The 69,463-nt window shown below is 47.4% G+C and overlaps 6 protein-coding genes across 6 annotated transcripts in view; 2 read left to right on the forward strand and 4 right to left on the reverse strand.

Annotated features, from left to right (window-relative positions):
* Window positions 1-5,367, forward strand: part of LOC135893821 (T-box transcription factor T-A-like) — a 7,627-nt gene extending 2,260 nt beyond the window's left edge. Inside the window, exons 3-8 of the mRNA XM_065421767.1 lie at window positions 150-284; window positions 1,718-1,779; window positions 2,172-2,233; window positions 2,983-3,162; window positions 3,964-4,078; window positions 5,121-5,367. Of these exons, the coding sequence (XP_065277839.1) occupies window positions 150-284; window positions 1,718-1,779; window positions 2,172-2,233; window positions 2,983-3,162; window positions 3,964-4,078; window positions 5,121-5,367 (801 nt within the window). The remainder of the gene's footprint in view (window positions 1-149; window positions 285-1,717; window positions 1,780-2,171; window positions 2,234-2,982; window positions 3,163-3,963; window positions 4,079-5,120) is intronic.
* Window positions 5,368-10,016: 4,649 nt separating this feature from the next.
* GPN2 (GPN-loop GTPase 2) lies at window positions 10,017-19,000 on the reverse strand. The gene is made up of 6 exons (XM_065421726.1): window positions 18,962-19,000; window positions 17,022-17,457; window positions 15,129-15,285; window positions 13,842-14,002; window positions 11,403-11,533; window positions 10,017-10,857 (listed from the first exon to the last, which is right to left on the reverse strand). The coding sequence occupies exons 2-6, from the start codon at window positions 17,433-17,435 to the stop codon at window positions 10,785-10,787; spliced, it is 936 nt and encodes a 311-aa protein (XP_065277798.1). The 5' UTR covers window positions 17,436-17,457; window positions 18,962-19,000; the 3' UTR covers window positions 10,017-10,784.
* Window positions 19,001-21,236: 2,236 nt separating this feature from the next.
* On the reverse strand, window positions 21,237-29,160 carry GPATCH3 (G-patch domain containing 3). The gene is made up of 7 exons (XM_065421742.1): window positions 28,818-29,160; window positions 27,396-27,826; window positions 26,483-26,657; window positions 24,808-24,867; window positions 23,064-23,185; window positions 22,529-22,656; window positions 21,237-21,605 (listed from the first exon to the last, which is right to left on the reverse strand). The coding sequence occupies exons 1-7, from the start codon at window positions 29,158-29,160 to the stop codon at window positions 21,392-21,394; spliced, it is 1,473 nt and encodes a 490-aa protein (XP_065277814.1). The 3' UTR covers window positions 21,237-21,391.
* A 3,714-nt stretch (window positions 29,161-32,874) lies between these two features.
* NR0B2 (nuclear receptor subfamily 0 group B member 2) lies at window positions 32,875-35,046 on the reverse strand. Its single transcript, XM_065421855.1, has 2 exons — window positions 34,503-35,046; window positions 32,875-33,155 (listed from the first exon to the last, which is right to left on the reverse strand). Exons 1-2 carry the CDS (start codon window positions 35,044-35,046, stop codon window positions 32,875-32,877), a joined length of 825 nt encoding a protein of 274 aa, XP_065277927.1.
* A 5,219-nt stretch (window positions 35,047-40,265) lies between these two features.
* NUDC (nuclear distribution C, dynein complex regulator) lies at window positions 40,266-57,638 on the forward strand. Its single transcript, XM_065421678.1, has 9 exons — window positions 40,266-40,418; window positions 44,271-44,348; window positions 50,238-50,441; window positions 51,027-51,113; window positions 51,522-51,635; window positions 52,132-52,326; window positions 53,372-53,455; window positions 54,327-54,445; window positions 56,079-57,638. Exons 1-9 carry the CDS (start codon window positions 40,320-40,322, stop codon window positions 56,128-56,130), a joined length of 1,032 nt encoding a protein of 343 aa, XP_065277750.1. The 5' UTR covers window positions 40,266-40,319; the 3' UTR covers window positions 56,131-57,638.
* Window positions 57,639-69,308: 11,670 nt separating this feature from the next.
* Window positions 69,309-69,463, reverse strand: part of KDF1 (keratinocyte differentiation factor 1) — a 3,517-nt gene continuing 3,362 nt past the window's right edge. Inside the window, exon 3 of the mRNA XM_065421867.1 lies at window positions 69,309-69,391. Coding sequence (XP_065277939.1) covers window positions 69,309-69,391 — 83 coding nt within the window. The remainder of the gene's footprint in view (window positions 69,392-69,463) is intronic.

Here is a 69,463-nt window from a genome sequence, read left to right on the forward strand (position 1 = left end):
AGGACAGAGTGGAGGAGATACTGCAGGCACGGGGTGCATGGCTCCGGCCTGCATACTGACTGCTTTTCTGGCACCCTGAAAGATCAGGTCCTCCGCTGATGAAGCTGAGCCTGAAGGCCACTGTTTAGCGTGTTTGTTCTGTCCCTCAGATCATGCTGAACTCCCTCCACAAGTACGAGCCCCGGGTCCACATCGTGAAGGTCGGGGGGCCTCAGAAAGCGATCAGCAGCTTTGCTTTCCCGGAGACCCAGTTTATTGCCGTCACTGCCTATCAGAACGAGGAGGTAAGTCGGATAACTATGTCCTGCAGATAAGAGTGCGCTTGGGGTTTTTATCATGAAAGGCACAGCCCTATAGATCAGAGGCACGTGGACCACTTCCCCTGCAACCGTGCTGTGGTCACCTCTGAGATGGAACCAGGCAGCTGTTTAACAGCACAACATTTCAAGACAAAGTGAAGAACGTATCCAACTGGAACCCTTCCAATACTTTCCAGCACAATACACTGTTTCCTTTCAGTGTCCACGTTCTGTTCCCACCATCACCTGTCTCCAAGGGCATGCCCTCCTCCCTTGGGCAGATCCAATACACTGCACGTCACTTGGAATCCACTTTCCTTTATGGTGTGTAGATCATAAAGCGACTCCCCCAGCCCTTCATTCCTCTCCCCCAACCACAGAGACCTGGTTCACAGGGCAGGGCCTGGGAGAAATCAAACATCTGTTTGTCTCTTACGCTCACGCGCTGCTCCCCAAGCCAATGGGAGCAGTCTCACTGACGTCCATGGCAACAGGGACAAGCACGTGACACAGAGAACAATCCCTTAGACCTGGGAGCTCGGGGGAAGTGAAATGCTAAACCTAGGCCTGGACGCTGCTGGAAACGAAGGCATTTTAGGTCTCTGCTACTGAAAACCAGCTCTGCACCTCGGGAAAGGTGTGGAAAGTTCACACCTTGTGCAGTCACAGCTGAAGTCCACATAAGAATTAGAGCCAAATCCAGCCCTGATTTACAACCCCATTATTTCAGTAGTATTCCCTGGGATGTAAGGCTGGGTGGAATTTGGTTCTTAATGTGATGCCCTGCTCTGCCTTCCCTGGGGAAAAAAATGCTGCTTCTCTTCTGTTTTTAGTGTAAAATGGCCAGTGAGGCCGTGTTGTCTAATGGATAGAGCATGTGGCAACAAATCTGAGCATTCTAATCCTGGCTCTGACACTGGTTCACTTGGCAAGTTGACTCCTCTGTGTGTTTCAGCATCCCCACTTGTAAAACCAGGACAGCTCTGAATCTCCGGGGGGGGGGGGGGGGGGGGAGAGTATTTTGTTAGCAGCTTCAATATGAAAAGCCGTTAGACAAGTGCTTATTAAAAAATAAAAACCACTAGCAGGCATGCACCATTCATGAGCAACCCTATAAACGAACATGTAAATAAGAGGGAGGAAAGTTAGAAAGATTCCCATTTCATGCTTCCAAGGAGCGAAGGGAAGTGGATTTTAGGCATTCATGAGAAGCACCTTGAAACAACAGCAAAAGGGTCAAATTCTACTCTGTTACACAAATGTAGAGCCATTGTAATTTGCTTAACGTCAGTGGAGTTAATTGCAATTTGATACCAGTGTAGGATTTGGAGGGGTGTTGGAGATATGAAGAAGGGTCAGGAGTGGCTGAAGGTTTCTATTTAAGAAAGCCGAACTGCAGCCGTCTTCTGTCATTTCAGATCACTGCCTTGAAAATTAAACACAATCCCTTTGCAAAAGCCTTCCTGGATGCCAAGGAGAGGTGAGTGCTGGCTGAGGGAGACCGAGGCCAGCTTGCCTGAATCATTAGCAGTGCTTTGCCCCTCTTGGGCTCCTTTCATAAATGGGAATGACTTAAGCTTCACGATGCCCTTGTGAGCAACTGTCCCCATTGTACAGATGGGAAAACTGAAGCACAGGAAAAAAACTCACTCAAGACCACACCAGTACCTCAGTGGCAGAGCCCAGAGGTCCCACCTCACTTCCCCGCTCTAACCACCCAGCCCCCTCCCCCTAAAGCAGCTGAGAGTCAGGATGGCACCTGGGTGTTGTGGCACTACTGTAAAGGGACCCTGTAAATGAACTGTATTTAATGAATGCCGGACGTTGGTTATTAACTGGAGACTTTATTCCCTCTCTGTATTCTCCATGTAGGTGCGAGTCCAAAGACATTCTCAACCCCAGCAATGAAGCTCATCAGGCTGGCTATTCACAGCGTGAGACTTCCTCTTTTCTGACTGATCTCTGGGATACTAGGACATGAACACACGAAAGGCCCAATCCTGAAGAGCACTGAGGCCTAGATCCCCCCCCCCCAGTATTTAGATTCCTAACTCGTTTCAATAGATGTTAGGAGTCTAAAAACCTTTGAGGAGCCGGGCCTGAGTGCCCCAACTCTCCCTGGAGTCAGTGGGTGCTCAGGACACTCACAGGACCAGACCCTACCAGCGTTTACAACACTTTCTCGGGTTCCTTAGCCCCTCACTGCTGTACTGGAAACAGGTTCAGGCCGGGATGCAGAGTCCATGGTTTGTATGATCTGCAAATGAAGCCAATAGGACCTCGCTTTGTTGAGATGTGAAATTCTCTCAGGCTCAGCTACCCAATGCTGGCCTATAACAGGTATCTGATTTGGGGTCTGTCTCTCGCAACAAGCCCAAAAGTTAGAGACCTACCATTTAAAATAATGCCAGCGTTGTTCCTTTCCCGGACATTTTGGAGACTCTGGGTAGCATTTTCAAAAGCAGCGAAGTGACCTTGGCTCCCAAGTCCAATTGAAAACCAATTAGACGCAGGCTACTACATGACTTAGGAACTTCTGAAAATGCTCCCCTTGGTTCCATGGTTTTGTATTTCTGACATTGCTTGTTTCCAGTCCAGCTCTGTGCCATGCCATTGGACAGATCTCTGACAGGGTAGCTGCCTAAGGAGCCCTGAGTTACCTTTAACTATTTTTCTTTTGCAGTTGGGGGTTGGTTTCTGCCAGGCACCAGCTCTTTCTGTTCCTCTCCTGCCCAGTCTTCGTTCTCAGGCAGTCCTGGCCTCTCATCTGGCCACAGCTCATACTGCGAGACACACTCTGGCCTGCGGAACCAAAGGGCCTCACCTTATCCGAGCCCATACAGCCAGATCAACGCCTCACCAAGTAAGGACACTCCAGCCACATTCATCTTCCCGACTCTGGACTGGCCCAGGACTTGGGCTGCCTGTAAAGTTCGCTGCAGCGACTCAATGCAGAGAGCGGGGCAGGGGGAGGGAGAAGTGTCCTCTAAACAGATGGAGCATATTATTAAATGGTTCCCTTAGGGTCGGCTTTTCAGAGGTGCGGAGCCCCAACAGCTCTGACTGACTTCAGCTGGAGTTGTGGGTGCTGAGCACCCGCTGGAAATCAGACCCTCATTGCCCAGCAGAGGCATCACCACCACTGCCTTCGCTCTTGGATACCCTCAGGGGAGAAAGGCCCATCGCCACTGGTGAGAGTGAGCACCCAGGCCTGCTCCATGGAGTCCTGTCCAGTGCAGGCACACAACTATGCCAAACAGAATCACCCAGGCTGGAGTTCAGTACTGGGGGGAGTCTTTCTATATAGAATTTGTAAAGGGCTTAGACAAAACTCTCTCTTTTAATCTCTGTCTATGGTACTTATCTAGCGTCTATTACTGTAGCAGATGAGCACCCCACAATATTTAGTGTATTTATCCTCCCAACTCGGGAAGTGCAATTAGCCCCAGTTCACAGATGGGGAACTGAGGTACACAGAGGCTAAGTGACTTGCCAAAGGTCACACGGGAAGTCTGTGGCAGAGCAAGGAATTTAACCCAGGTCTTCTGAGTCCCAGGCTAGTGCTCTAGCCACTAGGCTATCCTTCCTCTTTATAAATGTAAGTTGCGACTATTATTGTGTCTCACCGTTTGCTCTACATCCAAATAATCTATTTTTGCTTTAGCTAATTATGTAGATAACTCCACTGGCCTCTCCCTGGTGCCTGCCCCTGACAGCTGGCCTGGCCTGAGTCTCTCCAGCTCTATGGGGGTTCTACCCAGCACTGCCTCCCCCTCAAGGTACGGCACAGACGCGGATACTTTCTTCAATGAGAGAGAGCGCTTTTATCCCTAGACTAAAGAATGAAGGGAGCTAAGTGGGGTTAATATCCAGTGGTAGCTGGTCTAGGAGCTGGTTTCGCAGCCCGATTTTAACCACATGGGGTCTTAGTTTAGTCCTTAGCTGAGCGTTACATGTATCAGGACACTCAGCAGATTGTCCTCTCTATACGTTTAGGGTTAGAATGAGCCTGACAGCTCAGAGCCGAGGAGCTTGGGCAGTGCCTGGGGGACGGCAGTGACCGAGGGAGGCGGGTACTCAGGAGAGATCGGACGAGGTTTACTTATAGGTGGAAGAGGGCTCACGGCTTGAGTAGCATGGAGTGGTGCAGGTAGAGGGGGTAGCAATGCAGAAATTGGGGGTGCTGAATCAAGCAGGGCTGTGTCTGCAGGGGTAGGTTTGCGCAGCATTTAGGGGAGTGAGCACCAGGTGAACGGAGAATCAAGAAAGCAGGTAAGTTGCAAGCTAAGCTCTCAGCCTGTTCCTAGGGAGGTACAATTTTTTTCTCCCCACCTAGAATTTGCCTTGTAGGGAAGGACAAAGGCAGGAGATGAGCTCCCTGCTCTCCACTGCCAAAGATGTGAGGAGGGAGTTTTGCAGGAGGGGCACCCCCCACCCTGAAGGGGCTTGTCTCCTCTACAAGAACTATCTCATCAAGGGCCTAGTTAAAATGTGTAGTGTGGATGGACCCTACCCATGTTATATCTGTGCCATCAGCCTTAGGCATGTCTCCAGAGGGGTTACATGACCTAGTGACAACACAGCTATGTTCTGCCCATGTTGCAAATTTTAACCAGTCTCCTGACAAGACTGTGATGCAATTACAGATGGGCTGTAAGTGCACTCACAAGCCTTCTAGTCCCATCCCATTTCCTCAAAGCTGAGTGACTTTGAGCACGGAGAAGTGTATCAGAATAAGGCCGCCAAGGAGAGGAAAGACCAGCTGCACTCCTGGGAGTGAGAGAGATAAGCCATGATGGTAACTCTCTTTTCACTTTACAGTCAATATTCCAGCCTGTGGTCCCTCACCAGCAACTCTATCAGTCCTGCTACTCAGTCCAGCTCCAACCCCCAGTTCCCGAGAGGCTCTTCGGTCTCTTACAGCAGCTTGGCCTCTGCTATCCCAGCCCCCTCCACATCCCCAGTCTATGACAATGCCCTGGCAGAGGTGCCCTCAAGTGATGGTCAGTATGACTCTGCTATTCCCCGTCTGGCATCCACTTGGGCAACAGTCACTCAGACTTACTGATGCTGAGAAGCTGCCCTCGTTCATCTTCAAAGATAACTGGAAAGACGCCGGCAGAGGGCAAGCAAAGGGGCACTGAACAATGGTGCGAACCTCTCTGCTCTCACAGCACGTAGCTGATTGCATAGTCCTACAAGCTGAGAACACGTCTCAGAACCTCCATCATTGTTTAAAGGCTGTGGGATAATATGGAAGACGGACTCTTATAGAGCAAGCAGAGGATGATACGGGTGGTAATCTGTGCTCCACAGCACCAGGGCATATCCCCAAGGAGAGAATTAGCTTTACCCCCATAGTTTGGAAAGCGAAGAAGAAAGATGCAACCTGTCTGCCTCTCAGGATGGTGGAGCAAATGAGGGCTGTCTTGTAGAGCGCATGTCCCAGCATAGCATGCTGGCTGGCTGGATCTTATCACTTGCACACAGGAGACCCAAACAAGGGCAATAAGATCTGCAAACACGTGTGGGCCAGGATCTTGAAAAGCTGTGTATTATTTATAGAGCTTCATTGTAAATAAACCTTTTTGACAACTAAGTGTTGTTTGCCTTTTGCTGAAGACTGAAACCCTCCGAGTTCTTACCGATGTAAGTGCTGATAAGGGGGTTTGGAGCAGGTATAAGAAATTTTGGAATAGGGCATCCTGGCTGTAAATGACCCTCTCAACTTACCGCCTTCTTGCTCCTCCCTTAGGGAAGTTGATCTCGGATACCAAGACTATGCTTCCTCCAAATCAAGCAGCCGACCGATTGCTGTTCCCCAGAAGTTGGGCAAACCCTCTACTAAGACTAATTATAGGGCAAACCTCAAACTTGAACAGAGACCCTCATCCACACCATAAGCAGCCATGGGCGTATTGTGACTGATCATTACAGCCCCTCCTTCTACAGATTCCCCTACCTCTGCTCTCAGAGCTCTTCAAAATATGCGTATGAGCCTGTGATTCAAATCCTTCCCAGATCCTACTGGAAAACCAAGTGGGAGAGAGGGAGGGGCCCACAACCAAACACCCAACAAAACAATATAGTGCCATAAAATGCAGTGCTTAGAATGCTTAAGAGTCCCATCCAGGGAACTAGATCCTGTCCTTACCTGGGCTCATGAGCTCCACGAATCAACAGGGCTTTGCCCCCTCTAGTCAGTGTGATCCTGTGCCGCTGTACTCACTTCACCCTCCACTCCCTGCCTCTTCCCCTACGGTCACAGACCCAGAGCTACAGGTAATAAAGTGACTGGAATAAAAAGATATCTTCATGAATAGTAAGAAATACTAGTCACCATTTCAGGGTGGGTCAAACTTTACTATGCCCCTTAGGAAAGGGGGAGAGAGAGAACACACACTGTGCCTCAGTGAGATGTCATCCAACAAATATAATTAAAAAAAAAAGAAAACCCCTCACTATATTTAATCACTTCCTGGAGAATGGATTAAAAATCCCAGCTGGATTCCAGGCTCTCACTTCAGGTCAATGGAGCATTTCAAGGCTGAAAGCTCTCTACAATAGTTAACTGCTAAACATACCCAGACCAGCTCTGCTTTGGAGATCCCTCCTAAATGAAAATGAATCAGGGAAGCGGGAATGAGGCTTTGGCTCCTGGGTGTTCCAGGAGTGCGGCTATTTCACACATTGGTGTCAGCAGAAGGTTAGCCTGAGTCATTTGTCGACAAATATCTAACTTGGAGGTATGTGGCAAAGCGAGGTTGTGGGAAAGAGGTGGAGGAACAGAAGGAATTTGCTGCTTCTGATTCAAGCAGTGACTTACAATTGGGAGTTGGGGAGTCCTGCAGACAGATCAGCTCTGCTCCATGAGACTTTCAGAGCCACATAAGCTTGCCATGCATTTAACTCACATTTCAGAAATAACTACTGTCCTTTACCCCCACATGATGTCTTTGTTAACTAGAGGCATGCTCCAAAACATAACCCTTCCCTGCTTCTGGGAACTCCCAGATACACAGCCATGCAGGATGTATAAATACAGTGGGTGTAAACCCACTTATATCACCAACTTTTCTACCACCTCAGTTTTAAGGCTCTCCATTTCCAGCTCCATTTCAAGGCCACTGAGCAGAGAGGAACAATTATCAACAGGAATGGAATTGGTCCCACTGCATTTCTACACCCTGCATTTCATTTTTCTTCTTCACCCATGTTGAGTCTGTCATCTAATATGTGGGTATCAGCAGGTACATTGGGGCCTGAGTGTCCAATAGGCAACACTTGCACTGAGAGATGCAGACAGCAACATTTCCCTGTGGGTTTTTCAGTGGAGCAATCGTCCCATTACGTCAAGCCAGTTGTAATATCAACACTTACAGCTACTGTATAACTAAGCAGCAATAATTCATACAGAGGTACAAGTTAATTACTCTGTCTGACTCACCTAGTTCACGAACAGGAGAGGCCTCGTTATTACTTTCGTAGGGGTCTGTTACCATACGCGGTGGTCTGCTGCCTTGTGTTTGCTGATCAGGCAATTGCTATCTTCTCTCCTCTATGATCTCTGTGGGTTCGCATAATGAGGAAATTCTGATACCCAAGTGAGACATTGCTTTCATCTGGTTATGCTCCTTCCATCTCCCCCATCTCCCTGGGTCCTAAACCCTCCTAGCACAGGGACAGAATTTCCACACTACACTTGGTTTTAAGGTTCCGAAATGACAAGATAGCACAGAGAGCAACTTCTACCATTAGCCAGAACGAAATGGAGAGAAAGTGGGAAGTAAAATAGTAAAGAAAGATATTTCCAGCTATCAAGGTGTCTTCACATTAGAGAAACTGAAAAGGTTAAAATTTAGAGGGACTTAGAAATGGATTTCCTGACCTATTACTAAGAATAGCTTAATGCTGGAACTCTGAACATTTACTTTTCACTACTGATATTGTTTGTTTTTTGCATTTCTCTCTGCCTGGAAAAAGAAAAGGGACTACTCAGTTTCACACTCTGCATTCTCCTGCACTGGCAAACACTACAGGTGAATTTAAAAAAAGTACTTCTGCCTTGGAAACTGAAAAAAGCCAAACAACATAGAAATGTTTCTATTGGTCTTCAATTTTATATCGAATTTTACCTAACAATGCCCTCTTAAAGCACTACATTTCTCCAAGCTGTAAAATTCACATTTAAGATTGAACACATTCCAAACACCCTCTCAAGCGACTGTACGGCTAACAGAAGAGCAGGTAAGTTTATATCCCACGTGGATTACAATACCTACATGCAACAGGGTGAGTCAAGGAGGGAGTATCAATCTAAATACATGATTAGACAGCACTTCAAACTATATACATAATCACTGAAATGTAGCTACCACTGTGGTAGAGAATACCAACAGCAGGCACAACACCCACTGCTTAATGCAGGCATGACCCTACTCTTATAAAAAGTGCCATGAAAACTTTGAACATACAGAGCAGACAGATCTTTGGTTTTTCAATTCTAAACTCCAAAGTGGCCTTCATGACTTGATTGATATGAGGCAACCCAACCGTGTGTGTGTCGTGTGCATCCCCATTCCGTCACCAACAAGCAACATAGTAGAAAGTTTCCTTCTCTGAGCCACGGCCACGATACCATAAGATGTAGGAAAATGCAGATCTCACTCTTCTACCGTGAGTCTTTAGTACCACCCACGTTTATATTCTCTATTAACCGTTACCCTCCCCAATTGTAGACTATAGGGGAAGAGAGGGAAACTCTCCTGCTAAATTCTACAGCAAGAAGCAACTATATTATTCTTTACAATATTTCAGCCGAAAAGGGATGGAAAACTTGGTCTGAGCACAGGACTGGGAGCCAGGAACTGCTGAACATTAAAATTTTGGCTCTGCCGCTTAAGCCCTCTGTGGTTTTAAGTCTCTTAACCTTTTGGTGTCTCAGTTTTGCCATCTGTAAATCATTATGAATAAAAACTTATTCATGAACCTCACCAGGGTGCTGTTTGGATTAATACATGTGTAAATTGCTTTGAATATTACAAGCTAACTGCCAGGTATGATCAGTTTAAAAAACAACATGTACCTGTCTCAAGCAGCCGCCTTCAGGGCAGATTCAGATCATTAGATGCCATTCTAGCAGAGAGAGGTGTGTTTACACCAGCAGTTAACTAGCCTCATAACTGTCTCTCACTATCCAAAGATGCAAACAGCAACTAGGAGCAGAATTACTCAGGGTTCCCTCAGGGAAGTCGTGGACACACCGTTGCTTGGGATGTTTAAAACTCGAGTGGGTAAAGCACTGGACAATCAATTGTAGGGAACAATCCCACAAAGATGGAGGGATATAGCAAAGGAAGGATATAGTAAAGGACCTAGTAGAGACAAGGAAAGACCTAACTTCTATGGTTTGCTACAACCTTTGTGGAGCTACATTCTTCCGGTGAACCACACAGGCTCTTCCCCAGTCATAAGCCTACGAACACTCCTGTTAGTACAGTTTGGGCAAAGCTTTCAGGAGCTCACAACAGAACATTGGCAGTGTTTCATCATGCAGGGCAGAGAGACAGAATTTCTCCACTGGAACAGAGTGCACAAGAAGTGACCTCCTTTCCTCCACCCCATCCCGAGCAGATACTTGTTCTGCTTCCAGGTAGGTCACAGAAGGAAACAACAGAGACTAGAGTGATTTTAACAGAAACACGTGGCAGCGTCTGCAGCCGCAATAAGGAACCTATTCACAGCTCTTCTTGTCCCTCATGCTTTGCAGCACCGTTGCATTTTATTTTATTTTCTCCACTTCAGGGGAGCTCGTCGCAAACTCAGAAGTACAGGGTGAAACTAAGGGGTGGAGAAGTGTTTTTGTTAAGAAAGAGCTGATACTTAAAAACAAACAAACCAAACCCCTCACACCTCTCCTCCCCCCAGGGATGAACGGACAGGTGGCTGGCTCTCTAAGGAGTGGATACCCCTCACTGTGAGAATGCACAGAGGTCCCATTCAATACATGGAGAATTCATACCACAAGAAGGAGCTCCATTCATTCACTGCAGTAGATGCTGATTTGTCTTTCACTTGAGACATAGCCTTGGGCATGGCGGTGAGGGATGAGACTTGGCAAAAGTGGGCACCTATGTCTTGTCTGCTGTACAGAGAGATTGTTTTCTTCTGCTGCTGACGTCCCGGATCAGGTGAAGATTCCCTCTGGTTCCTGTAAGGAGATCTTGAATTTGTCCTGCACTCAGCTATGGAGGTCCTGATCTCATTGTCACCCAGAAAAACATAGCTCGTACACAGCGGGATCCAGACGCAGGACTGCATTCATACAAAGAGGGAACCTAACAGCTGGCCTTCTGCCCAGAAAGTACCGGGTCCGAGTCACACTACACAGAGGGTCCCTCATGCTCCTGATGGGACGAGGTGAGACACATTTAAAACAGGAAGGGAGCTCCTTCCACTACGAGCCTGCTGAAAGATACAGGAGCACTATATTTCCATTGCTTCCTGTTCCACGGTTTTCTCCTGAGGCTGCACATACTTCTCCTGGACTGCAAGTGTACTGATCATCCAGGAATCAAGGAAAACAAGACAGCAAGGAGGACTGGTGGTTCAAAGCACCCTGTGAGACAGAGGAGCTCTAACTTTCTCATCGGAGAATAGACTCCAACATTAGCCTGAAAGCTAACATGGGAACTAGCAGCACTGCTAAGAAGATGCAACGTTCAAATGCATTTGTAGTTCTTGCTGGTCCAAACAAGCTCCAAACAAAGTGGGCATTAATTCAAATTAATTAATGACGCTCTGTGGAAGGAACGAGCCCAGTGAGCATGAATTACAGAGATGCAGTCAGTGACGTCCCCACAATTAAGATCCCAATTAGTGCCAAATGTGGCTGTGGTGAGTTTGATGTGGACACTTGTCCGGTAGGATTGGAGTTGAGACCTAACAACTCGTTGTACACATGCTATTAAACAGCATCAGATAACAGTACTAATAAATTGGCCTGAATTCAGATCTTGAGAAGACAGGCCTATATGAAATCCCCAGAGCCACAAATCCGAGTTCAAGACTCCATACAGGAGAGAAGAGCAGCTGAAAGGATACGATGTGAAGTGGAAATCAGCTCCCACCGCTGCAGACATCAGGACTTCAAGGCTTCTCTGCTCCAAGTCTCCGAAGGAGTAGCCATTGGCTTTGTCCACTGCCTGCATCACCCGTCGCATACTCTCCTTGTCCTGGGAAGAGTGACACACGGTGGGGGTGAAAATGAGAAGCAGCGGCTTTAACAGAGCATTAAGAAGAAAAAACAGCCAAGCAGACTGAGCTAGCCGGGGTGGGTGCAATGCCAGAGCCGTACGCTCAGCCTCGGGAGAGAAGAGGGAAAGCCTCACAATTCTCCCTGGAAAGTGATTTCTTTCTTATGAAGAAATGAGATCTGTGCGCAGCTCCCAACATCAGCGAATGTGAGGTTCAGGGCTTCGGGTGGGGGGTGGGGAGGAGGAGAAGGAAGAGAGAGGGGGGGGGGGGGAAATTGCAGCAGCTGCGTTGTGTATTCTTTCACTTGAGGAACAGCATACGAGGGCTCAGAATTCCAGCCCTTGGGTGCTGGTTCGACTCACATAACAGCCAAAATGCCAACATGAACTAATGAACTGTTATTTTAATAGCCCCCAAACGCATAGCAAATGTTTCACAGAAAAAACGTAACAGACAGATCCCTGCAGCAAAGGGCTTACAATATAACGGATGGACTTGGCCATCCTTTAAGAGAATCTGGCCTAAATAGGGCAGTTGCTCTGGACCTACGTTGAGGATGCTCTGCAGCCTAGACTTGAAATAAAATCTCCATTTCCCCTGAAGACTTCAGTGATCTACAGGAAGCGGTTTAGTGGCTAGAGCAGGGCACTATATGTCAGCAACTCCCTAATTCCAGTCAGAACTCTAATAATGACTCCCTCCTGTGCAAGTAACCTAACCTTGCCTGAGCATCCCTATCTCTAAAATGCAGTGAATGACCCTTACCCTGACCTACATCACAGAGCATGAGGATTAATGGGCGGAAAACACTTTAAAGAAAGTAACGTGCTGTATCATAGACATCAGAGGGGAAAAAAGACGTGCCCATCTTGGGACCTGAAGAACTGTCTCCTTCCAGTACAAAACTATTCTCTATAATTAGGGATTTGTTCAGTCTAGTTTTAAAAGTCCAAGTAATGAGGCTTCCACCACTGTCACGGGATGCGTTCTCCACAGCCTTCCACACCCCACTGTCAGGAGGGTTTTGCTGCAAAGCAGTGTGATCTGGAGGAACGAGTGCAGGATTGAAGGTCAAGAGGTCCAAAGATGCAAACTGGGCTTTGCCACTGACTTGCTGCGTGGCCTTGGGCAAGTTACTTCCCCTCTCCAGGTCCAACCCTATGCGCCCAAAGAAGTCAATGGGAGTTTTTCCATTGACTTCAATGAGAGTTGGATCAGGCCCTCGGTGCTTCAGTTTCCCAGTCTGTCCATAAGATAGGGATAACAATACCTACAAACTTAACCTATACGTGGTGCTGGGTGATACCAATGCCTGCACAGTGCTTTCAACAGGCGAAATGCTATAGAAATAATTCCTCTCCCTCCTGCTCCCTTCAAACATTTGTATCTTCCCCTATTGTCACTTAAACACTCTAGTAAACAAAGGATTAACTCCTTTTAATCCTTCCTTCTAAAATTATTCCTCCTGTCTAATTATCTTTGTTGCTCTTCGCTTGCTGCAAATTTATTGCCATATTTCAGGTGATGTAGTGCCCAGCAATGAATGCAGAACCCCAGATATAGTTACAAGACAACTGTGTAGAGGGGGATCCTTAATTCCCTGCTCCATGATGCAATGCCTATGCATCCCTAAACTGCATTAGCTGTATTTTTGCTGCCACACTGCATTTATAAATTCAGGCCTGATTTGCTCTCCATTTTCACCCCTATGTCTCTCTCAGTATTATAGCCTCCTGGCTTTCTCCATACTACTGAGTATCTGATATTTTGGATTCCCTCCCCACCCTGATATATTAGCTGTATTTTTCTAGGAGACTCATTTTTTATTTTCTGCTCAAGTTTTCACTCTCTATACCTCCCTTCTCTATTTCTGTGTCCTGACCAGGGTTTGCAATTCCTTTAAGTTTAGTACCATTTGAGTTTCATTAGTCTCCCAAAGCCCTCTTCTAGACTATTATCAAAGGCACTCAATAAACTTGGACTTAATACCTATACCTGCATGGGTAATACAGGGTTGTTTTTTTTAAATATGAGAGCCATATAAATATGCTTATTCAAGGCTACAGAAATCAAGCTGTGAAATTACTATTCTACTCGACACAGCCAAAGTCTGGAAAAAAAACAACATGGGCAGTGACACGAGATTTTATTTTCACAGTGCTCATTGGGAGAATAGAGCTCCCTTTAGAAGCCCACAAACTTAATCTAGGCAGTTAATGAATCAGAAAGCTACCTGCAAAACGTTCCTTGTCATTTCCAACCCACCCACGCCTCAAGCTGGGTTACCTGGACATTGAGTGGAACAAAGGAGACCAGGCTGTAGTCCTCAATCACCTCCACCAACTTCTCATTGAGGCGACGGTAGTTCTTGAAGAATGGATCGGTGGCTAAATGGTCTACTAGGTAAGAGAGATCCAGAACCTCAGTGTAATAATCCAGGTTGAAGGCTGCAAGGAAAGACAAGAGAAGCAGCTTCAGGACTAGCTTCCAGGGTCTGCATTTTTCCTATGGGTTTGGAGGTGGGGGGTCCTGGCCCACCCCTTTCTTTGCCCTCTGAACATGCTCTGTGACAACATTAACTCCTCTGTGTGGCTAGCAAGGCAAGCGCCCTCTTCAAAGGCTCCAATGCCACCCTACCATCAAATGAGAATACGCAACAAAGCCCGGTGAACAGCATGTCTCTGCCCCCATAGAGGGTTGAGTCAGTCAGCTCCCCAGCAATCCCACTGGCACGAGAGGCTCCAGCACTGAGAGTTTCCCCAACAGGTACAACATGACTATTTTGTGTAGCGTCTCACACAAACTATATCGCAGTTTGCTTTTAGAGTCAAATACAAAGTGACATGGAGCAGGGAAGGAATGAGATGTGAAGATGAGCGAGAAGATACATCTTCAGAGGAGATGTAAAGAGAGGTGGAGAGATGGAGTGAGGCTGTTCCAGATGGCAGGGGCTGGAAAGGGGAGAGCAGGTGAATCTAATCACATCTAGAATGATGGCAGGTGCAACCACTTCCAGACACCTCAGCAAATAAGTTACTGCAACAGGTTCAGATTCGCACCCACCCGCCAATGTACAATGAACACCCCCACCTCACACATCACCGCTGAATTTGGCCCACTGAGTTTAAGCTGGTTTAAAATATATGTTAAAGGTGCAAGCTACACCAGCTTAGACTCACTTCAGCTCTCTGAATTTAGCCCCGAGAGCAGTGAGGCTGTGTGAAATGGCGGAGAGAGGAAGCTGATGATTGGATGGAACAGAAAAGGCAGAAGAAAGCACAGACAGGTCTAGGGTGCTGCCAGTGAATGGAACCTAGGGCCACTTCAGGATCTCCTTTTTCTTAGTGACTGGCTTTGAAAGTGCTTATGAGAGTACTCATGCACACAGCTAACTGCACAGGCCAGAACATTTCACCAAGAACTCAGGGAGATGTTATATACTTTTCCTCTCCATCATCCCCAAGTTGCTGATTATCAGGAAGTTAGTTTCTCTATGATAAGAGTCAGCTCCACAACTCCTTTGCAGGGTCCTCATTTTCCTTCCACCCAGGCCCCCTTCCCAAAGGCGCTTACCCAGCTTGCCATACTGTTCTATCAGGTCCATCTTAGAGAGGACGTTGACGTGGGGCAATTCCACATGCAGCATGGTTGAGAGGGAGGTGCAAAGAACTGAGATGAACTTTCCAGGGTCTGTGCAGTAGTGAGAATCCACCAAATGAACTGCAGCCAACTGCAAAATGGAAACAAGAGAGAAATAGTGCAAAATCAGAGGCAGGGCAGAATCTGCCTATGCAAACATGCAGAAGTCACTAAGGCAAATCTGTGACACAGGAGAAAGATAAAGGCATCCAGCCCTCAGCAGTTCTAAGCAGAAAAAAAACATCAGCCAACTTCTCCCTAGATGTTTCATATACTTATTTGTATACTTGTGACCACTAAGCATGATCCACTGTATATTAACCAAAGAGTCGGGAGACCTGGATTGTTTTCCCACCTTTGTCACTGATTTGCTGAATGACCTTGTGAAAATCACTTTGCTATGACTCAGTTTCCTCATCTGTACAATGGGGATAATGATATTGACCCACTTTTATAAAGTACATTAGTATCTAAGAATGAAAAAATGTTATAGACGTGCCAAACTTTCACCAACAACAAGAGAGACCGTTAAAGTTGCAACTCTTCTTCCACTTCAGCCCCTCTATTCAATTGCTTGGAATTTCTTTCCTTTGGGGATGAAACTTTCCATGCTTGGTCTCAGCCCAAAGGTGATGGAAGTCCGTGTTAAATCCAGTTTTGAATTACTGGACTATATGCAATTTTTTTACCTTTCCCATAGAAAAATTCACCCCCCCAAAATAACTCAATAACAGTAATTTTAGAACATCAAACTTCTGTAGGATGAACAGTCAGTGTGGTTTGTGAAACAGTTAATAAATTTATAAACAATTTGATTAATAATTTTTCATACATATGAAACAGACTGGTTTAGGATTTTAGTTATGTTACTACCTGTCATACTACGAAATTGCACAAATGTATAGCTCCATATTACAGAGTTCAATTGTGTCAACAGCTACATTTTTTCCTGTCTCTATAGAGTACTGAAGCTTAGAGACCTGCACAAGAACTCAACTACGCAACTCTATAGTGATTTTTCTTTTTCCAAAAAGGATAAAAATTAAATACAAAAACTATGTGAATGCAACGTCACATTTGTTTATTCGAACACACACACAAATGCAAAAGTTAAGATTCTAAATAAGGTTCTCAAGTAAAATTACCTTACCTTCCTTGATTGTCCTGTATACTGGTTATACATTAATGGTCTAGCCAGTAATCCAAAGTATGAGATATATGTAATGTGAGCAAGCTAGTTTTATTATGGAAACCTTCACTTGTGCATTTGCTGGCTTGTGTGTTTCAATGTACAAGAATGTTGAATTAATGTAAATGTTTTCATCAAACATTAAAATACAATTTGCACCACAATTTTTGTTAACTGAATGAGATCTGAGTTACACATCTTGAAAGATCATTTGAATTTCTTGGGATAGAATCCTACAGGTCCCTAATAATCTGGCATACAAACATTCCTCCCTATCTCAAGCTACAATGTTCACTGGGTTAAAATGTGTAAGCTTTGCTCTACTCCTGGTGTCTTTCTACAAAGGACTGGGAGGGAAGAGCCCTGGATTCTATTCTTTTGACTTGCTGGGTGGCCTTGGGCAAGTCCTCTTTGTGCCTTGTTCCGCACAAAATACTTTCCTACCTTTGTAAAGTGCTTTGATATACTTGGCTGAATGGACCAATACACAGCAAAAGCATATCATTAATTATTACAGACAGTCCACAGATTCATAAGGCCTATCTGCAAGACGTAACACTTTTAAACATGATTCAGCAAACATGCGAGAGCTACGGGAGCTGAACCATCTTATTACTATAATAAAACCCAAAACATACCCTGAAGTTCCACTTAGCTAACTGTGCAAAGACGTTTTTCAATGCGCCATGGTGGGTGCAGAGTTCTACCTGCCCTGGGCAGTCAAACAAAAAGTAATGACCCTTGAGTTTAGCCAGCTTTTCCTGCAGCCAGTCAAAATTGGCTTCCAGGTACTCCATGCAATAGATCAAACCGCCATTGGGCCCCAGCTTCAGATTATCCATCACATCAGACAGGGTGATAAGCTCTGAGATGTCCACAGCACACTGATAGGGAGTCCCTTCATTGGCTGGGTCCAAATTCACCACAGCCACCTTCCGCCCAATTTTGGACATGAATTCCTGCATGCCAAAGCAGTAAGTGGTCTTCCCCGAGCCAGGTGGCCCAATCACTGCCTGGCCAAAGGCCAGGGAAGACGCATGGTTTTCTGACATGTCAGCTCATTTCTTTCTCCTCCTAGAAAGAGAAAGGAAAAGGTTAAGACGGTGCCCTTTATTCGTGTTTATAGGAATATTATGCATTGGAAACTGAAGTTGCCAAGTAATTCTCAGACCTGGGAGGGCCTATCATGTGAAACCCCCCTTCCACCTCCTGAGCGAGATGGAGGGACCATGCCAAGACAGGGGAGTAAACCTCATTTTATCCTTCCAGTCTGGACAGTCTCCAGTCCCTTCCAGGCACTGGAGTAGGCAATATCTCAGCCTGTCCCACAGGCCCAAACCAGCTGCAGAAAATAACCACAATACACAGGGCTACGCCACTGAAGGGAGGAGATTCAGATTCTTGCTGACAAGATGTTGAGTGCCTTTGAAGTTCTTTCAGCCTGTCTAGGACTGTTACTTTCAGACATACGCATTACGGTCACCCTTGCAATACGACACGGATTCCTGCACGTGGATGTTCAGAGGAATTTATTTTTCCACTGGATGAAGATGGCTTTCGGTTGACGTTATAATTCAGAGGTCAATCTCATTTTGGGACACAAAGTCAAGCCAGTGTAGAGGGTTCTCAAGCTAGTAAAAATATTAATATCAAACCCAAGAGAAAAATCCCTGGGCAGAAAGCTTAGAAACCACAGGAAGCACAATTATTTAAGGCCCTGGAGCCTGTAACACTTCCTCACGGCCAGGCTCAGCTTTGTGGGGTCACTGATGGGAGCATGGTTGGGGAGGAGGTCTGGGGGATAATGGAGAGGGATGAGAGACTGGGGTGGCGAGGCCAGGGGGAAGCAGGTGGGTAAGGGAGATTTGGCCCCTGGGGAGGGAACCTGAGGGAGGTTAGACCACTGGGGGTAGAGAGCGAGGGCCATTATGAGATGTCTGGGAGATCTGGAGAAGCTTAGAGAGATGAGGGTCTGGGGAAGGCTGGGCAGGGGGTTGGATGGCCGAAAGGAGCAGGTGCCCAGGGGTCCAATAGGGTTAAAGCCAGTGCATAAAGTAGTCTGAAAAAAGTGTGTGTGTGTTGGGGGGGGGGGGGTGGCAATCATAACCCCAGGCCAAGTAAATGTTCATTCATTTGAAACAGGCAATTCACCATTTCTTTTATGCATCTCTGACATGATCACATGCAATGTTTAGCGCATTACGCTATTTATCGTTACTGTTTATGAATGAAACAGCAAAGCCTCGTACACATTATTCAAATTAAATACACCCTGTGAACTTGGGGTGTCTCTGGGGGTTCAGTGGGGTTGGGGGGTCTCTGTGGGATGGGGGGTGCAGTGGCCGTCAGTGGGGCGGGGGTGGGTGGGGGGTCGCTGAGGGGCCTGGGGCCCGTCCCGGGGGAGTTGCCCGCCCGCCCCCGCTGCTCCCGCCCGGCTCCCAGCCTGTCCCTGAGGCACTGGGGGGGGGGGGCGGGGAGAGCGGGGCCGCGCTGCCCCCGCCCCGCCAGGCCCCGTGTGAGCAACGGGCGGGCGGAGCCCGAAGCCCCCTCAACGACCCCCCGCCCCGAGCAGCCTCACCTCCGCGGCTCCGCCCGGACCCTCCCTCTTCCCCGGCCCGCCACTTCCGGCGCGTGTCCCAGCTACTCGGGTCCGGCTGGCTGGGCGGAAGCGAGCGGGAAGGTTCCGGGAGCCGCAGGATTTTCAGCGCTACAGCCTCGTTATAACGTAATGAATATTCATGAGGCGCTGCCCCCGCCGGGCAGGGCTGAGCTAGGAGATTAGCGCCCCCTGGCGGCCACAGGGGGAAGGTAGGAAAAGGAAGCAGACAGGGAAATCCCAGGGGCTCTGGTGCCATAGGAGCTAGCACAGCACAGCTCCACCCCTTGCCCTAGGGAGAGCCCCCCCCCCACAGCCTTGGGGGAAGGGGGAGGGGGGAACAGGCAGCCTGCCCCCTTGCTGCTCAAGCACTAAGTTGGTTTTGCTGTTTATTAGCTTCCAGGCCTGCCCATGGCTCAAGTGCAGGACAGAGACCCCCCCCCCAAAAAAAAATTATTTATCCAGGACCATAAATGCTGTGGGGCTCCATTCCCACCCCCACAGCCCTAAGCTAATTAATTTAAAATTAAGGCAGAGCCACCACACTGCTGTGAAACACCATTAACAATAATCCACCCCCAGCCTTAAGGCAAGACCTCAGCCCCCTCACAGAGGGAAGCCATGCCATTGTAAGTAACAGCTCCGGTAGTGAGTAAGAGGCAGCTGGGTGGCCCTCTTCACAGGTTGGTCTAGCTGAAAAGAGGGGAGCATTCACACAGCACCCAGTCACTGCTAGCCAGGGGCATGTCATGCAGCGACAAAGCTTTTATTTACAGATACAACCCCTTTATTTCTACAGGAGGGCAAGAAGCTTCTTTAGTAATAGAGATTTACCCGAGAAAGGAGCTCTGCCCCTACCCTAATAAATAGTTGGGTGTTACATGTTTAAAATTTTTGTATGAGGGGGCCTAGGATTAGCACTCATCAGCCAGACTCCATTGGGCTACGTGCTGTACAGATAGATTTTAAAAAGCCGGAAAATGGAGTTAAACTTCTTGATCAGGCCTTAGATTAGTAAACCCTAAAAGGAATTTGCCCAGCTATTGTTAAAAATTAATAGGTATCAGTTTCCGTGTGTTCATTCTGTGTGAGAAACTGGCATCTAGTCTCAATGGATAATCCCCCAGAGCCAGGCTGTGGATGATGCAGACTAGGCCTCCTAGCCGAGGCGGCTCTCAGAGGTTTGTGACAAATGGAAGTTACTGTACATCCTTAAACTAATTTTAGTGCCACCGTGGAAGTAGATAATTAGATCAAACTCTTTCCCGCAGGCGGTTTCTAAACCTTGTTTACAAAGGGCTTAGCCTACAGCTGGTACTTTTCTGCCATGGTATTCCAGGGGTAAAGCAGTTGTCAAGACCAAGAAGAAGGTACAAGGTTTAGCATGTGTTGTTTTAACAAGCATGTTTGATTGAAGGAAGAGAAACTGTAGTTGTAACCTCTGCTAAACTAGTTAGGAGGTGATGTCTAGGTGATTTCAATGCAGGAGAGGCCAGCACTGAGCTTTCTAAACACAGAGCTCATGCTAAATAAAACTGTAAAGAGAGAACAAAAACCTGAACTCTGCATTCCTCTCACCACATAGTCACAGTCTACAGCTGTGGCATAAACTGGCCATGTCAACAGGCACAGGCTACAGGCTTCCTGAGCAGATCCTGCAGTGCAAAGCCCCGAGGGAGAAGGTAGGGCATCTCTCACTGGAGAAGCGTGTAGCTAAGTACATGGGGGTAAAAAGAGCACAAGTGCTAGTCACTGGAGAAGGGAGCAGAGCTTGAGGTGCACATCCTAGCCTGTGGTTTTACCCACTTTGTGCAGCACCTGACGCAGAGGAAGCACAGCTAGTCTCACTACTCCTATAGAAAAGTCTTCATTTTATCTTCAGCACTTAGTACAGTGAAGGCCACCAAAAGGGTCATTTGGCCCCAGGAAGTTTTCATTTGAGCGCAGTGTAAATGCCATCGACTGAATGATGCTCTGGACCAGTAGTAAGTTTCCTAGAAGACAGTTACATTTCTTCCTGAGATTAAGAGATGAGCTCAAGCCTGCTTGCAGACAGTTCACCTGAAAACATCTCACTGCAGGAGCCTAAGCAAAAGCACAGCAGCCTTGCTTACAGCATTAGTGTTAACACTCATTAGAAGCTTAACCTTCCCCCTGCCAAACAAACAGGATCAAAGACCTCAGCTGGTGGCAGGGATACTGGGACCCCCTCCTAGTACCGCAATTGTTAAAACAGAAAGACTTGCATGCTACAAAAGAGTCCAGAAAATATATTAACATTTTGCTTAGGATCAGAGAGCAGGAGAAGTCAGCCTCCAGGTAACAAAGGAGCACAGAAGAGGCTGTTCTAATATAAAGGTTCTGCTATTGCTCTAATGAATGAGTCCCAAAGTCTCTGTTCAGCAGCAACTCTCATGAGGCACCGGGCCTCTGGTGAACACTCTGAGTCGCTCGGACAAATGCCATGTCCTGTCTGTACTTCATGGCAGTGGGCAGCTGGCGCCGGAGTAGCTGGTCCCCACTGTCTACAGGCTGGGGCTCATCGTAGATTGTGGAGATGAGGATGGGGCCATCCCGGCGAGGTTTTTTCGGCTTGCTGAAAGTCTGCAGTTTCTCTCCATGGTACCTAGAGAGGTGTGGGCAGAGAGCAGTGTTTCAGTGCATTGTTGTTTAGGACACGAGAAATCCCTCTACACTAGCCCATATTTACCAAATGCTAATAAAAGGAAGGGCCAGGCCCCTGGTTAGAGCATGGGGACTAGGAATCACGGCTCCTAGGTCCTGTTCCTGACTGGCACCAACCTCTAGGTATAGTTTCACTAGCATGGCTCCAAAGTGAGCGAATCTCTGTTTTGCAGGCCGTTAAGAGGCATGTTTGTAAAGTATCTGAGGGTCTATAAATGCAAGGAGCTCTGAAGGTGCAGAGAATCTGAAGCAGTTTAGGCATAAAGCCTGAGCTGGCTGACTCAAAGCTGAGACAGAACAATTAATAATGTTTACTAGGTCTGCACATAGCATCTGCACATGGATCAGTTGTTTCCACTCTCACTGGATCTGCAAGCAAAAGAGTACTGTAGGTACCACCCCCTGTTGGCTCTGCTGCAGCAGTTTAGTTTCCAAAACTCTGCACACCCCATCACCAGCATCATTGATGTCATGAGCCACGTTTGTTTCAAGCTCCCCATAAGGAAGCAAAGAAACAGTTCACAAAGCAACAGCCAGAGCCATTACGGACAATCCATGTATTGATGGAGGACTGCTGAGTAGCAAAAACAAGGGTCCAAGATTCAGGACTTGATCTCACTTGAGCTGCACAGCCACGAGGACAGAAGCATATTCCATTCACCTCTAGATGGCACGAGTTGTATCCTCAATACTCACATCAATGCTGCCTATAGAGACTGCTGCAGAACCCCTGGGACATCCCTCCAGTTTTGACTGCTCAGGAACGTTCTTTTGTCAATTACCTACTACATTTTACCTCTTGGTATGGGGCCTTTGAGTGGCACTGTGCACAAGCAAAGAACGCCAGGAGTTTGTAGCACTTACCCCAATCCTCTCTTGCACTTGGGATGCTGACCCTCATTGTCCAACGCTTCAGCCATTCCAGAGTTGCTGCTCCCCAGACCTCGCCCCTCCATCCAGCCCTGCCTCTCCAACACCTTCCTGCCAATACCCTGGAAGAGAAGAAACCACTCCACGTAAACCAGCATCAATTCTGGGAGTGAGTGGGCCAAGTTATTACACTGAGGTCAGTGACACACCAAGGGATCAAGCTTCATCAATAGCCCCTGTTGCAGAGCCTTAATAAGAGGGCTAGTCAGTCCTGGCCAAGTGTCTTCTGCAGCGGTTACATGCATTTCTAAAGCCCCCAACCTCCCCAATATGCCCCTAACTAAAACCCAGCTCCATGATGCCTGCACTTTTACAGGGATTTATAAATAACTTTGAAAAGCAACCCGAAGAGAAAAAAGTTTGCGCGTTAGTTCAAGTCCTGTATTTCTCTGTCATTTCAAGCCTCCACTGGCCAACTCTCACTTGCCTCCAGCCCAGACACCACGAGCAGCACATGTTCTAGCGTTACCTTGGTATATTTCTCAAAGGTCCCAATCTGTTGCCCTGAAACAGACCCATCCTCCAAACCATCCCGGAGTCTCTGTTCCAAGCGCATCTGTACTGCATCGCGGGCATCCTTATCACCTCCGTCTGAGGACAAACATGACACAGCAGAACTTATAAGGGAAAAAATAGGATATCGCAGCCATTTCCCCAGAGAACATAGTGAGCAAGGTAGCTTCTGGCAGCTTCCTTTGCCAAGTCAGGAATGATCCAACTATGTTGGCCTCTTATTTCTCATTTAAACTAGTTTTAAAAGACAAGCTACACAGCAGCACCTTGAGAGCAAGGCGCCTGGCTCCAAATGCAGGTTTTAAAAAGTCAGATTTGAACAAGAGAATTTCATTAAAGGGTTTCAAAGACAATCTCATTCGTTTGAAGTTGGGGCATTCACCTGCAATGCTGGAAACCCAACAGCTTCATTCTATAGCAGTGGCGCTCAACCAGGGGTACGTGTACCCCTGGGGATACACAGAGGTCTTCCAAGCGGTACATCAACTCATCTGGGTATTTGCCTAGTTTTACAACAGGCTACATAAAGAGCACTAGCAAAGTCAGTACAAGCTAAAATTTCATACGACTTGTTTATATTGCTCTATATACTATACACCAGGGGTTCTCAAACTGGGGGTTGGGACCCCGCAGGGGATCACGAGGTTATTACATGGGGGGTTGTGAGCTGTCAGCCTCCATCCTAAACCCTGCTTTGCCTCCAGCATTTCTAATGGTGTTAAATATATAAAAAAGTGTTTTAAATTTATAAGGGGGGGTTGCACTCAGAGGCTTGGTATGTGAAGGGGTCACCAGTACAAAAGTTTGAGAACCACTGCTATACACCAAATGTAAGTACAATATTTATATTCCAATCGATTTTATAATTATATGGTAAAAATGAAAGTCAGCAATTTTCCAGTAATAGTGTGGCTGTGACACTTTGTATTTTTAGGTCTGATTTTGTAAGCAAGCCATTTTTAAAGTGAGGGGAAACTTGGGGGTACGCAAGACAAATCAGACTTCTGAAAGGGGTACAGTAGTCTAGAAAGATTGAGAACCACTGTTCTATAGTACAGAAACCAAAACGGACGAGAACAGGAGTGAAGCCCGTTCGCTAGTTTGGCTGTCCCAAGCAGAATGCCTTGCTAAGTGGCCAATTATACTCAGAGTTTTAAAGTTTCCTATTTCAATATTCTCAGGTGCTAATCCTGGGAAGGTTTAGCATCCTGTCTTCTAAGGACACTCAATAAGACAGTATTAGACTTTTCAGTTCTGAACTGTTGACTAACTATGTCCCTTTATAACCCTAATCTTCAGAGTCAAGGCCTCAGAATGTTATAGTTGGCAGTGGCATGAGGAAAAGTCATTATGAGATTTAACATCTGCATCCCTGTAGCAGAGAGGGTAAAACAGGAGGTTTTATACAAAGCATTAAATATCTCCCTCTTACCAAACTAAAGCCACACTACACAGACTTCTGTTCAAAGGTCCCTGCCTATTTGAACTCGCTATGGCTCCCAACTCCACTTTACGTTCAGATCCCTTGAGTCCTACAGGAGCCTGGTGGAGAGGCAGCCATGCTTCTTTGCATTCCTGGTTCTGGAGATGCTAGACCTTTGGAGTACGTCTCAGTTTAACTGCAGCCCCAATGGGAGTGCAATGAGTCTTGCTGTTGTGCTGTCACCACTACCTGTTCATATGGGAGACAGCTCAGATACCTTTGTCGTAGTAGATACTCATGTCCACATCCCAGTCATCTGCCGTCTGTTCGTCAAAGTCTGTCAAGAGAAAAACAATTTGTGGAATTAGATCAAGGATCCATGTCACGGGAGCAGCTTTTCTGTCAGGGGCATAGCCCTCCATCCAGCACAGTTTTTTTCCCAGCACAGTAGAATAAGTGTGTTAATAGCCGTATGCAGGGTTGTTGTAGCCCTGTTGATCTGAGGATTAGAGACAAGGTGGATGAGGTAATATCTTTTATTGGACCCACCTCTATTGGTGAGAGACAAGCTTTGGAGCTTACCCAGAGCTCTTGTTTGGGTCACAAGAGCTTCTTCATACCTGACCTAAGGAAGAGCTCCAAAGCTTGTCTCTCACCAACAGAGGTGGGTCCAATATTATCTCCCCCACCGTGTCTGTGTTAATATACAACATTTGGGGAGTCTACAGAAAGAGCTGCCACGGGGATTGGCGATAGCATAATGAGCCTCGTCTCCAGTCACTGGATCAAATCCAGCCCAGATTTGTGGTGTCTGAGGGGTAAGTTTTCCAAACAGGGGTGCAGTGCTTATATCCACAGAGGAGTTTGCTCAGGGATGGTACAGTGCTCACCGATCACTATGTGGTTATACCTGCCAGGCCCACTTCTGAAAATTCAGCCCCAAGTCTTGTTACACCCTAGTGCTTAGTCTGTGGCTTATGTAATCAGAGTTAGCGCTCAGCCACGGTCCCAGGGGACACACGTTCACATCCAAAAAACACCCACCACTGCCAGCAAGAATGATAGTTATCTCAGACCAAGAATTCTGAATGGACGCTGAAAACAAGCCACCCTCTCATCCCTAGCAGTCACCCTCCAGCTCAGGGAGGATGACCATTAGCAGAACATTTGGATGGGAGGAAACCTGTATTGCTTTGATCCATGCTGGAGACTATCTCCAGGGCTGCCAACATGGCCTCAACACACCAACATTAAGGGCTGGTCCACACTAACCCCCCAGTTCGAACTAAGATACGCAACTTCAGCTACGTGAATAACGTAGCTGAAGTCGAAGTATCTTAGTTCGAACTACCAGGTACTTACCGTGGGTCCACACGCGGCAGGCAGGCTCCCCCGTCGACTCCGTGTACTCCTCTCGCGGAGCAGGAGTACCGGTGTCGACAGCGAGAACTTCCGGATCGATTTATCGCGTCTAGACAAGACGCGATAAATCAATCCCAGAAGATCGATTGATTACCGCCGAACCCAGAGGTAAATATAGACGTACCCTAAGTTTACTGAATACTTGAAAGACTCAGGACTTTTGAAGGATACTTTGAGTGCCTGGCTCCTATAAACTCTTTAAAATATAAGGTCTTCCACATGAGGTACTGTGGACCAGTTGCTGACCATGTAGATGACCAACCAGATAAAAGGAAGAAGTCTTTCCTACAAATTACAACTTCTCTCCAATCTGTTTAGAAGTTAGTCTAACTTGATTCCTATAAAACATCCCCAGGGTTTCTCCAGATTTATTGCTATAATTTGTGATCAAATCCTTTCACAGAACACTGGATTATCAGACAACTTGCAAAGGTTCACACAACTGAGCCCTTGGTAAAAGATGGTCATACTTAGATAACTATTGTGCACAAAACGCCCCCCCTCTCCCAGGAGAGCATGAGCAATATCACCTCCTTGCTCTTCCTGCCAGTACTGAGCATCTGTGTAGAAGACCAGCCCAGAGCCTCCCTTCTCCCACTTCAGCTCAATCTCCTCTTCATACAGCCGCTCCTCTGCGCGTTCCTGATTGGTTACATCCTCATGCAGAGCCTCATGTCGTTCCCACTCCTCGCACCTATCATCATCCTGCAAAGAAACAAGGAAAAAGGTTGACACCAATAAAGCAAGGGCACTTGCCCAGACCCAGACTTCTCCATCGCCCATCATTCCATCCTATCACCCACACTCCCGTTGCCCTGCTGAATATGTTCTCTATAGAACAGAGGCATTTTGGTCAATGCACTCTATTGTGGGCACATCACCTGCAATTTCCAATCACTGGCATTATCAGTCCCCTCACTCCCCCACTGAGCAAGGCTTTTTAGAGTCAATTACCAGGAGAGCTGGTGAAAGAGCTTAATTCCCTTTCCGCCCTATCCCCATTCATACACCATTTTATGAGTAAGGAAATGGAAGCAAAGCAGCAAGATGACTTGCCACATGGCAAGTGCGTCAAAGCAGAGGTGGGTGTTTAAAGTTCCAGCCTCCTGATCCTGTGCTCAGAACTCTATGCCAAGCCCATCAGAATGAGTGCACTGCCACTCCATAATCAGCTTACCATGGAGAACCAGTTTTGGTTATGGTAAAACAAGTTTTGTTATATAAGCCAACATGAAATACCACCAAAAGCCTCATAGCCAGAGCTTAGCATATACAGATAAGTGCATATTCATGCTTTATAATACAATTCTCAGATACAAGATACTATCTGTATGATACTGTTGCACAGGTAGATATCAGCACCCCAGGGAGCAGCAGCATTCCCTCCCTGCGGTTTACAGGTATATGGTTAGTCTTGCAATTTGACAGGAGAAAGCCACTTACATCATCTGAGTGAGACTCTTCTGCTTCCTCCTTTCCTGGTCCTTCCCAGTCTTCCTCATCACTAGTTTGAGTCATCCCAGTTCTTGCCAGGGGTCCCTTTTCCATTGTGATCTCCTCCCCCGTGTCTGTATAAACCAGGTCTTCTTGTTCAACAGTCTCAGTGTCCCGATATTTAAAGGGCACATTCCCATACCTGCGAGAGGATCCTGTCTTGGGGAATCGTAGCTGCAGTTTCTTAATAACTCGGGGAGGCAGCCTGCAGGCCTTGATCAGCTCCAGGAAGACTCTCAGAGGAGTTCCCACATTCCCATGGGGCATAAACACAGGGGGGTTCAGTTCAGGCAGCCACTTTAAGTCTGCCTGGGTAAACATTTCACTCTGGGTCTTATTATGAAGCTCCTTTTTAGTTTTATACTGGAACATGCCCAAACCTAAGAGAAATAAATAATAGATTGAAACAGAATCACAGATTTGATAAAGAGCGCAGTTTCACCAAGCCACTCTGAGATAGAAGGCAGACTGAGAAAGGGAGCCCGTGATACAGATTTTACCAAAGAGTTGCATGAGATATGTCAGAGGGCTGTTCTAGTTTGAAAAATCAAGCTATGAAAATGTTAACTGAGAATTTCATCAGCCATTTGTTTCAAGCCTTTATAAGTCCACACCCATAGCAAGGTAGCATTCCTTTCTGCAGCAGGCAAGACAGAGTTGTTTCTGGTCTTCAGCTACTCAAGGCATAATCAATATATCATATTTTAAAGTGTGCAATTGCTTTTGTGAAGTGATCTACTTCTGGAACCGCCAAGTCCAATTATACCAGGTATCTACAGTTCAGAGCTCTGGTCTGCCAGATGAGCTTTCATACTTTGCAGCCAGAACACACGCTAGCTGTATTTACACATAACAAACCTGAAGTGCTTCCCCCCAGAAAAACACTTCACCCAACAAAGTTATGTCGAGACTACTTTTTGCCCCTGGCGGGTGGGTGAATTTTGCAACTGCAGCTCAGCAAAACTTCTGTCCTACTTCTACCCATTTTACCTCCCACTGATATCTTTGTTGTGAATGCCATCCTAAGGAACTGGGTGGAACCCCTTGAGCTTCAGAAGGAAGATCACTGGCCATTCAGAGGGGAGAAACAGTGGGCTACATAAACAATTTCCCTCAGGGGTTGAACCCACCACCTCTAAGCCACCCAGGCTCCTGCAAGCCTAGGAAGTAAACTACTTTCCGGGGAGGAGGGGAAGGAATGTAAGAAGGTAGAGAGGGGACCTTGTAGCGGCTTCATCTCCCATCAGTAGGAGCCACTGCTTCACAGACTCTCCCCTGCTATCATTAGCAACCCCTCCCTGCCCACACCGCCCCTCCTCCCTATTGTCCTTTCAAGCCATCTCCTCCCCACTCTGTTACCCCGCCCCGTACCTGTGTCCGGGGAGACTCGGACCCTGCGGATCACGCAGCGGCCGGGCAGCCCGTCGCCCTGGGCATCCAGCCAGCGCTTGCCCGAGTACATGCGGACCAGCCGCCGGGCCTGGCCGGGCCGCACCGCTACCAGGCAGCAGCAAGTGGCCGGGCCCGGGCCCTGCCCCGGGGGCCCGCTGCGCTCGGGCCGGTGCCGGTAGTGGAAGCAGAGGAAGCCGCCGGCCTCGGCGAACTGGCTGAAGTAGGAGCGGAGCTGGGCGGAGCGGAGCTCGGCCGGGATGCGGCTCACCAGGCAGTAGCGAGCAGGGCCCCAGCAGGGCTGGGAGCTCCCGGGCGACGCCATCTTCAGCCCCCTGGGCCGCGGTCACGTGAGCAGCGCCGGGGGTGGTCGACGCACACATGCATCTCGCGAGATTGAGTGGCAACGTCACTAGAAGGGGCGACGTCATCCTATGGCAAGGGGGCAGGGATAGGGATTCATTTCCCCTGGCGCACATTGATGATGTCACAACAGTGGCATAGCTGGGTGCCAGGGTGGCCACACAGATGGGTGACCCAATGGCCCAGGGGTATGACCTCAGCCTCCCTTTGGGAATGTGCCCCAGCATTGCCCAGGCACACAGTGACAGGGCATGGCCCAGCACATGAACATCACATCGTCACGGGAGCCCGGGGGGCCTAGAACATCGTGTTTTTAGGATCTGTGCGTGTGTCTCAGTCACCGTGTTTCCAACACTGGTGATTTTGATCGCAAGGCTCATGGTAATTGGTGTTTTTCTTAAAGCCCCAGCTCCTGGAGTCATGTGAGGCTGTCAGCTTTCTTGAAATAAAAAACAAAGCAACTAGCCCTTGTGGTTGCAGAAAAAAGCTTGACAGCATGACCTGGGTGCAACCTAAAGCTTAAAAACACAACAAGTCAATAAAAAGGACCCAAATGGATTATTTTAAAATCTTGTATTTAAGCTGATCTCATGACTTTGGGGTCATGACTCATTTTTTCGAAAGCTTGAGGTTGGCAGTACTGGGAGCTGCAAGTAAAAAAAAATGACCAGACAAAACAGGGAGCAACCCAGAAACGGAGCCTTGTGGCAACCCCTGTTGTGAACACACAGCAGAGGGTGCGGATGCTTTTTTAGACCTTTGACAAAATAGGCTCTGTATTAGCAGGTGTCTCTGTGGTAATGACATTGTTTATTATGTCCTATGCCAGTGGTTTTCAACCTGTGGTCTGCGGACTCTCAGGGGTCTGCAGACCATGTCTAAGGGGTCCATGAAAGGGTGTCATTACCATAGAACAGTGGCTTTCCACCTGTGGTACATGGACCCCTGGACGTCTCCAGACTATGTCTAGTTTCCAAAGTGATCTGCACCTCCTTTTGAAATTTTTTAGGGGTCTGCAAATGAAAAAAAGCTTGAAAACCACTGACCTATGCTATAACTCAAGCATTCATCATTTCCTTACATGCTCAATAAAATAATAATAAAACAACCATCTGACGACTGGTGTGGCCTGTGTGAAATCACTTAATGGGTCTCAGCTCAGTTCCCAGTGGAACGTGGCCGCAACACTAAGCCAGCAGCACAACTGGCACAAATTGGCCCAGTTAATTGGCAAGCTCAGCAGAGAGGCCAAAGACTGAATGGACATGGAGCCTGAACTTTATTTTCACCGCTAGTGCCTAGGGGCTACATTTTGAGGTGTGTCTATGTTGCAACAAACACCTTTTTCTAGACCCACCCACATTATGTTACACCAACTAAGGCTCCCTGAGACTAATACCCACTTACACCCAACTCTTCCACATCAGTTCTGAATCTGGCCCACAGTATACAGGCCATGTCTATACTACAGCTGCTACATCGGCACAGCTAGGGCACTGGAGCAGTGTGTCTGTAGCGCCGTAGCGTAGATGCTTCCTACATAAAGGGGAAGGGTTTTTCAGTCAATGTAGGTAATCCATCTTTCCGATAGGCAGGAGCTAGGTCGAGAGAAGAATCCTTCTGTCAACATAGGTAGACCTTACCCCGACGTAGGCGCGGCTAACTATGTTGCTTAGGGCACAACGTTTTTCAAATCCTGTGCAAAGTAACTAGGTCGACCTAAGTTTTAAGTGTAGACCAGGCTAAGGGAGTCTAGTGTTGCAGCTGCGTCACTATAGCATTTCTAATGTAGACACCCTCAGTGAGTGTCAGGGAGTCTCGTTTACACATCACTTCTGAATCTGGCCCAATGCCTTCAGGGTGGGATTGAGGTACGGCTGGTGAAGGGAAGCGCCGTAGGGGAATGTTGCAATTCTGCTGACTGTGATTTTCCTGTTCAGTCTCCATGGCTATTAAGCAGACACCCTTCCTCAGCAATGTTTATGTACAACATTAATTTTGTTTTGCAGTTTAAGATGACAAATGCTGTCAAGATAGGATGCATTTTCGAGGGGATTTTCTGGAGACGGTGCCTCATCCCATTCAAATCATCTTTGGGTTCTCAAACCTGTGGCAGGCTTTCCTAAGTTTCAGTAAAATGCAACATGCACTAATGTAGACCCTTTCCAAAACAGAACCACCATTTTCCAAAAGGTAATACATTTTATTTAAAAAAAATAATTTACTGCATTTTATATACAAATCACAGACTAACATCCACTCACAAAACACTGACCTCTGAACTCTGTACAAAGGCTGTTTTCTTTGTGTAGATCAGTACCTAGTATGGAGGAATGGGAGCAACCAGTCAGTAGTCTAGGAAGCAGACGCTCAGCTGCAGAATCTGCAGGTCTGTGCAACCACTACAGCTCCTTCTCTATAGCGTGTACCATCTAGGTAATATCACTCACTGTTACACAAATGGACTTAAGCTCACCAGCCCTACCTGTTCTTAATATCACTGCAAACACCTTCATAACATTTAGCTAAAATGGAGCTCTTAGTCACTTGAGCTCATACATTGACTAAGGGGTATTAGATTCCGCCACCCTAACATTAGTGGTACAAACATTAAGTGGAACATTACTCAGAGTAGTCCCATTTTCTTCCACATGTCTACTCAATTTGAGTAAGGGTGGCAAAATGTGGCTCTCTGTGAACTCTTTTAGCTTTAATACTGTCTGGCCCTTGCCCTGTCCGTGTTTGAAACAGGGATAGATGTTTTATGGCTACTTCTCTAAGATTCCAAGGCACTTAGTTAACCAGTCACACAATACACACACACAGGTACTATATAAGGGCCTGATTCCACAATACTTGTTATCACTCATATGAGTGATTCCATTCACTCTCAGTACTGCTCAGCGTGATTAGAGTTTGCGGAATTAGGCCCTTGTGTATGGATCGACTGAGAAGGTGAAATCCTGGCCTCACTGAAATCAATGGCAGAGCTCCCATAGACTTCAGTGGGGCTGAAATTTGACCCTGAATCACAAAATGTGGATCATGGTCTAATCCAATGCATTGTGTATTGCAGGCCTGTTTTCAGAGGTGCTGAGTACCCACTGAATCCATTGAGCACGGCAGGCAGAGTGAGTGCTGAGCACATCTAAAAATCAGGTTATGTGTGTGTAACAGAGGCTTTCTATGGCAATTTTAGCCTTTAAAACGGTAAGACTCCATTTGGTTCAAAGCCCTGGTTTCAATCCCCTTCTTTCTCAGAGAAGTGCTTCTCTGACCTGAATATTTCCCAGGGAAAATGTCAGCCCAGAGGATTATTTTGTATGGAATGTTTTAAGGACATTGGCCATGCTTTTTTCATGTTACTGTGCAGTGAAATAGTAACATCACACATACTTCAGAAACGACTTGGCTTTATGAGTTCAGTATGTACAGGGGCTGATGTCTGCTGTAAACAAATGAGTTACAGTCTTAAATGTTTTGTGCCTTAGTTGAGATTTTCAACCACTCAAGCTGTTGCCTGAGCCCAACTGAAATACAAACACAAATCCAGGTGTCTGCAAGTCCACAGTATCTTTCCCACTAAATCCCCATTCCCAGATTAACGTTACTGTCCCTTGAAACTCAGCTCAATGCTCAGGAGGTGCATGTGAGAGTGGCCGCTGAATCTGATCTCTCAGGAGGCTGTGTGTGATGAAAGAGTCAGTCGCCTGCAGGTTATTTCATACAGCATTTCAGTGATCACCTCAATAATGTCTGCATTGCCAATGATCGGTCGAAAGAAGAGGTCTGTGATAAGTGCAGGAGGAATGGACCGCAAGGTGGAGGCAATCAGCAAGATGCGGGCAAAGCGGCCCTGGTCCTCTGGGTGGAGGGGCACTAGGACTTCTCGGAGCGCTCTCTGTGCTTCCCGTTGGAGGCTCTCGATGTACAAAGAGGCCCTGAGACCTGGGACATCTATGAAGAGAGAAACAACAGGAAATACAAATGAAAGTTAGGCTCTGCTTCCCAAGCTAAGGCCCAGTCCCAGTTTCTTACCATGCATGTGCCTCTGCTGAAGGCTTGTTAGGCACTATTGCTAGTGATTCACAATCAAATCTGATTTATTTCTACTGCACAGGCAGGCAGAGGCACAGGCAGGCACACAGAGAAATATACATGCCTCCTTAGCATGTATACATGCCTTCCATAGCACCAAGGGATTCTAAAGTACTTCAAAAAGAACGAAGAGTACTTGTGGCACCTTAGAGACTAACAAATTTATTTGCGCATAAGCTTTTGTGGGCTAAAACCCACTTCATCGGATGCATGCAGTGGAAAATACAGTAGAAAGATATATATACACAGCGAACATGAAAAAATGGGTGTTGCCATACCAACTATAATGAGAGTAATCAATTAAGGTGGGCTATAATCAGCAGGAGAAAAAAAAAACGTTTGTAGTGATAATTAGGATGGCCCATTTCCAACAGTTGACAAGGTGTGAGTAACAGTGGGGGGGGGGGAATTAGCAGGGGGAAATAGTTTTTACTTTGTGTAATGACCCATCCACTCCCAGTCTTTATTCAAGCCTAATTTAATGGTGTCCAGTTTGCAAATTAATTCCAATTCTGCAATTTCTCGTTGGAGTCTGTTTTTGAATTTTTGTTGTTGGAATATTGTAACGTTGAGGTCACTAACTCATACATGCAGCACCGATATGCAGCCACTTCTGGGGTGGAGAGCACCAATTCTTTAATAGTGTGTAACACAACAAGGGAGGTGAAATATTGATCAATGAAGCCAGGGCAAACCCCAGCTCTAGCAAAACATGCCCTAAAATCCTATTGTCCCTGAAGGATATGCAAGAACTCCATTTTAAAGTCTTATTTAAAATATTCCCTTCCCTCTTCACCCACAGTAAACTGCATAGGACTCAGTTTATCTGCCTCAGAAAGATGAAGAACTGAATCAACCCTGTTAGGATTTGAGAGACTGCAAATCTAATGAGCCATCCCGATCAGCATAGTTGGCTCCGAGATCTATGAGTTAAAGCAGGTGACTGAGTGGAGAAAGTCACTTACAGCCTGAATTCCAGAAGTCAATGGGAGCTGGAGATGCTCAGCACCTCTGAAAATTAGCCCCTAAAATGCCCTGTGCCTCAGTTTACCTGTCTGTAAAATGGAGATATTCCTTCCAGCTTATAAAGTGATTTGAGCTCCCTGGATGGATGGACAGACAGATAGATATTCATTGCTAGATGCTATTGTGTGCCATGCCTTCTCTCCCTGCCGATGGAAAGGTGTGTGAGGATAAGGCACTCACCAGGGTTAAAGAGAATGGCTCCTTTCAGATAAGCATACTCCTTAGGGCTCAGGTCCAGGCTCCAGAATGTGTTCAGGCAGCACTGCAGCCGCTGCACCCCAGCTAGGGTGGGCTGTGTCCTCTCAGGCTCCCGTCTCTTACTCTGGCCATCGAGGAGAATCCTCTTGAGCATGCTAGGGGCTGGGGTTTCCATCACCTCGAATGTCACCATCTCCTGAACCAGCCCCAGAATGAAGAGGGGAGCCCAGCAGCTGTCCAGAAGCAGCAGCTGGTCTCCCCGGGGCAGCAGCTGGAAGGAGGGCAGGTTCTTCATGAAGCTGACTGTTTTCACAAGGACATCAGAGGCTGCCTGGCAGGTGACCTCAGGTGTTTGGAGGCAGACGGTGCGACGCTTCTGGCACAGGCAGCGCTGCTGGGATGGGCTATGGCTGCCCCATTTGTGGTTCAGGTTCTGGCTCAGGAGGGTATAGAGGATGGCGTTTCGATTCTCCTCACTGTGGCACTGGCATCTCTCACAGTCCAGGTCCATGCTGCACGTCGTCATTGCTGAGCCTGGCAAGTGGATCCCGTCAGGTCCCAAGGATGAAACTCTTGTGCACCTGGCCGGATGGATCTGTGAGCACAACTGGTCCCTTGCAAATGCTGCTGTATCAGTCAAAGCTCTCTGACTGCAGCCTGCTTCTCCCAGCTCAGTAGCCCCTCTCACCTCCTTGGCTGTTATTCCTGGCTCTATTTATAAGGCTCTGTGATGAGTGAAACACCCCCTTAGCAGCCTTGACCTCTCTCTGACTGAGCAGCATTCATTGAAAAACAACTCGACCCTGGACTGATTGGCTAGGGAAGTGGGGCCTCCACGTGGTGCCGATAAGCGTTTTCTCAATGAAAGTGCCAGTTGGGGCCAGGAGGATGGGACAGGATCGGGATGGCAGATTGAGTGGCCTTCTTATCTGGATTACCCAAACAGTATAAATAAAGTCATTAACCTAGCCCGTACCATGGCACCAAGGCCCCAGGTGTGTAATCAGGCAATGCTATATGACAGGTGTCATTGCCAAAGAGTTCACACACACACACAGCCCTTGTCTGGAGCAAGAGACCAGTAGCAAAACAGCCTGTCAACTCTGGCCTTGGAAAGAGCAACCTGGAAGTCATTTTATCAGCAGGTTGTTTGTTTAACCTTGTTGACAACAGGCTGCCGTTGTTGCAGATAAAGAAAAGAAACCCAACTAACTACAAAGGGCATCTCTAGTACTTAGAGGAAGGCTGGGGCCTAAGGTATCTTGTGTGTTTCAGGGAGGGAGGAAATACTGGGGAGTTTGAGGGTCTTTTTACTTTCTGTCTTGATTTCCCAGGAGATTTCATCAGTTTATAGACAGAAATTGTGTTAGACACAGGTTAGATACATGGATGTGTATGTCTTCACATTTCAAGGAGTGCCATGACTCAGAGGAATTTCTAGAGCAGGAAGAAGTCCCTTAATTGAAACCCCTCCGCATCCAGGATCCTGAAGCCCAATCCTAAAGAACATGAAGGAAGGAAGAGCCATGCTATCTAGTTCCTTGCCTTAGTGAGTGGGAGGGAAGAAGTTGGGAAAGCTAGGTGGGAATACAGAGGGGGACCTAATGGAGTGAAGAAAGAGGTAGGTGACATGTTTACAAGGGAGAAGAAGACACCCGTTTACCCAGTGCAGGGCAGAGTGGAACTTTTTGTCACTAGAGGTGCCCAGTGGAGATCACCAAACTATGAAAAGTCTTAGGAAAATAATGACTACTGGACCCCTTCTCCCAATGGTAAACGGTGTAATTTTCATAATGTTAATAGGTTCATTTAGACAGGTTGAGTCATGGGCATGTGTCCACCAGACAAGCATTGTAAGTTGTAAAGGGTTGATTTGAGCTCTCACTGATTTACTCTCCGCATGAAATTAGAATAAAAGAAGATCAGCACTTCTGTTCCCAGATGTCTTGCTACATGATCAGTGCCAGAATCTACATATCTCAGTGTGGAATTAAAACCAGGATAAGAGAGCTAGAGGAAGGTCTGGGTTACATATGAGCTATTATGATCAGATTAGGCAGAACTGAAGAGAAAGCCATCTAAGATGGCATATCATTGGAGAAAGGGCGGCAAACCTGCCTAATAAGATGCTCTGTGACCAGAATTAGCATTTAGCAAAAGAAAGGAAAATTGATTGCTCTTTCAGGAGTCCTGCATCCCAGGCAAGCTCTATAACTCTCTACCTCTAGCAGCAGGATCAGAGGGGAGGTGTCATGCTGTCTGGAGTGCTTCACGGCCGTGAGTGCCAACCTCAGGGCAGACTGTCAAAAAGCAGACAAACACCCCAAACCGGTTGTATGTTCTATAATTAAATGTCACCAACTCAGTAACAAATGTGAACTCCTGAAGCACTATAACAGTCTTACCATGGAGTCCCAGACAGTCCCCTTGGACAGTCCAGTCTATCTTGCCACCCAGGCAAGCTGGACTGAGTGATAGATGGTTGCCATACACCAAAGATCACAAAAGATTCAGGTTGTTTCCAGTCCCAAGAGACCAGTCGCTTACCCCAGGTCAATTTGTACTTCAGATCTTACACCAAAGATAACACTTGTAGCCAATCCTATAGTAAACTAAGGATTCATTAACTAGGAAAAAGAAATAAAAGTTATTTGCAGGTTAAAGCAGGCAACATATATACAGAAATGAGTTACAGTCTATGGTTTCAAAAGGTGACAGAGATGTAATAATCCTGTCAGCACCAAATGTCGTTTAGGGCTAACCCAAGTTGACCCTGAGGATCTCTGCTAATTTCCTAGCTCCAGCCCTTTGAGAGTCCAAACAGCAAAGAGATGACGAATTTTCATACCAGCTATCTATATTTCCTTCCATAATCCAAGACGATGAGATGAGCTTCCTTGCACATAGTGGGGGAGGACCATTAATCCAGTCTTTGTATCGTGATGTTTCACAATGGTCCACTTAGTTTTGACAGCCCTTCTTGATGGGCGGGGGAACCACTCCTCTTGCTGGGTCCACAAATTCAGAGCAACATTTTACAGCTATAAAGCAAAACTGAGATATTACCTTATAGAACGGGATACAGACATTTCAAGTAAGATTAATGCATACAGCAACTTACAAGCATTTTATAGAAACTAAACACGTCTTTACAAGTCTAACACCTATCTTGAATAATACTAACATACAGGTGAGCTAGTTTGATTTCCTTCCAGCTATCTGTCAGTGCTCAGCTGACATCTTCAGCCTTGGCAAAAGCTGGCACCTGATCTACCAGCGTCACAGGAGGAAATAACTTAATGGCAGAACCTCTCACCTTCTCCTGCAGTGGGACTCAGACACTATGATGGTGAGCACGTTATAAGAACCTGGACAGAGAGAGGTTAGTTAGATGCACTGTTTTGAATTATGCAGAATTCCCACTGAAGTCAGTAGGTCTTTGTCTGAGTTAGGATTGTGGCATTTTATATAATAAAAATAAATAAATAAATACAGGACACTGGGCCACCTTTGCAAAATGTGCCATGGAACAGTTAGTGAACACAAATGGTCAGGACCTCAGTTTTACATTTTGTCCTAAAGATGGCACTTCCAGCAGCACAAGACCTCCTAATACCATACTGGAGCATTTGTTCAGAACTGCTTCAGAAGGAAGAGCTCCATCTTCTGAATCACAATCACCACAAAGAATCCCGAATTTCACATTACTCCACATCATCTCCAAGTAGCCCTAACGTAGATATTTTCTCTTCATATGATACATACATGCTGCTTAATTTTTTCAGCCCTGGATTTAGCAGGTCGAATAGCAATGGATTTGGGAGTGAAAATATAAGAACCTACTTAACCAACTACTATTTCTGCTTTTCTCTCCCCTCCAAAATCTGAGCAACCAACAAGATGAGGAAACACAAACACAAACTTCACCCAAAGGAGTACCTCCACATTTCCAAACTTCTCCTAATCTTTATTTGAACTGCTCTTACAGCATATTATTGGATGTCATTTTTACAGCAGCTTTCATGATGAAGGCTCCCACAGCAGTGGATAGTCAGCACATATTATATTCAACAGTGAGTGGAATGGAGATTTTGGCCAAGGACAGTGAGACAAATCCACAGTTCTTACCAAAAGTGCAACTTGAAAGGGCCTTATGACCGGATTTTCAGAGGGGCTGAGCACTCAGTGAAGTCAAGGGGAGCACCTCTGAAAATCAGCCCACTGGATTTTGAAGATCTTGTCTGAAAAACCCACGTGCAGCAAACTGCATGGAAATACATTTAACTTCTTCTTCTGAAGAAAGGGCTGAATGGAGCCTAATTCTTAGTACCTGCAGTTCCAAGGAATCCCAATATTTCAAAACTGATGCTTAGACCATTAAACAAACATCTCCCCAAGATAGCCTCTTTGTACCACTAACGTCGGAAAGCACGGAGATCTCTCTGAAGCAGAGCAGAGTGAAAACGGGGTGCTTTGTTTTGATCAGATGTATTGCACTCAGAACAAACTGACGTGGCATTTATCTCTTGTTCCACCCCACTGTTTTGCACAGATCTAAAAAGAGCCCATATTTTGCCTTCCCATTCCAGCACACAAGAAAAGGGGAAATTGATAAATTCACACTGTGGTCAAAAAGACCCAAGCTGTTTAATCACAAAATTGTGTTGGCTCCTCAGCACCAAGCAGAGCAACCCAGAAAGGGTGAAAACAGAGAGAAACTGGTCCATATAAAGTGTGACACATCGGGTGCTGCTTAAGAGAATGATCCATCTTTCCAGCCTCAGTCATGAAATTGGTCAGGGCTACTCATAGCAGCATGGCAAGGGTTAGGAGCCATTTCCTCTTGTGACTATAGCGATATCTTCATTTCTCTACAGCAGCCTGTTTGACCATTGAAGCGGGTGCATCAGCTGGGACCTGTGTTTGCTGCGCCTGATGTTTTTCATTGTGATTAGAGACGGGAACACGTTACTTCCTTCCGTCAGCGCGCAAGCTTGTCATCAGCAATCTGGCTGCCCTCAAGCAACAGAGAGCGGTCTTCCTTGGTTTTGTTTGGATGCCCTTGGTTCCACGCGTGAGGCTGACCTACTCTTTGAAGGAGTCTGAGAAGCCCTGGTTTAAACATTCCCTCACAGCGTTTGCAACCCAGACATCGAGGCCGCCTGGCGTGCGAGGAGAGAAAAAGGAAACGAGCTCCTCCAATCACTACCCAAGTGGAATGAGCAGGAAGTGTGGTGCTCTCCCCCCACCGCCCACCCAGGGTAGACAGGATCCCCCCCTCCCAACCCCCATGACTCCCTCCCACTGCTGCCAGGAACATAGATTCCCATAACCCTTCCCTTTTGGTCACCAAGGCACATGACTCCCCCCCTTTGACCCCATCACAGGCATCTGGCACCATGACTCTCCCTTTGACCCTAATACAGGAGCCGCCCCCGCTCCCCGGACACCCCAGGGTTCCCACCCTAAAACTAGGACCCTTTACTCCCATCATGCCCCTATAGCCCCTGACCTTTGACCCCTCCCTCTTGGGACCACGCGGCCCTTGCGCAGATTTTTCTGGAAGGCCCCGGACGTTGTCAGTAACCATAGCAACCAACGCCAGGCGCCGAACCTGTGCCGGAGCTCCCGCCTCTTCTCCGTTGATTGGCCGCGGCGACAGCCAATCAACTAGCGGTCTGGGGGGGATTGGGCGCGAGGATTGGCTGGCGGGCTTAGCGGCGAGTGGCGGCGGGGGTTCCGGTTCCGGTGTGAGGGGCTGAGGCAGCAGCGGGAGCGGGAGAGGCGGCGGGCGGGATAATGATGGGGCCGAGCGCGGCGGACGCGGCGGAGCAGGAGGAGCGCTTCGACGGGATGCTGTTGGCCATGGCCCAGCAGCACCAGGGCGGCGTGCGCGAGGTAACGCCCGGATCGACGCGCTCGTCAGGCCGCCCCTCCCCCCTGAGCCCCTGACTCTGTTCCGGGCCCGCGTGAAATAGGAACGGGGGCGGGGCTTCAGGGCTGTGATCCCCCCCCCCCAGCTCCTGCGCACGTGCTCCGGCGGCTGCGTTAAGCCACGTGGTCTCTCCCCTGAATCTGAGGTGCCTGTTATTTCCCCTCCAGCCCACGGGCTTGGCTACTTCGGCAGGGAAACGGTGACTCTCAATAAAGAGGAAGGGGTCGGTCTGGTGCTTGTGTCCTGGCCGTTTCAGAAGCACTGAATGCTGCTGTTGGTGACCCAGAGGTTGCCATGTTGATGTTGGGGGGGAGGGATAGCTCAGTGGTTTGAGCATTGGCCTGCTAAACCCAGGGTTGTGAGTTCAATCCTTGAGGGGGCCACTTAGGGATCTGGGGCAAAATCAGTACTTGGTCCTGCTAGTGAAGGCAGGGGGCTGGACTCGATGACCCTTCAGGGTCCCTTCCAGCTCTGTGAAGGAAGGCTGAAAGAATTGGGTTTGTTTAGTTTGGAAAAGAGAAGACTGAGAGGGGACATGATAGCAGTTTTCAGGTATCTAAAAGGGTGTCATAAGGAGGAGGGAGAAAACTTGTTCACCTTAGCCTCTGAGGATAGAACAAGAAGCAATGGGCTTAAACTGCAGCAAGGGAGGTCTAGGTTGGACATTAGGAAAAAGTTCCTAACTGTCAGGGTGGTTAAACACTGGAATAAATTGCCTAGGGAGGTTGTGGAATCTCCATCTCTGGAGATATTTAAGAGTAGGTTAGATAAATGTCTATCAGGGATGGTGTAGACAGTATTTGGTCCTGCCATGCGGGTAGGGGACTGGACTCAATGACCTCTCAAGGTCCCTTCCAGTCCTAGAATCTATGAATCTATGAGATAGGATGTTTGCCAGCAGCCTCCACCCACATTGGTATTGCTTCCACTAGAGTCCTCTGTTGGTCCTCAGGAAACAGGGTGCCTGTGGTAATGGCAGCCTGGAGGACATTGACTTGAATGTATTTCTCTTGTATTTATTATTAATATGGTGCCATTGACACGCATGGCTTTCATAGACAGCCAAGAAGACACAATCCACACTCATGTTACAATTTCAATAGACAAAATATAAGCAAAGGATGTAATATATAAAAGTAAGTTGACTGAGTAGCTATATTAGAGAGACAAGGTGGGTGAGGGACTCTCTCTTATTGGGCCAGCTTCTGTTAGTGAGAGAAACAAGCTCTGGAGCCACACAGACCTCTTCTTCGGGTCTGGAAATGATTCTCCAAGTTCAGTAAAAGATATTACCTCTCCCACTTTGTCTCACTAATATCCTTGGACCAACGCAGCTACATTACATTTATTAGTAGCTATATGGCAGGTTCCTTGTTTGTCACTCATGTCATTGAGCCCTATCCCTGGTGAGCTGTGACCCTAAGAACAACCATATTGAGTCAGACCTATGGTTCGTCTAGCCCAGTATCCTATTTTCCAACAGTGACTGGTGCCAGGTACTTCAGATGGAGTGAATAGAACAAGGCAATTTATCAAGTAATCTATCCCCTGACATCCAGTCCCAGCTTCGAGTGTTGCAACCCTGATGCAAACAAAATTGTTTAAACATGAGCAGTTTCTTTGGCCACTGTCGACAGAGATTTATTTACTGACAATCATCCCAAAATGTTGTGATGACTGTTACATGGTATTTCAAATGACCTAGGAAGATAAATAGGATGGTTAGTTTACCATGGCTTTCAGGCCCACATCAGTCAGGGAAACTGTAGTAGCAACAGCACTTCCTACTGACATAGCATAGCTTTCACCTGAGGTGTGGCAAGGATTTAGTCTCAGTGAGCACAATTTTCCTTTCCTCTCCCATCTCACAGGAATTTTAAATTTCTTGTAGAAATGGCCATGCTGAAACATACCTATATAGTCTAGTCTTCTCATGTGTGAGATGTCTATGGCCCTACCAAATTCATGGTCCATTTTGGTTAATTTCACATTCATAGGATTTTTAAAATAGTAAATTTCATGATTTCAGCTATTTAAATCACGGTGTTGTAATTTTAGGGGTCCTCGCCCATAAAGGAGTTGGGGGGTTGCAAGGTTATTGTAGTGGAGGGGGGGGTACTGCTACCTTTCTGGGCAGCTGGAGAGTGGTGGCTGCTGGCTGGGAGCCTAGCTTTGAAGGCAGAGCCACCACCAGCAGCAACACAGAAGTAAGGACGGTATAGTCACCCTTACTTCTGCGCTGCTGCCTGCAGAACAGGGCCCTCCGTCAGCAGCCACCACTCTCCGGCTGCCCAGCTTTGAAGGCAGCAGCACAGAAGTAAGGGTGGATGGCATGGTATTGCCAACCTTACTTCTGCACTGCTGCTGGGAGTGTGCATCTTTCAGAGCTGAGCTAACAGCCACCTCTCTCCATCCGCCCAGATCTGAAGGCAGCGCAGAAGTAAGGGTGGCAATTCTGTGACACCCTCCCTCCCCAAATAACCTTGCTACCCCCCCCCTTGCAATTCCCTTTTGGATCAGGACCCCCAATGTGAGGAAGCTAATCTCCCATGTGAAATCTGTATAGTATAGGGTAAAAGCACACAACAGACCAAATTTCGTGGGGGGAAGCCAGATTTCACAGTGCATGATGCATTTTTCATGGCCATGAATTTAGTAGGGCCCTACAGAAGCAATTCCTTCTTTTTGCATCCCATGCATCTGGACCATTATGCAATCTATCCTTTAGCTGTGCCATATTAGAGCAGCTATTTGTCTCTGCTTCTATTGAGTCCACTTATCTTTTCCTTGGACAGGGAGAACTTTGCTTGGTGTATGGCCTGGAAATGAGGATACTGGCTCAAATAGTTCTGTCATTCACCAGACTGTTGATTAAAAATTTGCTCAGTGTGATACTACTAAGATTAGGAAAAAGTGATCAGGGATTGTAACAACTGTATTTCAAGCCCTACAGACTTTTCTTGCAGCTGTGCAACAGCCTGGCTTTATTAAACCAGCGTGGTAGATGTTAAGCCCCTAGTTTGCATTGTTGGCCATTGTGAATTACAGAATTTTACAGATTAATTTTTTTTGTTTATTTAGTGAAGTCCAGGCTACTGAGTCATGTGTGCTTTACTTCTTACAAGTGTAGCTGCAGTTTATAATTCTTCATATTTAAGTAAGTGTGCTGTAGTCTCTCTTGTAAAAACAAATAAGACTTGATCACATAAGGTCTCCTATGGCTACTACAACGTTGCTCAGAGCTGAGGAATGATTTGGGGTGGGTGTGTGTGTGTGAGTGAGAAAAAAAATTACTGGGTTTTTACATGAGCAAAGAGACCTAAGCTTATGAGAGTTATTATTAAAAACAAAAAACAAACCAATCCTCACACCAGATAGTTTTAAGGTTATAATTCTAGAAGCCCCCACTGTAACAATAGTAGTCATGGTGGTTCTGAGGGAAGGTGACTTCAAAAGGAATTTTTCAGTCCTCACCCATTGTATAATCTCATGAAGATCTCAAAGGTACAGAACCCAGAAGGCATATCTTTGCAGAATACGCTAGTTGTTGTTTATCTGAGAAATAGGTACGGGAGTTTGATGTCAAGCTTTAAACAGATCTCCAGGTAGACCTGGCTGGGGATTACAGTACAGAACATCAAAAATCTCTCCTTGCTGAGGCGAGAAGTACTGATGGGAACTAGCGTCGCCTGTTGATCTGGCGGCAGTTTGATGTCCTGGCAGGCCAAGAACAAAGTTACTTTGTTTGTTTTTTCTTGGGTAGGTTGAAATCTTTATTTCAAGTCTCCTGAAACTGCCCGTCTTTTGTCTTTCAGCTTGTGAACACATTCTTCAGTTTCCTCAGACGTAAAACTGATTTCTTCATAGGAGGAGAAGAGGGAGTAGCAGAGAAGGTAACTCACCCCATGTGTTCATGATTGATTTCTGACATACTTAGAGCAAGCTATGCCCTATCTGGAAACACTCATTTCTGTGGAGACTGAGTTCTCCATATTCTCCAGTTACTGCTCTGCCTCAGTGTGCTCTCCTGTTGCCATCTGATTCTTTTTCACTGCTCTGTGGGCCTGACTTTCTATGAAACTGCTGAAACATATTAATGAAACAAGGTAATAATAAACTGCCCCATCCACAGCTGAGCATGTTTGCTTGTGCAAGAGGCATCAGTGGTGAAAGGTTTTTGGTTTTTTTGCCTATGCTCTGGCCAAAGGCTTGTTTGGAAAGCAAGCCTGCCAGACATACTGATTTAACTGTGACAGACACTGCAGGATTGATAACCCCAGGTTACCTTGTTTGTTCATTTCAGAAAAAGCACAAAGTCCGTCTCACGGCATATGCAATTGCCACTTTGTCTTTGAGCTGCAGGGTACGACAGTGTTGGTGTGAGGCTGGTGGTCGCTGTGTGGGTGTGGGAGAATTGGACCCTTCAGATTCCAGCAGGCTGGCATTCCTGACCCTACTGCAGAGTACTACATTTCATATTTAATCTCACAATAGACCTAAGTGCTCAAATATGAAGTACCCAAACTTTCTGAATGGCTTCTGTAGTTAGCTACATAGCAGGAGTTCTAAACTTCTTCACAGTGTGGACTATGTTTTAGTAGCATCTCATGGAAACATTAATTTCCATACAGACCACATCCCCTCCTACTGGCTACTGGATAACATCTGTGGCAGGCAACTACAGCAATTCTTGCATGGGGAAAAAAAAATCAGTATTGGGAAATTATTAAATAGATTTGTAGATGCTTTAATGCAGTTTAGCCAGTGGAGGTGAGGAACAAATTCTCTGTGTGCCACCATTAAGTGCTCTACCAACCACTGCTGATCTGCAGGCCAGAGTTTGGGAACCACTGCCATATGGCTTTGTCAATGCTGCATAATGTATACATGCTGTCTAATCTGTGAAATGGAAAAAGAAACTTTAGGATGAAAATGATGCAAAAGATTAACTCCTCTTTCCCCCTCAGTCTGGGGAGAGAGGGACTAGAAATCTTCAAGATCGCAAAGGGATGGGCATATAGTTATAGAAAGAAAATGTGATTAGCACTCTGAATAGAATTTCAGATGACTGACACCTGTAGTGGCTAGAGTTGGGAACTAAAAGTTGAGACTCCTGGCTTCTATGCTGTACTGTCGAAAGTTACATAGCAAGTCAAATCACTTAGCAGCCATACCTTAGTTTCCCCACCTGTAAGAGAAAGATAAGACTTAATTCTCTTGTAAAGTGCTTTGTGATCCTCTGAAAGACATTGCATACAAAACATGACTTCCTCTGCCTTTCACGACATAGTGCCCCCCAACAAAGGTTTGAAGAAGCCAGACTGCTCTATCCCATTCTCCCACTACCCGTCCTTATGCTGAAGTTTCCTTTGGGACTGAAATGTCTTGTGTGTGGTCTCAGCACCAAGGTGAAGCTTTTGTGGTGGCGGGGTAAGGGGAATTATGCTGACATTGGAGGTGAGAATACATGTTTCTCCCCCCCCCCCCCACCTCCTCTTTTTTTTTTTTTTTAAAGGACTTTCTTGTGCTTGACTAACTGAGGGTTTGTTTTTAAAATCATCATAGAATATCAGGGTTGGAAGGGACCTCAGGATGTCATCTAGTCCAACCCCCTGCTCAAAGCAGGACCAATCCCCAACTAAATCAATCCTCACTAGGGATTCATTCCTCAGTAAGGGCAAGTCTTTGACAAGTCACTATACAGACAGTAAACTATACTACATGCAAATACAGATTTTGTGCTTCTGTTCATGGCTATTCAAATGCTGAAGCAACTTTAAGGGTCTTCCAACAGCAAAGACACTTGAAACAGAGCCAATTCCACAGTCAAATGGTTACATAACACCCTGCCACTTGCTGCCGGGTATGCGTCAGTGCCCTGATCTCAATCCCTGACTCTCCTGAGATATGGGTTAGGCATACGGTGGACAGAAATAGCATGCTTCTCCCACCTCCATTTGGGAAAGAACACTGAGCCTCTTTCACACAGCTCTTTGGGATCATAGCTTGGAATTTGACTAGCTGTAGAGGCAGGGAAACCATAATGTTGATTCCTCTTTTGTGGATGGAGAAAGATCCTGGAGAAAACCTTTTCATAAGGCAGCTTCACCTCGAGCAGCACCCCCGCAACAGGCTGTGGCCTGTCAGGGTCTCCCAGCCTCAGTTTCCCCTTTTTATCCACACATGAAGGGAACAATAGTCTGTCTCTGTTACAAAGTTGCCCCTGGGCATAATTGGTATACACCAGTGCAGTAATTCCCCAAAAACCTTGTAATAAAACCATTCTGCAGTTTCCACAGTAAATGTATGAAGATAGTGGTTTTTTCCCCCCATTCCCCTCTTCAGGTTTAGCTCTGCCACATCACTAGCAGCACTCTGTTCCGAATTCTTTTTACACCAATCTAGAATCCCTTTTTCCTGCCTGTGGGAACCAGTCTTCTTGCAGCCCTTCACTCAGGTCTTTGCCCCAAGAGCTCTCCCTCCTGCAGTGTTCCTCTAGGCCTTCCTACCTGTAAGTCCTTCCCCTTGGCAGGGGATCCACTTCCTGCATCAACCCCCTTTCTTCCAGGCTTAGGCTTCCTCTGACCAAGCTGTATCATCCCCTTTTTCCTAGGAGCCACTGCCCACGCCTTCCGCTCATCTAGGATCCCCCACTTCAGTGAGTTCTCACCAGCAGTTCTGTTCTAGCTCTTATCTGAATTCAGCTCTCTTCCAAGCAACTCCTGTAACCTCTTCCTTGCTGCTTCCTGTCTGTCTGTCTGAGGTTCAGCCACCATTCACCTGTTCTGACTCTCCCGATCTCCTGCCCTCTAGTGCCCAGATGCCCTCTCTTAAGCCTAATTTGGGGTCAACTGACCAGTTGCAGGTGCACTGGCCTCTTCCCTTTTAAAGTGCCAGTGTTACCCTGTGCCACATCTGCCTCCTTTTCACTTCCCCTCCCCGAAATGAATTAGAATGGTATTTTAGTAGTACCATCCTTTTGGCTTTTTGGAGACTCAATTCCACTTCTGTGTATGCAATAGAGGGGGTGTGTTTTGAATGTCATATCAAAGAAGGTACTGCAGGCCAGTGTTCCCTCTAATTTTTTCCATCCATGTGCGAAATGAATTTTGTTATGTGCACCACTATTGAGGTAATGTGCAGATCTGCGTCACTAGTAGAAACAAAAAACCTAATTAAAAAATTACCATAGGGATAATTACTCCAGCCAGGACAGGTTAGGCATTTTAGAGCTCACTACTCAAAGAATTACATTTTAAGCATAAGAGAGAAATAAAATTATGAAATGCACAGACCAGTCCAGAAACAAAAAATAACAGCACTTTGAAAGAATAAAATTACAGAGAATATATGTGCATTGCAGGAAGTACCACCAACAACACAAGTATGTGTTGGGAGATGAATGTGTCAGAGACTGTGTGTGTGAGACACAGAGTCAGTGTGTGCAAGCTGGCTGCTGGGGAAGTCAGAGACCATGCATTGTCTCTTTAAGGTACTCACTCGCCAGAAGGCTCATTCAGACCACAACAGCTCTCCTGCTCCTGAGCCCTGTGCCGCCCGCCCCCCCGTGGAGATGGGCAAGGGGAGGCAGAGGAAGGGGGACACCCTGATATCAGCACCCTCTCTGCCCCCCACAGCAAACAGGAGGGTACCAGGAGCAGCCCTCCAGGGGCTCCAAGGTAGAAGGCAAGAGTAGGGTTACCATATTTAAAAAAAAAAAAAGAGGACACTCCACGGGCCCTGGCCCCGCCCCTTTCCCACCCCCGGCCCCATCCCAACTCCACCCATTCTCCGCCCATTCCCCAAAGTCCCCGCCCTAACTCCCCCTCCTCCCTCCCAGCCACGCAAAAAGGGCTGCCTGAGCGCTACCGGCTTCACGGTTTGCCGGGCAGCCTCCAGACCCTGCGCCCCCGGCCAGCGCTTACCCAGCGCAGCTGGAGCCCGGGAGGGGAAGCGCCCAGCCGGCGGCTGGGGTCCGGAGGCAAGGGGGCTGCCCAAAGCCGGAGCGCTCGGGCAGCTCGGCTCTTAAACAGAGCCGAAGAGTCAGCGCCGGAGCAGAGCAGCTGGAGCCCGGGAGGGGAAGTGCCCGGCCGGCGGCTGGGGTCCGGAGGCAAGGGGGCTGCCCGAAGCCGGAGCGCTCGGGCAGCTCGGCTCTTAAACAGCCGAAGAGTCAGGGGAGGAGCAGAGCAGCTGGAGCCCGGGAGGGGAAGTGCCCGGCCGGTATTTTTCCTGGACATGTTCGGCTTTTTGGCATTTCCCCCCGGACGGGGGTTTGATTACCAAAAAGCCGGACATGTCCGGGAAAAACCGGACGTATGATAACCCTAGGCAAGAGCAATGTGGCTGCAGAGCAGTGGGGGGAGGGGCACCTGAGCACATGCTGCTCTGGCTCCGCTAATCAAGTGCGTGATTCACTCCTGGGTGGCCGGGCTGCTTAGGGGGAACAGAGTACTGCACTTCTGCTGTGTACATAAAGATTTAATAATAATTGTATCCTTCTCCCCCTGTACTGGTTTGTAGTCAGTTGTATAATTAGCTGAGGTCCAGAATCTCTGAGCTGCTTTGGGCCAGTTCACCCTGATAAGTGCCGATCACATCCTTGGGACTTCCTCTGGTTAAACTCGTACCCTTTGATATAAGGAATCTCTTCCTCCCTTTGATTCCTATCTGTGACGGTTGCCAGGGGTACCCAGCATTGCTCCCACCTGCCTTGCATCACATTCTCCCCAGATGTTCTCTTTCCTGTCTGAAGAGCTAGTGTGTCTTCCATAGCAGAACTGTGTTTTCACTACGTGCTGCCTCGCACAGTACCTCTGGCATTATCAACAGCTGGGTTATTCCTCTGGCTTCCTGCCTGTTTACTCAACTCTCCCTCCAAGCAGTGCAGCCATTTACATCACAGACCTCGATATTCTGCCTTTCTTGAGTGCTCCTGGGGCAGGGTTATATGGTAACTTGTTCCCAAGCGATATAATTTGGTTTTCAAAGCTCTCTCCGACAAACTATAGCTTTCAGGTAAAAATTGATGCTTCTAGGTTTTTAAGTATTCATTGTTATTTCTTTTTCCCTATTCTGCCAACAATGCAAGGTGTTTACAAAGAATAGTATGAATGCAAGGTCTCCACCCTAAATAGCTTACTGTCTAAATATTAAATTGGATAATTATCCATCTAGTATACAGGGACGCTTCAGATGGGAAAGGCCTTCTGTGTACTCCACCTGGAAAGCATCCGGATCCAGTTATAACACATTATACACCTATAACTTCTTCCACGGGGGGGATCTCAAAGCATTGACAAACACTAGTTATCAGAGCCTCCTGGTCGGTATTCTCACTTTACAGATGAGTAAGGCACAGAGACTACATGACTCGTTTAAGGTGAGACGACAAATCCTTGGCACAGAGCTGGGTATACAAACTAGGGTCCTGAATCTCCATTGCACTTTCGCCTCTGCAAAGTAGCCGTTAAACACTGCCAAATCAAATGGTAGGATTTTACACGACACAAGGTACAGGGCAATGGAGAATCCGGCTCAAGGAGTACTTTTCTTCTATGGGCAGGGACTTGGAAAGTATTCTGAACTTTCCCAGATATCCTGTCAGACACCACCTCAAATCATGGGATGAAAAGAGAGGGAAATATCCCTGGGTCAGTGCTTTTGAGGAACATGTGTGCTCTGCAGTAGACTTATGAGGGAGGTGGAGTCTCCCTTCAGCTGCTGCCACCCAGGTTCGTGGTGAATTCTTAAAACTCATCCATCATTGGGCTCCTTTCTTTCAGTTAATCACAGAGACGTTCAACCACCACAACAAGCTGGCTCAGAAAGAGCGGAAGGAGAAAAAGGCCCAGCAAGAGGCAGAACGGCGTGAAAAGACAGAGCGAGCTGCCAAACTCGCTAAAGAAAAGAAGCAGGAAGATAATGAGCCAAGGATCAAGGAGCTTACAGAGGAAGAGGCGGAAAGGTTGCAACAGGAAATTGACCAGGTGAGAGCTCAGTATGGTGAGCATTTGTGTGCGCACTATGTGCCTTTTTTAAAGGGAGACTGTATGGGGCTAGAGCCAGGCTTCTTGGTTGGCTTGTGTGCAACCCAATCAGTAGTGACTGGTATAATTCAGTTAGAAGCTTGGTGCTTGTTCAAATATCCAGAATACCAGACTGGAGCAGCTGTTGCATTTCCAAGTTAATCTAAGCCTGCCCAATCTTCCTTCTCCTTGGTTCTCTTACAAGTTACTTTGCCCCAGTGCCCTCAGCAAGCGCTCTTATTGCAACAGAGCGCTCTGGCACGGTCTCTGAGTAACTCTCTCTGCAGTTACACTGGGGAAAGGAGCAGAGGCGGGCTGATGCCATGCCAGTCTGCCTCTTGGACAGTGGGGCTTTCCTGTTACATGGTGCAGTAGAGCTGGAATTCCCCCCCCCCCCCAAGTTTCCTGTAGTTCTGAGTCATGCACAGGCCTGCAGCTTTATCTAAAGAAGGAAATGGGGCCACCTAGTGCTGTATTAGTACATTTCATTTGTCAGAGTTTCACAGACATCAGATAATCAGTCTGGGATGTTTGGGTTTTTAACAGAAAAAAGAGCAAAAACAAGATGAGCCCAAAGATGTCTCAGTGAAACCCTGTGAGAATCAAACGGAATCTCCAGAGCCCAGTAAACAGGTAATGTGTTCCCAGAGTCTTCCTCAGATCTGGGGAGGGGGACGTGTGCATCTGAACAACATTGAGGTGGCCTCTCAGTATGTGGGGGAGTGTGCCATCTGAACGGTGTGGAGTGTCCTCTGTGAGAGCGTGCACTGGAGGTCTTCAGTGCTTCTGCCATCTGTACTCCCTGCCCATTTGGAGAATGCAACAGATTCTCAAAGACATTCCCTAATTTTTTTAAAATCTGATGCTTTAAAAGGGAAATCTCTGCCTTCTAATTCTGGACTGGATCTACATGGAGTGCCTTGGCCATCAAACACATAATTAACTGGAAGATCCCATATGAATTTAAAGAGCCATTCTTACTAGTGAAATGTATATGCAGGCTTGAAAACCTCTTTACTGATGCTTAAATTGTCTGTTTAGGAGACAGATGATGAGGAAGAAGATGAGAAGGATAAAGGAAAACTTAAACCAAACTCTGGGAATGGGGCTGATCTTCCCAACTATAGGTGGACGCAGACCCTTTCTGAACTGGATGTAAGTGCTGCCTTTGACTGGGGATGCGAGGAATTCTAGCCTTGAAACTTGAGGGCAGGCCCTGCTATGAACTGTGCAGCCATTGATCAGTAACAAGGTCAGCTAGCTCAGTGATATGCTTTGTATTCTGGTTGTCCAAGAAGATAACAGTTAACAGTGTTTAGCTGTAGCACACCAATAATGGGAGAGAGCTTGGCAGATAAGATGCTTTGAGGCCCTTTTGTCATCCTGCCTCAATCTTGACCTTGTTGAAGTGAGACCGCACTCCTATTTTGCTCATCCTGTGTGACCCACTTGAGAGCTGTCAGGCATCATCTTGCCAGATTTCTGCTTCAGCCCCCACAGAATCCATATATTTAATGCACAAAGAGCATGTCCTGCACTGGCATATACCTTGTAGCTCAGATGAACTCAAGGTAGAGAGTCTTGGAGCAGTAACACAAGGGGAAGTGAGAGAGCTCTCTGATCCCTCCTTCTCCCTCTCTCTCCTGTCCAGCTGGCCATACCATTCAAGGTGAACTTCCGGCTGAAGGGGAAGGATGTGGTGGTGGACATTCAGAGACGGCACCTGAAAGTGGGGCTGAAGGGTCACCCCCCAGTGATTGAAGGAGACCTATACAATGAAGTGAAGGTGGAGGAGAGCTCCTGGCTGATTGAGGATGGTAAAATAGTCACCGTGCACCTGGAGAAGGTAAGAATATAAACGCCATACTGGGTCAGACCAGTGATCCATCTACACAGTATTTTGACACCTCAATCTGGGACAGTTCTTCATGGCTTGTCTACACTTAAAATGGTGCAGCAGTGGGTACTCCACCGCCCCGAGAGGAGGTAGCTAGGTCAACAGGAGAATTCTCCCATGGATCTAGCACTGTCTACACAGGGGTTAGGTTAGTTTAATCGTGTTGCTCAGGGGTGTGGATTTTTTACTGTGACATAGTTATACTGACCTAATTTCCTAGCGTAGACCAGGCCTCAGATTTGTCACCTAAAAAGAACGGCTCAGGTCTGGAACTTTCTCTCACATCCTGTACAAGGTACAGCAGGGTGAATCAGTGATAGCATTCAGGCTCATGTCTGTTATACATCCCCCAGAGCCAGGAACCTTGAGAGTTAAGGTTGTATTTTCACTCCTGTTCTTTGGTACAGTATTGCTTGAGCCTATATACTACTCCACTTAGGGACATCAGATTTTTGAGGACCAGAGTCTGACCAGATTTTCAGCTGTAACTTTTAATTGATCCATGCTCCTGGATTGGCCACTCACTCTTTGAGAATGGAGTCAGCTTTTCTTTTAAAGTTGAGTGCATTATCGGAGTGAAGTGCTGGTCTGTCTTTCACCTGCGGTATGTGAACATCTGGGCACAGCTGGTGTCATGTGCTGGCAGGTTTCAGTGTGGCAGTGTTCCTTTTATGCCATTTCAGTTGTAGTTGATTTAATAATAGGAACATGGGTTTGCCCATTCTGGACGCTGTCTCCTTGCAGATTGTTGCTACCAGTGGTAATTCCTGCCATTTGGGATTAAACTGAGGTGGTTGAGAATGGGAAAGCTGCCTTTTATATCCAGGCTTTATCTTCTGATGGGCATTGTCAGTTAAGGGCTACACAAGCTGAGTTTGATTCCAGCGACTGTTTCTTTGTTATAAAAAAGTAACCCCCCTAAATATCCCATATGAGCATTTCCAGAGAACGTGCTGTTTGCGAAGTGTTCTTTACTGCCGCCTCTCCTCTTTAGATCAACAAGATGGAATGGTGGAGCAAGCTAGTCCCCACGGACCCAGAAATCAACACCAAGAAAATTAACCCAGAGAACTCAAAGGTAATATCTGTTTGTCACCCCATTAGCCATAGTGAAGAGGGGCTGTGAACTTGATCACAAGTTGATCACAGCAGTCTTAAACCTTTTGGCCTCTACCATGTATTCACTCTGCAAGCAAAGTAAATGGGGCCAAAGGACACAGAATCCAAAGGGGTTGAAGACTTGGGAGAAATATTGATCTATGGGACTATAAGAAGCGTGGCAGGCAACTCTTCACACTGCCCCATGAGAGACCTGGTCTGAATTAGAAGTGGGACTGTAGAATTTCTTGTGTCCAGGGAAAACAAGGTGTAAATTTGTCACTGCCCATGGTGACAGTGTTGCATTAGTCTGAGAAGAAACCTCTGCTCTGAGTAAGGAAAACCCCTTCCCCTGACTTCATATACCATGCGTTCAATGTTACTCCAGAGACGTTTGCTCCTATAGAATCCAGTGAGTGTTCACCTGGAGTGGGGTGTAGGGAGCCTGTTCAAAGAAACATGAGGAGCCTCCTCATGGAACAGTTTTTGGATCAGAGTATGACTGTAATGGAATATTTGTGAGAGACTTTGTGAGTGTATTCCCTGACTGGGGGTATGGCTGGCATAACTAGAAAGAGGTGATCTAGCAAGTTAAATCATTCAAAAGCATGAGATTGTGTTGGCTACTTGAAAGCTACCCTACCATGCAATCTGAATCCAGCAAAACCTTATTGCAGTGAGTGCAGTTGGATTTACAGGTCAGTTGCTATATAAGTAGGTCTGTAGTTTGCATGCTATGGTGCACTGAAATTTTACTCTGTCTTAGTTCACTGTAAGCAGAGGTTCTGTATGTAGGCCATGGGGTCTGTGGTTTGTTCCTCCATCTATAACAGAATCTCCTTGGGTTTTAGTTGTCAGACCTGGACAGTGAAACTCGCAGCATGGTGGAGAAAATGATGTATGATCAACGTCAGAAATCCATGGGGCTCCCCACGTCTGATGAACAGAAGAAGCAGGATATACTGAAAAAGTGCGTAGAGAGAATTCATCCATGGGTACTTTCTTCCCCACCTCCCTTGAGCAATTTTGTGTGTCAGCCATATGTCATGAGTAATAGGAGGGGGAAGAATGACTGACGACGCATGAGACGGGTTTGGCCTTGGAGCCTGTCTGCATTCACTTGCAGAATTCAGTTGAAATGTTTTAGACATTGACCCTCAGCGTTGGGATGGGAACATACTGAATTGTGCTGTGTTGTACAGCCCTGCTCTAGGGCTAGCTTCAAGTGCAGGGAGTAAGACACAGCAGGTGGTGTCTGGGCTGGAGGTATTGTCTCTATGGAGCCACTGAGATCATGTAAAAGCTCATTAATCTCTCTCAACCTAGTAGCCCAGATAACTTTTCCTCCCCCACACATCCTACATTAGACAGCTGTCTCCAAGCCAATAGCACGTTTATATCTTTATAGCTCTGTTTGGCGTAACTGCACCTTGGAGTTCCTGTGAGTAACTTTCCTGCCAAGGCCATGTGGGGTCAGTGCCCACATCTGCTGGGGATGAGAGGAAGGGTAACTGTGGGTCATGCAGCTTCCCCTTGTAAATGCAAAACCGCCTCTTTTCCCTGGGATGAAACAAGGATTAGTGTAGCAGGACAGTTTCTCCTGCTACCATCTCACCTTCCTTGGTTTTTCTGCACAGATGCAGACTTTACTGATGTTTTTTTGATCAGCACCATAGGGGCTTGTTCAAGCTAAAGGTCCATCAGGTTTATATGCTGTGCGCTTCTAGTAAGATGACTTGTCATTCCAAAACGTACATCCCTACACCCTAAACTGAGACTGTCTTCCGTCACCCCTCAGGAAGAATCTGGGCTTGCCCTTGCCTCCCTGAGCAGTGTAGACAGGATCTCTTGTACACAAGATCACTTGTTGAATGTTCTCCGTAAGCTTGGTCCCAGTGTTCTTTGACTGGTGGAGAATGGGCATGAAGTTTAGACTGTCTGGCCCAGTTAGATTCCTTCTCTCTGCCAACAAAGTCCTCTCTGCTGACATACAGCCTACTGGAGCTGGGTTTCTGTGCCATCCTTCTCTTGCTACTGTTCTCACTACCACAGTAGCGGAGCCATCTCCGACAACCCCAGTAATATGTCTGACTAAGTAATATGTCTAATTTAGATCAGAATCCCCTCACCCCCATTATCAACAGCGCAGCTGCTACGTGTCTGCCCTGAAGGTAACAGTTCCCAAGGGTGTGTCCCATTAATAACCGTTGCTCGTTTACACCTGTTGGCCTTGATGACTGGGTAACGTTACTGATATTATTAACAGGAGCAGGAAGGAGTGAGGTGGTGTCCAGGGTTCCTTGCACGGGAAGCTCTGCAAATCAACATGGCTAATGTGAGACCTGCAGGCCTGGGGAAGGGGAGGGCAGCAGCCATCATGGTAGCAAGTGAAAGTGACAGCAGAGAGGGCATTGCTATCCTCTTCCTATGTAGAAGAGGGGATTAATGCGTCCCCATTATACAGGAGCTGTTGTGAGGATAGATTGAACAGTGCCTAGGAAATGTCAAGCTCTCTACTGTGTGTGTGTAAAATGTTGCAGAATAGCATTAAGTAGCATGCAGCCTGCCTAGCTCGTTCACTTGTGCACCTTTCTTTCTTGCAGGTTCATGGAGCAGCATCCAGAAATGGACTTTTCAAAGGCTAAATTCAACTGAGCCCCTCTTTTTTCCCCCTCCACTCCCTTCAGACAGGCCATGGAATGGGGCAGGATGTGCATGGGTCGGGGGGAGGGAAGGGTCATCTCCTGACCTTAGGCGAGTAAACACTCCTGTCATCCCCAAGAGAACTTGCCATGGAAGCAGCTTCATGACTGGCATCCCCGCTGTTGCCAGTCCAGCACAATGCCAGGTCTTTGTATCAGTTTGCAGCAGTAGCGCCTGCCAGACATGTAGCCAGCTGGCTCACATTGATATAGACCGTGAGGACCTTGCGTGGCAGAGAGGAGGGGGTAAAGCAAAAAAGTCTACGCAAGTCAGGCTAAAGCAATGTTTGAACATCTCCTGGGACTGTCACTTGCCTCTTGAGGACCCCCTAACCCCAGTCCTTGGTTAAGAACCAGTCTAGTTGTGACAGGAGTGGAGCTGTCCTCCCAACTCCTGCTTTGAAACTGAGCAGTTGGAGCCTTTATGAGCAAAATTCCATCTTCTGTCTCCCCCTGACCCTCCCTCCCTCCCCGATGTACCTGCTCCAAAGCAAGCTGCACCTGTAAAACTCTTACAGGACACAGCACCCTGGCTAGGACCCCCCCCCCCTGTGTTTATTAGGCAAATTGACCCAGAGGGGGGATCAGCTGTGGCATTTGGGGTATTGGTCCTACCTTCAGTAATACAGCACTGTTCACAGTGGGTAAGTCCCTTAACTCTTCCTGCATGACTGCTCTGCTCTCCTGTAGGAACAGTTGGCTTGTTTTGTAACACTTTCCTAGCCTTCCTCTGTTTGCTGTGGGGGGCGCTCCCCAATAAGGCCTGCCTTCACCCTTGGTCTTTGGAGTAGAGGCTAATGTGCCAATTAAACACCATTTTATCTACAACAGAGAAGGATTTTACTCCTCCCAGTCCACACTGGTACAAATCCATTTCAGTTATCGGAGGACATTGCTCCACTAGTCACCTCTCTGCTGCTCAAATGAGCTGGGAAGGGGCTTTGTGGCCTTTCTAACTTGGGGGAGGCGCTAGAGCTGAATCGTGCCTGGGGAGCGAGGAGGGGTCAGTGGCTGATTTGCCCACTGCGTGGGATTGGCTCAGTGCTGTTGTTGGGCTTGGTGAAAATGGGACAACTGGATGGCTACAGACGTCAGGGGAGAGGTCACTAAAGTTGTGTGTGTGTGTGTGTGTGTGTGTGTGTGTGTGTGTGTGTGTGTGTGTGTGTGATTCTGCTATCCTGTGAATGAGCAGCACTGAGGCTCTCCAGCTGTTGCAAAGGGAGGGGTGGATGGTAGGCAGGAAAGAGCCCTCTGGGCAGTGACAGCTCTTGCTGGAGGTTTGATCTTTCCACCTATTTCAAGTTAGTGTTTGCCAAGAGGCCTCCTCTCTTCCATCTGTTGATTGGTCAACAAGCGTCCCCTGCATTCTCTCCTCTCTAGGGTGCTGCTGACTCGAGTAACTTGTTTTCTGCATGTTCATATCATTGTTAAAGCTGCACTTGTAAAATAAAGGAAATAGAGTGACGTGCATGTGTAATTGTGTGGGTTGATAATGGGGCAGCACCTGGTCTGAAAGCAGTAGAAGGTGGAAATGGAGAACACTAGGGGCTGGCCTGATGAGGGTTTAGGCCAGGGAGTCTCAAACTGTGCCTGGACCAACTGTGAGCTGCAGCGCCCTGTCTGAGGCTCCCCAGAATGAAACATTTGAAAGCAATAAGGAGGTGGGGTCGGCTGGAAGAAGAGGCTGCTGCACTGCTGATCTGGGATCAGCTTGCCTAAGGCTGCGCAGCCACCTCTGACTTGCCACTAACTGAAGCACACAGCTGGGGTGTGATTGAGCCTGGGCCCAGCTTGTACACTTTAGTCCGGGCTGGCCAAAGGCCCTACCCTCTGCCTGGAGCAGCCCTTGTGCTTGATCTGAAGTAGCTGCCCCTGCCTGATCAGTGCTGCGTCTGTGAAAAGGAGCCTTGGTGCATAATATGGCGTGGAGGCTTCTTTTCCCCACACACACTGCTGTGCAGGAACTAGGCCTGAGCCCTGCTGTGGTTATGGAGTGAAAGCAGGTCTCTATCTATCACATCTGCTGCCTCTATGACTTTCCCCCTATATCAGATGGAGTGGAAAAGTTGCCTTTTGGTATCACGGGAGGGGGCTAGTCAAACTGACAGAAGGGGCAGGTTGGGCAAAGGGGTAAAGTCCCCTCTGCCCCTGTGCCTGGGCTGTTTGTTTTCAGTTTAAAGCAGTGGGACACAGTGGCTTATTTGCACTCAGCTGAGCCAAGGCCAGTCTGTTCTGTCTCAGCTCTTGTACATTTTGGCCCTACACGTCAGTGCTGCCTGCACAATCCCCTACAGCGGCAGCCTTGTAACCAAGAACGTGGAGCTGGGCAGCTGCCCTACAACTGCCACTCTGCCGGGCTGCTTCCTTACGCTCTGCCTAACCTTCAAACCCTGCTGGCCAGGCGATGCTGTCGCTTCACAACCAGTTCTCTTCCTTTCTACCCTCACTGAAGTTAAGTGTGCTGACATATAGGGAAAAAAGTAGTTCAGGGTCTTATATTAAAACTGACTGGGCCAGCCACTGACATGGCACGTATAAGCATTATTTCTCTCTCTTGTGCAGGCTGAGTAACTATGTTAAGTTCCTGGAATGTATGGTTTATATATGCCAACTCTAATGCCCAGTTCTGTTCCTGGAGTACAGCAGGCAAAAAAATCGGGTCAGTATATCTACAGCTCTTCAGACTGCTCTGGGGCATGTGGGTTGAGAGCCTACCCTGATTCTGAACTGCAGTGTAGAGAGTGTGTCACTGCGGGCAGGTGCCTGTCTGTCTCTTGAGGTGGGAGAACAGGAGCAATGGGAAAGACAAGGCTAGCCTCCATGCTTGCACTAGGCTTAGCTTCCAGCCGTGAGCCCCTCCCAATGAGTCAAGTACAGGCAGGGGCTGAGGCCAGACCTGCCCGTAGCACCATCCTCCTCGAACCATGTCCTCGGTTCACCAGCACCACTTCATCCCTTGCTGGAGAAATCTAGTTCTGTCACCCTGTTTTGTTGAGGGAAGTAGGGTCAGATCCCAGGTGAGGAGGAGGAAGATAGATGAGCAAACTGCACCTCTTGCTTCAGATAGTGCAAACCCCACATGAGAGCAGGATTCGGTCCACAGCAAGCAGGGCTCTAACAGCCACATGCAGGCATAAGAATAGTTATTGCTAACCCAGCAGTGAAAATAAGATCAAAGGTAGCAAAAGTCATTGGGATGTAATTGTCTCTAGAACTGAAGTGAGAAACCTTTATACAAGCACCTACACTAAAAAATTTTTTAAATATAGAGCCTTCCTCTTGTTTTGATTGAGTCAATTCCTGATACTGAACTTAGTCACTGTTCTTGTTCACTGCATGACTGTTGAGGTACAAAACCCATCTTATACAGCACATGATGGTGGTTAACCTCAACCATACTCTTAAGATATTAAATCTCAATTTTCTAGTCCAATCTGGCACTAGAATTCCCATTTTATAAGTGCCAACTAGCTACAGCAGCACTCCATCAAAGCAGACCAAATATGGTTGAAGGAAGACCGCAGTGGCAGAAAGAGATGCCATCTTACAGGTGGGTGCTGTTGATTCAGAGGAATAGTTCTGCTTTATTATTCATGTGTGCAGGGAAATTTACCCCCTCATGAGAATGAACCTGCTCAAGTTATGGGAATAGAATGCAGAGGCTAACATCCTAGGTTGTGTTTGTGAATCAAAGCTTGGCTTTAGGCCTAAACCCCTGGACTTCAACCCTTCCAGCCAGCGGAATGGAAGGTGTTTCTCCCTGCTGACCTTGTCCTGTGCCACTACCGGCGTGTCATTGACTCCCGCCAGGGAAAGGTCAATAAAAACAACACCCCCAACTGAGTGTCATGCTGGAGTGAAATAAACCAAAGCAGGGAAAGGGGGTTTCTGGTTCCAAGCAGCTGTGAAGGTGGATCCACAATTGCAGACCCCAAGTGGTCTAGTTACACGCGTTGTAGACACTTCCTGTGACTAGGAGTCATACTTCACATGATGCAAGTAGGCTCCCAAAAGCCCTGTTACATCGGCTGAAAAACATTTCCATAGCTAAATTGCTAGCAATGCCTGGTAATGGCGAAAGCTTTAGACCTCCACCAGTACAGGGTGAGAGAATCTGGAGAGGGGCACCTAACCTTTCAACTGCTTTGCTACAAAAGCAATCAATCACCCGGGTCAGTGCTGCCACCCCTTGGCAAAGAAAGGAGCATTCAGTGCACAAATATGTTAATACTAGTCACCATTCCCAAGCAGGTTTAACTTGAAAGGTGGTTTTCAAGATAGGGGCAATATCCCCCCGGGCTCTCTGCCCTGCTGTGGCCACTCAGACTGCACGCAGGAAGCACAACAAAATCAATCATCCTATGGCAGGAGCTGGAGTTGCCATAAGACAAGCGTGCTTACAAGCAATAGAACTCTACAGAAAGCAGACGGGGGAGTTGGCTGTGCATAGGTGACAGATAAGAGCAGGAACAACAGAAGCAGCCCAAGACCCATGAAAGATCTACTCAAGCCTTTGGGTTCATGGTTCAACAATGGTTCCTTAGGTCAGCAATTGACCATGCCTTTGGAGGGGTCCTGCACTGCAGCTGGGAGCGAGGGTAGAGACACTTCCTAGCAGGGTGCTAACAATAGCCATGTAATCATTGCAGCTCTGACTCTCAAGCCCACTTGACTTCCTAAGCTTCAGAGCCTGAACTCCAGCCCAAGCTGCAACGTCCGTGCTACTTCTACTGCGCTAGCTCTGGCCCTGCTCGAGTCTGGCTGCCTGGGCTGGGAGCGCTTTCAGCTGCCATCCTCAGCTCTTCCCTCCCCACAGATTTAGGCAAAGCCCTGAAGAGACTGTAGAAGTGTTTCCAGACTGAAATACAATTCTCTCCCCCTCCCACTTTCCTTTTTCTAACACCAGCCCCTGGCTTAGCTTTTTAAGCTACACGCAGGGCCGGCTCCAGGCACCAGCTGAGCAAGCTGGTGCTTGAGGCAGCATTCTGCCCAATCCTAGGGCGGCACGGACACTTTTTTTGTTTTTGTTCTTGTTCCGCTCCAGCCGCCCTGTAGGGGGCGGCGGCACGGAGAACCAGAGCGCCCTGCAGGGCAGTCCTCTTCCTTCCCTCCCCGCCGACCTTAGCGGAGTCCTCGCGGCAGGAGGCGGCGCAGCGGGAGGTAGGGCCGGCTCTAGGCACCAGCAAAACAAGCTGGTGCTTGGGGCGGCACATTTTTAGGGGCGGCATGGCCGGCGCCAGAATGCCGCCCCTAAAAATGTGCCGCGGCCGCCTTAGGTCACCTCCGCTGCTGCTGCCGCTCGCGCACCGCTGCTCCCCCTCCCTCCCAGGTTTGAGAGCCTTGGGGGAGGAGGCAGGGCTGGGGATTTGGGGAAGGGGCGGAGTTGAGGCGGGGCCAGGGGTGGGGTAATTAAAAAACAGGGGGGGGGCGGCCAAAATTGTTTTTGCTTTGGGCGGCAAAAATCCTAGAGCCGGCCCTGGCGGGAGGGGCCGCGTGGCAGCGCCCCTGCTGTAGCCCTGGCCGCCCCCTTCTCTCTCTCTCCCGCCCGCTCCCTCCCTCCCCCCCCCACCAGCCGGTCCCCCTGCACCCGCGCCGCAGGTTTTTTTTTTTTTTTGCTTTGCCGTTCTGGCTGCCCCGTTTGGGGGGTTTTTTTTTGCTTGGGGTGGCCAAAAAGCCAGAGCCGGCCCTGGCTACACGTTTAAACAGTCCGAGAAGCAGCCCAGGCAATGGTACTACTTTATAAACAAACTATTAAAGAGCAAAGCCCCGCAGAAGAAAGAACAAGTACTAGGCATTTAAAATCGTTGCTTTTTAACCTTGAACAGAGGCTACAGCTCCCACTTTAAGGGGGGAAGCGAATACGGACTGGGCTGTGAAAGAATCAAGGTAGAACAGTCCATTTTCCAGCATCACTTTTTGACCACCTGGAAAGAAACTATTCAATCATTTTCAAGAGGGGGGGGGGGGAGGAACATGGCGTTTATTTGCTTTTCTTTGCATGCTCCAAACCGTAATTAAAAAACACAGACCTGAGTTAGGGTTGCCAACCCTCCAGGATTGTCCCGGAGTCTCCAGCAATTAAAGATTAATCTTTAATTAAAGATGTCATGTGATGAAACCTCCGGAAATACATTCAATCAAAATTGCCACCCCTAACCAGAGTCTGTTCAGTCATAGGAAGATCAGTCGCTTTTTGCTAACTTTAACAAAATAAAACTGAATCACTGTCACGAGGTTTGAAAGCAGGGGCCTGTGCATATGAAGTTGATTTTTGCACAAGGATGTTCTAGATTCACATGTATACAGAGGAACACAGGCAGGATGAAGGTGCTACCCTGGTTGCTCAGGTCAATGACCTGCATGGTACTAGGTTTCTGCTAAGGGCATAGTCATGTGACAGATCATAAAATCTCTGAAGAGCACCATTAGTTGGTTTTCCAATGGTGATTAAGACAAATGCTCAGCGGAGACTTGCTATTTATTTCATTGAAAACTTAACCAAAAAATCAAAATGTCAACGGTGAAATAAAGATGCTGACTCAAGCTCCCAAAAGGAAGTAAATTCACAGGTGGTTTCTCAACATAACCTCAGTCCTACTCCCGTTGATTTTAGCTGCATGCATGTTCATCATGAAGACCGGTTCCTGTTAAATCCACAGATATTGATGTAACTAACAGGTGTGAGACAATGGGATCGCACTAACACTTCGATTCATCATGAATCAGACTCTCTTTTAAGGAAACACCCATAAGTTGAGGATTTTGTGAGCTCTCAACAGAGGGGTGGGAGGGGGAAAATCCTCTCTCATGAGTGTTCATTTAGACATTGGAGGTAAATGTATGTTAAAACCAGTCTGCCTAAAAATCCCCTTCCTCCTGTGTTGCTCAGCTCTTGGTCTCTTGTAGTGTTATAGTACTAGTTCCCTACTCACCATATTCTTCCCAAGATCACTTGCCCCATTCAGTACCATGCCCAATACTGAAACTCAGAGTGGAGCCAGATGCAGCAACTAAGGCTAGGTCGACACTGACAATTGAATGACAAAACTTGTGTCTTTCAGAGGTGTTAAAAAAAACCAAAGACACAACCGGGCAAGACAAACGTTTTGCCGCAACAAGCACCAGTGTGAACAGCATGTTGTTGGCAGGAGCGCTCTCCTGCCGACAACGCGAACGCCGCTCGTTGGGGGTGGAAGTTTGTTGGCAGGAGAGCCGACAAACAGCGGCTACACTGCCCGACTTTTAGCAGCACGGCTGTAGTGACACAGCCATGTCGCTAAAAGCTGTGTAGTATAGACACAACCTAAGAAATCGCTGGACTGACAAACATGACAACTCTTCCGATAGCAAAAAGATGTTGCAAATTCATTCAAGACCCAGGCATGAATGTGGAGAACACAGCAGACAAAAAACAAAGTGACACACAGGCTTGGGAGTGAGAATTTAAAGCACTTTCACGGCTATTCTACAAGGAACCAAGAAGTGAGATGGATGCATTGTCAGATCTTTATTTTAAACAGTCTAAGGTGGCAGTAGACATCCTAGTTACTCCCTAGAAATATTCTTAGAACAGCAATTAATGAGGGTTTGGAACCCAGGGCCAGCTCAGTATGATTACATGGCTCTTTGGGGCAGGGACATTTTTCACCATGTGTGTACACAGTGGGTAACTTGATGGGCTCCCCCAATTGTGGGTGAGGCCTCTAGTCACGGCTGCAGTACAAATAAGTAATAACTTGAGTCACAGCTTTTAGGGTGGCCTGGTGTGTCAAAAATATGCCTGATCACTAGTACAAAACAAACTGAGCAATTCTGTAGCACTCAGCCATTCCCCACCACTAATTCAAAATAAGCTAACCCCAGTCAGGAAGCTGGCAAAACAGAAGGGAAACCTACTTGGGTCCCATAAAGCAGCTGGAAAAGAGAAAATTAATGATCATTAATGATCTGGAGGATGGCGTGGACTGCACTCTCATCAAGTTTGCAGATGACACTAAACTGGGAGGAGTGGTAGATACGCTGGAGGGTAGGGACAGGATACAGAGGGACCTAGACAAATTAGAGGATTGGGCCAAAAGAAACCTGATGAGGTTCAACAAGGACAAGTGCAGAGTCCTGCACTTAGGACGGAAGAATCCCATGCACTGTTACAGACTAGGGACCGAATGGCTAGGAAGCAGTTCTGCAGAAAAGGACCTAGGGGTTACAGTGGATGAGAAGCTGGATACAAGTCAACAGTGTGCCCTTGTTGCCAAGGTGGCTAACGGCATTCTGGGCTGTATAAGTAGGGGCATTGCCAGCAGATCGAGGGACGTGATCATTCCCCTCTATTTGGCATTGGTGAGGCCTCATCTGGAGTACTGTGTCCAGTTTTGGGCCCCACACTACAAGAAGGATGTGGAAAAATTGGAAAGAGTCCAGCGGAGGGCAACAAAAATGATTAGGGGGCTGGAGCACATGACTTATGAGAAGCTGAGGGAACTGGGATTGTTTAGTCTGCAGAAGAGAAGAATGAGGGGGGATTTGATAGCTGCTTTCAACTACCTGAAAGGGGGTTCCAAAGAGGATGGATCTAGACTGTTCTCAGTGGTACCTGATGACAGAACAAGGAGTAATGGTCTCAAGTTACAGTGGGGGAGGTTTAGGTTGGATATTAGGAAAAACCTTTTCACTAGGAGGGTGGTGAAGCACTGGAATGGGTTCCCTAGGGAGGTGGTGGAATCTCCTTCCTTAGAGGTTTTTAAGGCCTGGCTTGACAAAGCCCTGGCTGGGATGATTTAGTTGGAAATTGGTCCTGCTTTGAGCAGGGGGTTGGACTAGATGACCTCCTGAGGTCCCTTCCAACCCTGAGATTCTATGATTCTATGATTAAATGGCTTGTCCTAGAGCAGCTTTTTGTGAGGGGGCTGCCCTGTGATTAGCTGGCTGCAAGCTGTCGGACCCTCTTCCAAAGCTGCTTCGAAACAGACTGGCATAGTGGAGAAGACATTCTGTGGCCAGAGCCCAGTTGCAGGACCCGGATGAGAAGGCTATTCGGAAAGCTGGCTGAAAGGCAGCTTAAGTTACTGCCACTCAAGTGGAGCTGGCCGTATTAGTTCTATATACCTGTTGCCCTGGTTCACCAGTAAAACAGCTCTGTTCACAAGCAAAGGTTCTTCCCTGGCAGAGCCCTTCCAGCCAAGACCCACCGCCAGCCTAGTACAAGGATTTTTTCCTCCCTTTATATTTTTTAAATGAAAATGAAGAACCTTAAAAAGGAAGGCTGTCTCCCTGCAGGGGTCTGACAGGCTATTTAGTGCTGGTGGAAGATGGCAGCTTGACAAGCCTACAGTCTGATGTCCTCTACTTAGCCCAACAGGAACCATGCCAGTAAATGCAGTGCAAACGTCTTTCCCTGGACCTCCACATGGAGGGCCTATCTGCAGGAGCAAGTGGGGAGTTTGGGCTCACTCTTTTGCCTCTCTAGACAGAGAACCGTGGCTCCCAAATGGAACGGGGGGGGGGGGGAGGGGGGGAGTTGTGCAGGGAATCACTGGCTTGACACCAGCCAGCCTGTTTCACACCAGCCATGCAACAGTGGGGAGTTTTCAATCACGGCCACCAGCAGCACCATCCAAACGGCAACTTAGAAGCAGAAAGCTCCAGATCTCAGATCAGACTGAAAGGCTCCCAGCAAAGGGGATTACACCCCCACCCCCCCCACCCCCAAAACCAACCACCTTCCAAGCCAACAATCGGGTCTCACTCAATGGAGCCCCACTGCCACTCGGAAGGGCCTTGCAAAGAGGAGAAAGAAGGGTCTGGCACCAATTCTTACCACGCCCCCATACCTTTGAAAAAGTTTATTACAAGGTAGTTACCCTATAAGCAGCCACACTCCCTCGTCTAATGACGGGGCTAGAGAGACCAGGGAGTTCCTTTGATTGACGATCTTCCTCCCCACCCCAAAAAAGGAGAGTGACAGCAGGTGCAGGAGCAGGACTTTGCAAACTAGCTGCTAGTTGAGTAACTGACTTTAAAAAGGCAAAACTGGTCCTTCAAGTCAGAGGGTCAAGAGAACAAAAAGCTCTGACCTCCCTCCCCCCCCATCCCCACACCCTTCATGAGGGTGTGGCTCCTCCAGATGGATTAAATCAGTACAAGATTTGGGCGGGGAGGGGGGGGGAAGAGACACATTGTAGAAAAGATTGTCCCCACTTTGGCCTCAGTTCTGTAGAATTGTCATTGACAGGCTGCCCTTTATTAACCCCCCCATACACACATTTCCCTGCACACAGACAGCTCCCAAGAGGCTACTTTATTTACACAGACGCTCATTGCTCCCCAGACACCAGGCTGCATTAAATTAACTGGGGGGGGGGGGGGGGAAAGGGACACAGACTTAACACGACGGTCAACCACAAGAGAAACTTGTAGCTGGAGCACTACTGTCTGCCAGCTGCAGGGCACTACACACTCCCTTCCCTCCCAGACCCTTCAGCAAAGGGTGTGCTTAAAATCTGCTTCGGGTTGAAATTTAAAGCATCATTAAATAGGGAGCAATTAAAAAAACAAAAAAACGAGAAAGACAGAGTCAAACGTAACATACAACAGGTTTGCCGGTTTCAGGGATAGTTTTACACCTCTAACACCCACCTTTTTTTCACTCGGCGTTTTAATCCACATACCTTGTCAGGCACTATTGGCACAAGTGGCTGTATAAACAGTTGTAAAAGTCTGCTATTGCATCTGGGCAGCAGCCATTGGCAGCTCTTCCTGAAACTGCCTCGTCATAGGTGCTATATGCAACCTACTGCCCAGTTTGTCCCAGCAGTAGGCACCAGGCTACCTTGTCACGTAAATGTCCATTTTAAAAAGTAAACTTATCCGAGTACATATTTACAAACTAGTTCAGAAGCCAGGAGTCAGCAAGGCCCATCAAATGTAGTATGCAAAATATTACGTATTTACAGTCAATCTCTGTTTGCCAGGAGTCCTAGCCTCTACTTTGGGTCATGAACAAGAGGGAGGGCTTTTTTTTCAAATTTACATTTCATTGCTTTAAAAACAAAGCCTAAGGAAAAACAATCAACTCATCAAAACTTCAGTGGCTCCTGCATTGCCAGACCATCCCTCTGAGCCCGCCAAAGGCCCGAACGTGGAACACCGAGCCACACGAAAACACAGCCAAATGTGGGAGAAGCTTCAAAGTGCTGTGGGATCGGTTATTTAGCCTAAATATCACTGCCAAGTCAGCACCGATTCGTGAGCCAGTGTTTCTGATGTTTCAAGTGATATGATTGAATCTGTATTTTTTAAAAGTAAGTGATTTACAAGAACAGCAAGTAGATCTGAGTGGGACTTAAATGTGGCTCAGGCGAATGGCGTGTTTCACAGGGGCTCTGTCCACAATTGGCAGCTATATAAGCCCTACTTAGTGAAGTGAGGAACTAAAAGCTCCAAATCTTTGAAAAGCACAGGAAGCAAACACAGGCTGCAGAGTCCCAACCTACAAGCTCAAGACACCTTCCCTTAGCTTAAGCACAGAAGTGCGGCCTACACCAGGGCCAGAGCCCACCTTTGCCACTCTGTCTCTAGCAGCACTGGACACTTCGGTTTCATTGCTGGTTAATGCCACCAACGAGCATTTCCTATTCCCCTGCTAAGGCACTGAAGTGTATAAACAAATCTCATGGCTGGGTGTGTTCACTTCCTGATAAACGAGCCAGTGGAGATGCCAGTGAGGTGCAGCCCTCAGGCTTCTCCAAAGCTGCAGCCCTCAAGGTCACCCAGTTTGGTGCCTTTAGGGTGGCGACACTACCTGTTCTTTTGTAACGGGATGCAGGAGGGAGGGCACCACTCCTAGGAGAGAGGCTGAGCATGCTGAACACCCCTGGGCGAAGGGGAGTGAGAGTCACATTTACACAGGAATAATCAGTTCCCTACATACACTTCATGGAGAGTTCCCCCACAAAGCCCGTCTCCCTCCCTTTAAAGGCAACAGCGAAGTTTTCCAGGGAGCATTTCTAAGGAGCATTTAAGATCCCAAACACACAGGCAGAGTTACAGGGAGGACTGATTTGTAATTTTAAAAGAAGTCTGGTCTTTCGCTTACCTGCCAAGACCCAAGTTCAGGGCTTTCTCCAACAGTTAACATGACCACCAAGGGCTACGTGAGCCTCGGCAGATGAGTGAGGGAAAAGCTGATTGGCAAACGAGTTATAAATCAACATCTGTGTCTATTTAATACCTCATGTCAGTGGTTCTCACCAGACTGGCAGTGATTTAAAGTTGTTATTCAGTGGTTGCATGATAACCTGAGAGACCAGAGTTGGGTCTCAGTCCAGTTAGTCTCATCAACAAGTTGTCCACACTGCAACTAGCACTAATTGGCTTGGTTGCTTTGTTGGCATTCACTACAAAGAGGCCAAAGATTAAACGAACCCCGGAGGCTGAACTACCCTCTCTTTTCTGAGGTGTTCCCTCCAGGACAGGCGTAAGGCACTTTGTCAAGAAAGCTTGTCCGGCTACTGTGCATAGAGGACTCAGCCTCTGGGACCATCAAGGCCAGCAACAGTAAGTAGAGATCTGGGATCTTAAACAGCTGGGTGTTCTTACAGCCTTGGTGTTCACCTCAACAGAATTGCTACAATGGAAAGACATTCCTGGGGTGGGGGAAAGATCATCAACAAAGCTACACAACATACATTAACATCTACAGTGCCGGAAGGGCAAAAACTGTACAGCTGACTCTTGAAGCTGGGCAACAGCTGGATGGCTGACATCTGGTTGGGTACTAAAACTGCACTCCAAGAGTGGAAGTAGAACAGCACGTTCCCACAAAGGCAGAACAAATTCCCTTTGTCAGGATCCCCTGGTCCATCTTCTGTTCCCAGAACTCACGTCCCACCGTCTGAGTAAGTTCACTAGATTTATGGTCCATTTCCTCAAGGTTCTGTTATGATCCCCCACACAAAAAAAATCCAATGCGCCCCACAGATTGAGGGGCAAGTTGAACTTTAACAAGGGAAAAAGAGAACTGAAGAAAATAAAGTGGCATAGCACATTTTATATTAAAAGAGATGAGGAGCTCTGTGTGCCGCAAGGCCAAGCGACCTCTCCCGCCACAGAGCGCTGCCTTGGTCCATTATCCTAACAGTAAACCTGAAGCAGTGGTGCTCCAGACGAATCAGTCTCTGTGTCCTGGTAGGAGGAAGCTCTGCTCATTGGAGACCCTTGAGGAAAAAAAAAGGGGGGGGGAGAGGGTGGGAAAGGATAAGTTCACATAAAATGGCACAGACTCAGCA

Source organism: Emys orbicularis, chromosome 23 (assembly GCF_028017835.1).
Source record: "Emys orbicularis isolate rEmyOrb1 chromosome 23, rEmyOrb1.hap1, whole genome shotgun sequence".
Lineage (NCBI taxonomy): Eukaryota > Metazoa > Chordata > Testudines > Emydidae > Emys > Emys orbicularis.

Bases quoted from the DNA above. Each gene is read 5' to 3' on its own strand.
- GPN2 (XM_065421726.1), bottom strand. From the start codon at position 17,435: ATGTCAGAAAACCATGCGTCTTCCCTGGCCTTTGGCCAGGCAGTGATT. The intron at 15,286-17,021 runs GTATGTTTTGGG...TCCATTTTGCAG, and splicing joins TAGCTAAGTGGAACTTCAGG to TTGGCTGCAGTTCATTTGGT. The intron at 14,003-15,128 runs GTAAGCGCCTTT...CTTTCCTTGCAG, and splicing joins AGAACAGTATGGCAAGCTGG to CCTTCAACCTGGATTATTAC.
- GPATCH3 (XM_065421742.1), bottom strand. From the start codon at position 29,160: ATGGCGTCGCCCGGGAGCTCCCAGCCCTGCTGGGGCCCTGCTCGCTAC. The intron at 22,657-23,063 runs GTAACGCTAGAA...CTTCTCTTCCAG, and splicing joins CCTTTGAGAAATATACCAAG to GGTATTGGCAGGAAGGTGTT. The intron at 21,606-22,528 runs GTAAGTGCTACA...ACACCTCTCTAG, and splicing joins AAGTGCAAGAGAGGATTGGG to GTACCATGGAGAGAAACTGC.
- NR0B2 (XM_065421855.1), bottom strand. From the start codon at position 35,046: ATGACGACGTGCAGCATGGACCTGGACTGTGAGAGATGCCAGTGCCAC. The intron at 33,156-34,502 runs GTGAGTGCCTTA...CTCTCTTCATAG, and splicing joins AGCCATTCTCTTTAACCCTG to ATGTCCCAGGTCTCAGGGCC.
- NUDC (XM_065421678.1), top strand. From the start codon at position 40,320: ATGATGGGGCCGAGCGCGGCGGACGCGGCGGAGCAGGAGGAGCGCTTC. The intron at 44,349-50,237 runs GTAACTCACCCC...CCTTTCTTTCAG, and splicing joins AAGAGGGAGTAGCAGAGAAG to TTAATCACAGAGACGTTCAA. The intron at 51,114-51,521 runs GTAATGTGTTCC...TTGTCTGTTTAG, and splicing joins CTCCAGAGCCCAGTAAACAG to GAGACAGATGATGAGGAAGA.